Raw genomic sequence first — 72,089 nt, 5'->3', positions numbered from 1 at the left:
GCAGCAAGGTGCAAAAGCCGACGAACAAATGAAAAATCATCGTGTATATGTATATGTATATATATATATATATTGTTTGAAAAGTTAATTTTTTTATCTTTTATTTGAACTAAAGATAATTCGTTCAAATCCCAAGACCAACGTGGTTCTAATATATAGCTGATTAAAAATTGAAAAACAAGTTATTTTATGAGAGAGAAGAAAAAACAAAAATTTCAAGTCTCAACTCATCCTAATAGATATGTATGTATAGGAGAAATGGTAAAGCTTGTTATTCACACACACTTCGTACTTTATATTGCAGGTTGCGATTCTAAATACCAACGTCCCCATTTTATCCATTCATTATCTAAATTTAATATGTAAATCAACAAACTAATTTATTTTCTTCTTCATCTGTTTAGTTTAATTAAACTTTAAAACTGAGTGTCGTTAAAAAAATAAATAATAAATAAATAAACTCTAAAAGTGAATGCAAAGTAGTGAATTGTTTGGATTCGTGCTTGGATCAATCATTTTTGTTTATTTTAAGATAAATGATTTTTTTTTAATTTAGTTAATTAAAAATTAAAACAATAGTCAAGGGAATCAAGATTTTGATTGAGATTTTCAGATATTCTAAATTATAAATTGGGAAAAATTTTATATTAAATCTCAACTAATTTTAAATCAATTTTTAAAAAATTTATACTGAACTAAACTCTATATGGTTCAGGACGAGATTCCCAATCCCAATAAAAAATCGGATGATTCTACTAATTTAAAGGTAATATTCTAAAATATATAAATTGAAAAGTGGCATAACTGTGATTATTTTGAATGAATTGGGTAATAAAAAAATAAAAGAAGACATTAAATTCAAAAGACAAGACATGACGCATGTGCTTGATAAATAAAAGGGCAATTCCATATGCCACCTATTTTTTATATTTTTTCAAAAATATACAATTTTTCTTTTTATAAAATTCCATCCAAAATTTACAAAATGTATTATTATTTTACTATTGTCTAAACGCCATAAGAGAATTTAACATAATATTAATATGCTGATTGTTTTGCTCTTTTAATGTAAAATTACTATTTCACCGATCTAAATGACAAAAATATTAGATGACTTTGATTATTTTTTGCAATTTAGATATTAAATAAAAAATAAAATTATAATAAATGAAACAAAATAATCAAAATTAAAAATGAAAATAATTAAAAGAATTAAAACCCAAACCTAATCCCAAACTCAATCCAATAACCAAATCACAAAACCAAAAAATTAAAAGAATTTAGGCAAAGTAGTAGAGAAGAAGAACGAAAAAAAAAAAAAAAGCATCAGCAGCAGCAAGGCGCAAAGCCTATCTTCAATCTATTTCAAAATGAAACAAGTCTTCTTACTTCCTCGCACCAAATTCAGCTTCTTCTCTCTCTCTCTCACTCTCTTTTCTTTTTCTAATGGTCAGCCTCTTCTTGGTCTCCAACAAAAATTGTAGTCTCATCTCTTCTTTCTCTAAAAAAAAAAAAATTCATTACCTTCTCTTCTCAGTCAAATAAATTTTGTAGCCTCTTCTCTTGTCTTTCACTCATTACCATCTTCAGTCACGATAAGTTATCCTGCCACTGCGTGACATCACTGAACGCAGCATCAAGTAGATTCAGCACCCCCATTCCTCACACCACCGCGCCTTGCCACACCATGCCACCAACACTAGTTGCTGTTCACCAGTGATGCATCTTTTTGTTATTATTTGATTAAAAATTAAATAAAATTTCATTTTGATTTTGATAATTCTGACGTCAACAAATTTCTAATAGAGTTTAGACCACAATGAAACAAGTGAAAATAATGTCAACTTCAAGGGAAATTTTATCAGAAAAAAGAAAGAAAAATTTGTGCTTTTTTAAACTTGTGTGAAAAATGAGTAGTAAGTGGATAATCACTTATGAATAAAATAAAAAATAATGTAGTAAACACGTGTCTAATCGAATTGTTTAAAGACCGATTGACCCAGCATCCCTGTTTTTTTTTTAAAAAAAATTTTTTCACAAAAGTGATGATGATACAATCAAGAAAAAGAAAGCATTTATTTCAGGCATTCTAATTGGGATCATGAATCAGGTGGAAATTACCAAGCATAGCTACAAGATAAAAGATCGAATTAATTTCAGTTTCATCATTACTTTTATTTATTTGTGATGTTATAATAGATGGTGGTGGGTCAATTTCCTACGTTCTATGCAATTTAATGCCATTAATGCAATCACTCGGACAAAAGGCAGAGTGGCCTCATAAACAATTATGAGAATAACAGTTTGAGTTTCCACATAATATTCTGAGGTTAAATCCCTTATTTAATTATTTATTGTCTTCCCTTTATGAAATGTGAATAGAATAAAAGTTTCTTATGAGAGTAAAAATTTGGGCAAGAAAAATACTTTCATTTCTATAATTTTAGCTTCTCTAAAGCCTAAAACCGCCGCCTAGCAATGTTGGATACCATATTTCTTCATTAGGTTGGATACCATATTTCTTCATTAGGTATAGAGAAATTTTCAAGATTTTGAGTTAATTACTTTGGAAAAAAATAATCAATCAACTCAACAAGTGTGTAATTTTGATTTTATTGACTATGCTATCCATTGATTTGTTAAAAGTATTATTAATTAGTTAGATAGATTCTTAATTATCAAATGGATGAAAATTTAATCTTCATCATATTTCTACATATAAAATTAATGGAGTTTGAAATATATTTCTTTTTACCTATATAGAGAACAAAATTTATGTTAATGCTATTTTTTCCTTTAAAACTATTTTCAGTTGAGTATTGCAAATTGCAATATTGGTGGATATGTAATTTTGACACTAATTTGAATACTTTCAAATTTCAATTAGCTAGTGTTAATTAATATATCCTTCAAAAGTTGGTTGAGAGACTTGAATCCTCACATTTTCACACAGAATTTCTAACAGTCAACTCCTAACACCCTTTTTCATCATTTCGTTTCTCAATAAAACAAACAAATACATACACTCTCTTTTTCTCTCTCACACACAAACACATCAATTCCTTTTCTTTTAATGTGTTTTTAGACTTCATTCTGCTTTGTTTGATAATTGACTTCATTCTTTTAGACTTCAACATGTCACCATTTTTGCTCACAAGAACCATTTCATCAACCCTCTCAAGACAACTTTTTTTTTTCCTGGTGTTGAGTAATGAAAAGTACCAGCTCAGCTATGTCCTCATCTCTCACCCTGAGGCAAATCTCCCCAGTTGAATGGCCCAAGCAGAGTCCTGGTAAATATCGTGTACGGGCATGTGCCAACTAGAAACGAGCACCGACCCGAGATATGTACCGACCAGATGCTCATCACCTAAAGGAAGAGCACACGATCTCACGAAATCACGACAGTTTCGCCATGCCCCGAACCATGGGGGAGAACACGACATCCCACGTTTACCCACGATTCGGTGGTTGGAGGCCCATGAGGGTCTGCCATCACCCGAAAATGGGGGGCATGAAGAATACTCAGAAAACGTGGGATGATGGCTATAAGAAGCTGAGAGACCGATGAAGAAGGGGATGAAAAAATTGAGAGAAAAGGGAAAACTCTGCCAAATTAAAATCCGAACTCATCTTTACACAGATCTTCGATACAGATTGTGCCGAGAATACTGTATTCAGTTTACTCGTTTAAATCATACAATTTACCCGTAAACACCTTGTTCTAACTTAAGTATCGGAGGGTTTACGCCGGTAAAACCACCGGCGTCTCTGACTTGTTTCTATGAACGCATGCTTGGAAAGGCGAGAAAGGGTGATTTGGGTCCCAGGAACACGGGCAATTGCTCGAGCAGGGAGAGTGCAACCTTCCCTTCGTGGACAACACAAACGTTGGTGGAACGATCAGGTCGGGCAAAGGACGACCAGATTTCAGCATCAACACCTGATTTTCTCATTGCTATGGGGGAGTCCACGTGTAGCAAGCCACCCACTCGTCGAACCAAAGACTTCTTTGCCTCTCCTGCGCTCTCTCTAAGCCTTCTATAACTCCAAAATCCTAAATACTTTATTGTTTTATATTTTTTTTCGTTATTTGCTTTGCTATGTCATTTTTTAGTAGTTTATTTCATTTTTGTTGATGTGGGTGTTGTGTTCTTGACGAATTATTAATTATCATTAGCAGGCTGGAGTATTCCGGGACACGGACGCTGCGGCGGCGATGAATAATGAGGTGGAGGAAGGAGATGAAGGCAGTGGAGGAGCAGGAGAATGATCATCAAGATCGGATGATGACTTTGATGGAGGTGGTGATGATGATCAGCAAATTAGAGAAATGGAAGCGTATTTTTTGGCTCAGTGCAAACTAGTTGGAAAGGCTTACGTACCCACTTGGAATGAACTACCACAAGTACGCCTTTCAAATGCAAATGACAAAATTTATCAACATACCTTTTATTGATTACAAAATTTATTAACATATGATAAGCATTTCTGCGCATTTGTTACTTTCATCATTGATGGTCATCATGAATATTAGAGCTATATATTTTCACCCATGCAAGATCTCAGCATAACTATAACCATAAAGGTAATATTCAATTTTTTTGGCCAACTGATCAAAGCATCTAACAGGAAAACGCTTGGGCTAAAAATAATGGATGCAGAGGAAATTTGGGAATCTATGAAAACCTCATGTACCAAAACAAGCAAGGTGACAAGCCTAACAAAAAATAATAATAATAAATTATAAAAATAAAAATAAATTCCAACCTGCCTAATACATGAGCCACTTTTGTTGCTCATCTTCATCTTTCCTCTCAATTGCCTTGAATGTTGAGTACACTGGTAAAGCAACACCCAGAGCAGCTGTACAAGCACCCAATAATGACAAATAAAAATAAGAATAAAAAATTATCTAGATTATTTAGCACTGGACACGCAGACCGGACATCGCCATGTGGCACTACTACTCACCGTAAGGTGAGAACCGTGTTCACCCACAAGATCATTACTCCAAGATTAAATTGATATCTATGTAGCACATTACAATAATAGTCGATGCAAGGTTTTGCGCACATGATTTCTCTATTTTCTTTAGGATAATTTCTCTATTTTTTTTTCAATTTATTCATAAACGTGTGAACTGTGAAGATAACTGACATTTGCACTTCAGTGAAGTGACTCCTTGGCAGTTTTTTGCGTGGCGAGCAAGGAGAACAAAACGGTGTCGTTCACTATGAAACTTGGGAAATTTATGCTCAGTGGCCGAGAAGAATCGGTGTCGTTGGATCAGGTTGTGGGCTTTTCGATGGTTGATTCATAAAGCCCACGTAAATCAATTATACACATATTTTGTCATGTGAATTCTAAAAATTCTTAATATTTTTTTTTTTTGGGGTATCGATGATATTCTGATCAGTGAAGCGATTTGTTTTAATCAATTTAAAAATTGTAGTACAAATACTCATGTATTAGCACCCTGCACTGCTCAGATCTAACTACTGAAGAAGAAAAATTTTAGCTTTAAGTTATTAGCAGTATTAGAAGTGAATGAGAGTAACTGTCGAATCAAAGTTGTTTGAAATTAAATCTCTTTGAAACAAATCGCTTTTGGCGAAATTTGTTTCCCTCAGGGTCTTAACGGTGAATTCAACATTGGTAGTTAATTTCAATCATCATCATCAAAATTTTATAATTATTATTATTTCCTAATACGGTGTGTGGGTGTGACGCTCGTCACTGTCAGTGGGCTGGGAAAAGTTGAATGAAGTCACCGCTTGTGGATTTTTGGGTAGGGAGCATGGAGAACAAAACGGCGTCGCTCACAATAGAAATTTTGTCCGTGGTGACCAAGGAGATGATATGGTGTCGTTAAGGCTAGAAATTTAAGAGGATTCCACTACCCTGAGGAGGTCTTCTTCTTGTTTCACCCTTTTCTTATAAAATATAATATAATTATATTCATTAAAATAAAATAATGTTACATTTATTTAAAAGTAAAAATATCATATCTATTTAAATAATATTATTATATTATTTAATAATAATACATTTATTAAAAATAATAATATTAGGCTTATTAAATATAATATTATTATATTTATTTAATTTTAATAGTATTATATTTCTTTAATATTAATTAATTAATTAATAATAATAATAATAATAATAAATAGTTTATTCTAAGAAAATATTAACCTTGCAGTATATTATTAATAATGATGTTTCATTTGTGTTGCCCTTATCAATAATTTTAGTTTAATTAATTAAATTAAAATTAAATAAAAAATTGTGGTTTATATAATTAAGAATATTGATAATTATTATTAATTTATATAATTAAAATTAATAATAAAATAAATATTTTATTTTATAAATATATTTTTCATTCACTTGTAACTAAAATCTACAATTTTTTAAATAAGGGTAAAATTATAATTTAAAACAATTGACTCTTAATCTAAAACAAATAAACACATAAATGGAATTTTGATTCCTATTCTATACTCTCATTTTAATGTAAGTAAACAACCTATTTTTACTCTCAATCTCACAATTCCTGCTCTAATATGAGAAGTAAATGCTACCTAAATAGCAGCCAAAGGTATCAAAAAGGAAGCAACTAGACTGATCCAGGCCTAAGATCTATTAAATAAAATTATGGTCCAGTCTCATTAGATAGGCGTGTTAGCTTTGTTCTAGTCCCATATAGGGATGGCAAAAAATCCCTACAAGCACAAGGGACTGTTACGTTAAAATTAGGCGTCAGGTCTAATTTTATCTATATTTTATAAAAAATTGAATAGGGATATAAATTTTTATACCTATTCATTGGGTGCATTAGGTATGGATATAAAACACTAATACGTGTACGCAATTACTAAACCCTTTGACCATTGTCTACTTATTTATTTTAAATATTTTAAAAATTAAAAGTAACAGCTAAATCAAATAAATTCTAAAGTAAAAAAAATTAAAACTCTAAAATGTAAACATTAGCAGTTAATAGCTTAGTATTTGGATTGACCATCCTAGACATTTATTTGAAGATTTTAGTTGTTTAATGTACTACTCATTTGCTAGACGATCTATAATCTTAACCTAATCAGAATCAAATGAGAATTGAATAATGTTTAAATCAAGGTTAGTCAAAGGAGTGAAGGCTGGACAAGGCAATGCCAACATGAAGGCTTTTATTTTCGATCCAAATATCTAGTAAAATATTAATTAAAGTTGAACTTAACAATCATCAGATTATAGTGAATATTTACTTAAAATTCAAAATGATTTTTAAAATTTTTTTTAGAATAAATGTATAATTTAGGGTGAAAAGTGTGGAGTATATTGAGAAAAGTTGCAGCATAATAGCAATTTTTATTGCCAACTTGGAACTGAACCTTGCAACTTAATGCCCTTCCCTACATTTCCTACATCTTACAATTTAGTAAAATATATTGGCTGCATATTCATCATCAATCTATAGACTACATTTCCTTCTGTGTTTCTTAGGAAAAACAAAATGTTTGTTTTTTTAGTAGATAGTCGATGCTTCCAATGCGCATCAACACCGTCATGCAGTTATGCTGCAAATTATGACGTCTATTTATAGATAAATACTTTTACTTGTAAAATTATGATTCATTATTTTTCATATGTTCAATGTTGATATTATTTTTGGAAAATGAATATTAGATTTGCAAATTAACTAAGAGTTTCAACAAAGGATAGAGACATTAACAGTTGTACCAGAGCGCTTCTAATTATTGCTAGCAAGAAGTGCTTAGTTATATAATTATGATATTTAAGTGTGTTTGTCTCGCACATTTTTAATATATTGTTGCTTCTATTGTAGGCTATCGTTTGATAAGATGCATTGGAGACCCCTGGATTCACACTTTTTCTTTTTTTTGTAAGACTTTGTATCGTAGGCTTGTATTTGCATCTGTGTATACTTTTAATTTTTGACTTGGAGACTTGCGGCTTGATGTTAATCTCTCATTTTCAGTATATAATTTGAACTTTATGGATGGTATCATGATAATTAATTTTAGTGTTGTACTGTTGTAATGAACAATGTTGAATTTTTGTTGTCATTGACAAATATCAGGAAAATGAGATAAAATATTGACAAATAGTCAAATATCACAAAATTATGAATAATTAAGCATTACAAATTTGTGACAGCTTCCACCTGTCACAAAACTTGCATCCAACCCATTACTTAATGTGGCCGCATTTAGGTGGTTTTTTTTTTGGTGACCGTTACTACCTTTTGTTACTGCACGCCAAAAGTACAGTTAAAAAGCATTTGCAACGGTTACAAAGCTTTTGCAATGGCCGCGTATGTAACCCCTCTCTGCCGTTACATAGCTGTCATATAGGCCATACGTAACTGCAAAATAGTGGTCACATAAATAACTTTTTCTTGTAGTGGGATTAATTAGTTTGAAAATGTGTTGAAATTAGACAAGTAAATTATTATATTACTCCTATTTCGCATTTTGCATTCTGAGCATGGTGAGTGGTTAGTGAATGAGCGTGAGTCTCCTAAAGAGTGCTGGAAAGAATTGTTCATAAATGAGAAGATGAAATCATTCATCTTGTTGAAAAAACCAGTGACATGATCGCTAAATCATTTTTTTTTTAAAAGATAAAAAGAAAAACAAACATTTTGGTCCAGTTGAAATCATAGGCAACAGATGATAATATTTCTCAATTGGGTTTCATTATTGACTGTGCTTAAACTCCTTAGTGCTGAGAAATGAAAAGAGCCAAATTCCCATGAGTATGGAATATTCCTAGGTAACCTCAGATAAGAAGCTTCAAATTGTTCAAATCATTTTCCTCTTGACCTAATTGCCATGTTAAGAAAGAGATTAAGAACTAAAAAGGTAAAATATAGGTCAATTTTCTTCTAGTAATGTTATTCTATCCTAACTCAGCCGACTGAGTTGATTCAGCTTCTGTTCTTAGGACTGAGTGAAGAATCTTCCGCTTGCAAGGCGACAACGATGTCCTCAAGTGACCCGGAATTGCAGAATCTCTTCGTACTAGAGAAGAAAATTCTATATTCGGAACCACTTCTAGAGATTATGGTTCCCTAACAGGAAATTCACATCAAGATCAATCTCCATAAGTGACTCTGAAAGAGAAGTGCTCATCAATACTCATTTTGTTGAGGAGAAGCTACTAATTTGTTAATAATAATTTGTCCATCGAATCAAATTAGATGTCAAAGAATATCTACGGAGAATCTGTAATATCATGAGATTGACATTCTTCAAATTTCATATATGGTTTAAATAAGTAAGTAAAAGCAACTTCAGAGATCAATAAGAAGTATTAGTACCTAAGGGATTGAGTGAAAAATATTTGTGTCTAAAATTATCCTTACTTAATTAAGAAATAAAATTATTAAATTTTAAAAAATAATAATTATTACTATTTATATTGAGATAAAAAATTAAAGAAATAAAATTAGTAAAATATAGATATATTTTTTAGTTAGCAATCAATCATGATTAGATAACTTTACCTTTGCTCATTGTTCCTATAGAAGAAATAAATTTTTATGTGTATTATAATAAAAACGAACGCACACCATTCACAAGGACAACAGAAGGTAACCAATTTTCTTTTTCCCCTCTTGCTCCTAATGATAAATGATTGATAAAAACGAAAGTATTTTATGCACTAACGCAAACCTCGTAAGGTGACCTGGATGGGCTGATTACATTAATTAAGCCCAGGAGAGTCCCCAGGCTACGATATGCTGAGAAGCATCCTTGGTAACAAGAGAGATCCACGGCCCGAAAATTCTTCTCGCACTCGTGCGAGCGGCTGAGACACGTGTGGAGCTCCGAATTTCTTCAATGGTATTTGGCCGATTACACAGTTATTCACGGTGCTTACAATCTTGCTGTTCATTCTTTTTTTAATAAAATGATATAAAATATCATTTATTCATTAATTAATAGCTCTATTAATAAAAAATTATAAATAATGAAATTTTAATATTATTTGGTTACATCTTGAGTAGAGTTTTTAATTATTAAATATCATTTAATTGACGACCAAATAACACAATCTTTTTTTATAAAAGCTTTGCTTATTAAAATTCTACTAATAGAAGCTCTACTTAAATAGACTTTGCTTGAAAATATATACCAAACGAAGCCTAAAAAACTTAAATGACATGTCATGATTTTATTCAAAAGCTTAGCAAAGATTTGTGTTAAGTCAATTATTATAGAGTTAGCATCTTATGGCAAGTCTAGTTAAATTTGAAGTTTATTTATTGCATATCTTGTAATAGAGATTAATTTATTAATTCCCTAATTTAGTGAGATTCTAATTTATTAGGAATATCTGTTTTCTAATTTAATTAGATGTCTAATTTGAAGGTTTTGTTAAGAATAGATTTGTCGACGAATAATTTCTCATGTGTTTTTCCAACTACAATTGGTGACGTAAATGATCTATAATATCTCTTTTTAGAATATAATAGATTGCAAGACTCACTTCGTAATTCCATTGGTGATTTGACAAGCTTGAAATCCTTGGATTTGTCCAATAATAATTTCTCTGGGGCTATTCCTATACCATTAGAAAAACTTTTAGATCTCAAAGATTTAAATCTTTCTTTCAATACGCTCGAAGGAAAGATTCCTAGACCTTTTAGAAATTTCTTAGTTGAATCATTGAAGGAAATGAATTATTGTGTGGCACACCCAATCTGCAAGTTCCACCATGCAGAACTAGAATCCACCACACATCAAGGGAAAAGGATCCTCTCCTAGGGATTGTCTTGTCATTGAGTACTATATTTATAATAGTACTCATTGTGTTGATCTTGAGATATCGAAAGAGAGGAAAACACATACCAGATGATACTAATATGCCACCAGCAACAATTTGGAGAAAGTTTTTATACATAGAACTTTTTCAAGCTAAAACAGATTTAGTGAAAGCAATCTAATTAGCAGAGGAGGTTTTCAATCTAATTAGCAGAGGAGGTTTTGGCTCTATTTATAAGGCAAGAATTCAAGATGGGATGGAAGTTGTGGTAAAGGGTTTTAACCTGCAATATGGAGGAGCATTTAAGAACCTTGATGTTGAATGTAATATGATGAAAATTATTCGCCATCAAAACCTTATCAAAATCATTAGCAGTTGTTCAAAGGATGATTTTAAAGCATTGATATTAGAATACATGCCTCATGGAAGTCTAGGTAAGTGCTTGTCTACAAGCAACTACATTTTGGATTTTTTTCAAAGATTACACATAATGATAGATGTTGCATCAGCTGTGGAATATCTACACTTTGGTCATTCAACACATGTAATTATTCATTGTGATTTAAAGTCAAGTAATGTATTGCTAGACGATAATATGGTTGCTCATTTTTTGGCATAGGCTATATGGCACCAGGTTTGTTCCACATTAAATATTTTTTCATTTCTTTAATATTTTTTGATATGTTATTTATTTCTTACGATCTTCATTTGAGCATATTATTGTAAATTATTTTATCGTAGTATATAATTGTTGAAATCCATTGAGTATTAAAGAGAAGGAAAAGTATCCGCAATGGGGATGTTTATAACTTTAGGATTATGATAATGGAAACATTCAGCGGGAAGAAACCCACAATTAATTTTTTTCATGGAGAAATGACATTAAAGCATTGGGTTAATGATTTGCTACCCAATTCAGTTATGGAAGTTGTTGGTGCAAATTTGCTAAGTCGGGAGGACAAACATTTTATGACCAAAGAGCAATGTATGTCATTTGTCTTCAATTTGGCTATGGAGTGTACTGTGGAATCACCAAAGCAGAGAATCAATGCAAAGGAAACCGTAACAAGATTCTTAAAATAAGAGAATCAACTTGTTGCAATGAGCATCATGAGCATCATGCATCATGACTATAGAAAATAGATTGAACGTTAAAATCTATGGTTATGAAATTAATTTTAAAAGTCATGATTAACTTTCACATGGACTTGTTCGTAATTAAAAAAAATGTAATCATATATAAGTCTCATTAATTTTATAATAAAAATAAAATATAAAAAATATGAAATTACTAAATCAAAACTTTGATATTGGAGAGAATGCACATCAGTTGCATTGGTAAATTATTATGCTAATATGATATCTAATGGCTTATAAACTAGAGTGTATGGAAACATAAGCTATGATTATCTTTTTTGTTAAATTATTAATGTTATAATATAAACTTTGAAAATTTGTGATGGCTTATTTTAAATTGCTTATGAAAAGTAAATTTCAACCTTTTTTAAAAAAAATGCAGTAAAATAAAAAAATTATAAAAAAATAATTTTTACAAATTTATTAAATATTATTTTCATAAAAAATTATGAGATAAGAAATTTATTAAATTTCTACTTTAATCCCTAGGGATACTTAATGTCCCACCATGCTATCATCAGTCAATGTCTTAATGTCTTTGCTTTTATTGACTTTTGTCTTCTTTTTCATTGACTGTGCAACTCGTGATTTCTGAGTTGGGTTGAGTATCGACAAAAATGTTATACCATAAAGCACACACAATTAACTCCTTTATTTTTGGAAGATAATTTTTGGAATTTTTCTTGGACTTATCGGCAATTGTGAATCCTCGAATCATCAAACGAATAGCAAAAACATTTCAACATCTGTTTTCACGTGGAGAGGAATCTTTTCTCGCCTTCAGTCCTTTATTTTCACGCGGAGATAAATTTCAGTTTCATTATAAATAATAAATAATTGGCTTTGCAATTATTTATAATAAATACTTAAAAGTCTTGGGTGTCAAAATAACTTCTATGATGTTTTATCAAGTAAATACTTGTTTGGTTTTTATATTTTGATTTAAATACTTATTTAATTCTTATATTTTAAAAAGTACTTTAATATACATTTATTATTAAATATATTATACTATCATCTTTACTTTTTCTTTACCTTTATAGTACTACCCTATCAACAATATTCACATATACTCCTCAACCTAGCTATTTGTTATCAATTCGTTTGAGAAATTAAAATTAAAAAAATATTTAATAAATGTGCTTTTATTGAGTCTTGCTTGATTTCCTGGGTGTCAAGAGTGAAAACAATATTGGGCTTCCATTTGTTCCTTCTGCACTTGGGCTTGCTTATTGGGCCATTTTACTGTTAACCATGCCGGTGATCTTCATATCGAACAATTGCCCCTTGTACTTTGTGCTTTGGTGCCAATGTGCAAAACGACACGAACAAATAAAAATTTGTGATAAACATAATGACTGAATCATGCTATAATCGTCATTGAAAGAAAATCAAGTTGAATTATTACAAGTGCTATCCACGAATAAGAAATATAATCATGCAGCAGCTTGCTTGTATAATAATTTGTTCATAGAGTTTTTGGGCATCGCCAGGAGTTAATTATGGACAAACTTTTATCTGATTTAGAAGCCAGACCTTTAGATATCGGTTCGTATTATAATTTTAAACTAAAGATGACTTGTTCAAAATCAAACCTCAACACCAATGTGATTCATATATGTTGCTCACAAACTTATGATTAAAAAAAAGATATTTTAAGGAAAAAAAATCTCTAGTCTCAATCCAAGTAAATATTTTTCTACGTGGAAGGCAGCAGAACAGTCTCTACAAGTATCAACATGAGTCTCCAAGTTGGATTAGGATTCTCTCTTAATTTTTTTTTTCTCTCCTAAACTCTGCTAGTTATTCAAATCTTTTTTTTTTTTAAAGTTGGCTTAATTGTAAATAAAATTAAAAAAAAAGCTGACTTGATTATCAATATTAAAATTTAAAATTCAATCTTAGCCACTCACTAAACTATGAGAGTAAAAAATAAAAATAAAAATAAAAATAAAAAAGGACTAGGGATAGGAAAAGATCGTTGTTCCTTTTGAATTCACGGATTAATGGAGCAAAATTTTGAGACAAATGTTAGCACTGATATAGTAGGGACATTTAAATTTGAACAAACTTTGGTTTGTTGGGTGATTTTAAAGATGAAGAAGAAATAGGGTGCTTATCATTTTCGAAATCCTATAGTAGTAATTCAAAGCCAATGATCTTAATTAACTTTTTAAGAAACAACCATATTAATTAAAATGAGAGATACATATTAAGCTAAAACTAGGATAGTAGGAGCCATTGATCTTTATACCTCTTCTTGATAATTGAAACACTAAGCCAAAATAACGCTTTAAAGAGCAAAATTTTAGAACCCAAAATTGTTGAATTTGCTCTAAAAGCCTCTCCGGTGACTTGAGGCAAATCCGTATTGAGTAATAACCACTCTGGTGGGAAAAATTGTTACATTTTTTCTAGGCATGAAATGGTAGCTTTGTTTAACTCTAAAACATCTTGAGAGTTTGTGTTTATAGAGATGTTTGAATATTCTTTCTGTACGAAATTTATGCGTAGTGCACTGATTTAAGTTTCTATATTATAGAGTTTGTGGAACTCTAAAATATTTATAATCTTCTTTGAAATAGCATAAAAAGTGGTGTAGCGGTTGATCTTGATGGTACCCGCTTAGTAAAAGACTGCAAATACATTGGCCAATGTGCTTTTCATTGAATGAAGTGATGCTTTTGAAAAGAATTTCAATATTAGGTGTATGTTGAGACCAGATAAATATATGTTACTTAGAGGGAGATACAAACTTTTGTTGAGCTCAAATAAGTTGATTTGGTTTTAGGTGAAGACACCTCCTCGGAAATGTATACTTTCTGAAGTTTGAGGAGCTAACTAAGGAACCGAACAATTGAAAAGGTTTCATACCTGCTATGACCATGCCTGGGGTCCCAACCCAACTCAAGGATGTCTTAGCTATGGGTATTAAATGTTTATTTTTAAAATTACTATAATTAAAAAATTTTATATTATTAATTATTTTTATTTTATTTTTCTTTCTCTCTCATCATCACCATCGCCTATCATTGGAAGGTTTGAATTTTTCCGTAAGTATGGGAGTAAAATTTTAGATCTTTTAGAAAATATAAAGAAAGGGGTGAATAGAATTATCATTTGTAAAAATGAATTTTACTAACATATGTTATATAATGGGGCAAAAGTTTGATTGTAAGTTCTAGCTTTTCGAGAAGGCCTAAATGAGGAAAGGTCTATAAAAGATTTATGAAGATTTTAATATCTTAAAAAATATTTTCTGCAAAATTAACAATATCAACTAGAACTAATGTAGGACGTTATTTTAGAAATTTTAAGATTCTAGAATTTTATTATTCTAAGATTTCTATTTTAATTAGAGTCAATTATGGTATTTTATTATTTTAGAACTTTCTATTTTTATTAGAGTCAATTAAGGCATGAGATTTAGTTAACTTAGAGAAAGTATATTTTATTTCCATTATAATTACGATTTAGTTTTCCTTTTTTTAAGTTAACTTAGGGAAATGAGTTTACTCTATTATAAATATAGAGGTCTTGTTATTATTTTCACAACTTCAGATTCAATTATTTAATAAAATTTCCTCTTTTATAATTTCCTCTGGAATTATCTATCAAAATATCTTTTGTAGAGTTGTTTGGATTAAAACGTTATATAATCTCACTTTAAACGTTATTAAAAATCTTATTGAGTCGTTTGGATTAAAATGATATCTAATCATGCTTCGATTAAAGCGTAACCTAATCGTGTTGGCTTGGTCAAGTATTAGAATGATATTTAGTGTTTTCAATCCTATCAATTCCACTTCCGCTTTGTCTTACCCAATCAGTTTTGCTTCCGCTACTCTCGCTCCATCAAGAACTCACAAAATATTATTTATTCAACTTTTTCTAGGATGTTATGGCCGTGGATTGAGCATAAACCAGCCCAACTTGTGGCGAGAACCAGTCTTCAAGCCACAATCATCCTTTTTATTATTTTGGGGTTATTCTAATATTCTCGTTGAGATCCCTCGTAATTTCTGCTAATATAATGAATATCTCATTGATTTAAAATGTTGTCACCATTGGTGAAGCATAAAGAAGAAGATCACTTATGAGAACAAAAAAGTTAATTATCAATTAGTGTATGTCAATAAATTCTAAATTAAGATAATTCAAAAGACATCCATATTATAAGAGAGGCCAATGAGGTTACTTTCTTAATTCACTTAGCAACCATATAATTAACTTGAAACTTGAAAGAAAAAATTGGGGTACCTTTTAACATTTTTTCTTATTGCAAAACCAGTTATACAAATGCATATTTTACTTTTGCAAGCAAACAATCAAAATTGTTAGTGCAATGATTTGTCTGATAATACCCTTAAAATTGAATTATCCATAGAGTTATATTTTTTTTCAAATTGTTTTCAGACTATTATAGTTAAATCACGATGGTTGATAATGATTTTAAGATTTATTATGAGTGAATTGAAGCAAAGGACACATAAAAAAAATGTTGTAAATATATATCACGAATGAATCATGCTATAAAACGTTAATGAAAGAAAACTAGGTTGATCAATTAAATAAAATTAAGTTGATCGATTATTAATAAGTTGATCAATTGTTTAATTTCAAAATGGTAGCAATAAACAGAAGAAAGTCAAAATCTCAATGGCACGAGATGAGTTCAAAGCAAAGTTAAAAAATATACATATATACAGCCTTAAGGCAATAAATGGATTCAATAATACAAAATCTGGGATATTTAGTTAATAGCAAAATAGACCTACTTCATATGGTATTTTTAAGAGATTATAGAAATTACATGAATATAAGAAATTTTTTATTTTTATTTTTTACCCTAATCAACGTGAAATGGAATTAATAGTGGGATCATCAACTTACATTTACTGTCTAGATGCTGATTGACATTGTAATGATGCAATTAATTTTATGAACTAAGATGGATGGAGATTTTACTAACAACGGAAAATGTGTCTGCGTTGTTAATGCGAAGCTGGAAAAAAATGAAAAAAAAAATTTTTTTCCTTTTTTTATTGTTTCCTATTAGGCTAGGTTTAATGATTTGAATATTAATTTGTTGCAAGTTTATTTGATTTATTGCGATTTTTCTATAAAATAACGTAGAAGTTGGGTGTGCCATTTTACCATTTGTATATTACATCTCTATAAATATGAGGTGAAGAACAAAGTTCTTGCATACAATTTTTTTAGATTTTTTTTTCCCACTCAAAGAAACATCCTGCATAATCTTTTTCTTACAGCAAATGGAGAAAGTCTCGTTTAAACTAACTTTCTTGGTCGTACTCATGATCGTTGCACATGGTTAGTCAATGTCCCAAATATCTCTCTCTCTCTGTATATTGTTTTGATAATTGCTAACACATTTCGCTTTTTATTTCATTTCTATATAATCATGAATTATTGATGTCAATTGGCAGGCACCACAATCTTTGAGTTGCCAAGTGCTGAAGCCTACACTGGAGGGTTACCAATTCGTTGCACCCAAGATTCTGATTGTGTGAGGGACTGTCCATCTAAAAATGGATTTTGTTGTAAAAATGAAAATATACAAATCTGTCCTAAAGGTTTTTGTTTTTGTACCCCACCCAAATCATTATAAGCTGTGATTTATGAGTGTATCTTGAGTATAACAAGAAATAAAGTTCTATAACAACTATAATAATAATAATAATTTAATTTACAATAGAGGCACTTTCACATTATCCCTTCATGTCAACAAATAAGAAGTTATTTCAAGAAGCAAATGGGACGCTCAAAAATAATTTTGAAAAGTTTAAAACTAATTATGGTATTTGGTGATTTTTTTTTAAAATTTTCTTAGGTGAAAATCACCTAATCCTACACTATATTTTTAGTAAAATTTAATATTGAAAAGTTTGATCTTTCATGCAGTTCCACATATAACCTCATATATATTATACAGACAAAAAAGTATCCTTTTTTAATTAGAAAATACAATCAATAAATTTATGAAAATAATAATAATTTTTTTTTAAAATTTGCACACACTTCTTGACCACATTTCTCAACCTAGCTATTTTGTTATCAATTTTTTTTTGAAAGTAAAAGAAATAAAATTAATAAATGTGATTTTAATAAGTCTTGCTTGAGGAAGATTCCATTTGCTGTGTCTGGTGTGTCAAGAGTAGAAAGAATATTGGGCTTCCATTTGGTCCTTTTTCTGTTGGGCTTGGTCATTGGGCCTTCTCATAGTTAATCATGCGGGTGATTTTCGTATCCAGCAATTGCCCCACGTCCTTCGTTGCTTCGGCACCAAGGTGCAAAAGCCAACGAACAAATGAAAAATCATCGTAATTATATATATATTGTTTGAAAAGTTAATTTGTTATCTTTTATTGGAACTAAAGAGTTATATGGCTGCTCAACTCATCCTAATAGATATGTATATAAGAGAGAAATGGTAAAACTTGTGACTCTCACATTTTTCTTGCTTTATATTGCAAGTTGCGATTCTAAAGACCAACGTCCCCATTTTATCCATTCATTATCTAAATTTAATATGTAAATCAACAACCTAATTTATTTTCTTCTTCATCTGTTTAGTTTAACTAAACTTTAAAACTGAATGTCGCTAAAAAAATAAATAATAAATAAATAAACTCTAAAAGTGAATGCAAAGTAGTGAATTTGTTGGATTCGTGCTTGGGTCAATCATTTTTGTTTATTTTAAGATAAATGATTTTTTTAAATTTAGTTAATTAAAAATTAAAACAATAGTCAAGGCAATCAATATTTTGATTGAGATTTTCAGATATTCTAAATAATAAATTAGGAAAAATTTTATATTAAATCTCAACTAATTTTAAATTAATTTTAAAAAAATTTATATTGAATTGAACTCTATATGATTCAGGACGAGATTCCCAATCCCAATAAAAATTTGGATAATTCTACTAACTTAAAGGTAATATTCTAAATTCTATAAATTAAAAAGTGGCATAATTGTGATTATTTTGAACGAATTGGGTAATAAAACAAATAAAAGAAGGCATTAAATTCAAAAGACAAGACATGACACATGAGCTTGATAAATAAAAGGGCAATATTCACTAGCCACCTGTATTTTATGCTTTTTCAAAAATTTAAAAGACTAGAATCCACCACACATCAAGGGAAAATGATCCTCTCCTAGGGATTGTCTTGCCATTGAGTACTGTATTTATGATAGTACTCATTGTGTTGATCTAGAGATATGGAAAGAGAGGAAAACGAATACCAAAGTCCAAATGATACTAATATGCCACTAGTAGCAACTTGGAGAAAGTTTTCGTACCTAGAACTTTTTCTAGCTACAACGGATTTAATTAAAACAATCTAATCGGCAAAGGAGGTTTTGGCTCTATTTACAAGACACGAATTCAAGATGGGATGGAGGTTGTAGTAAAGGTTTTTAACTTGCAATATGGAGGAGCATTTAAGAACCTTAATGTTGAATGCAATATGATGAAAAGTATTCACCATCAAAACCTTATCAAAATCATTAGTAGTTGTTCAAATGATGATTTTAAGGCATTGGTATTAGAATACATGCCTCATGGAAATCTGGGTAAGTGTTTGTATACAAGCAACTACATTTTGGATATTTTTCAAAGATTAAACATAATGACAGATGTTGCATCAGCTGTGGTATATCTACACTTTGGTCATTCAACACCTATAATTCATTGTGATTTAAAGTCGAGTAATGTTTTGCTAGACAATAATACGGTTGCTCATTTGAGTGATTTTGGCATGGCAAAACTCTTACTCAGAGAAGATTAATCATTGACTCAAACACAAACACTTGCCACCACCGAGTTTGTTCTACATTAATTTTTTTATTTCTTTAATACTTTATGATATGTTATTTATTTTTACGATCTTCATTTGAGCATGCTATTGTTAATTATTTTATCTTACCATGTAATTGTTGAAATCCATAGAGTATGGAAGAGAAGGATAGGCAACCACAAATGGGGATGTTTACAGCTTTGGGATAATGATAATGGAAACATTCAATGGGAAGAAACCCACAGATGAAAATTTTCATGGAAAAATGACATTAAAGCGTTGGGTTAATGATATGCTACCCAATTCAATTATGGAAGTTGTTGGTGCAAAACTGCTAAGTTCATGTCATTTGTCTTCAATTTCGCTATAGAGCATTACTGTGGAATCACCAAAGCAGAGAATCAATGCAAAGGAAATTGTAACAAGACTCTTAAAAGCAGATAATCAACTTGTTGCAATGAATACCGTGACTATAGAAAAAATATAAATAGATTGAACGATAAAAATTATAGTCACGAATTTGATTTTAAGACTTATGTTTAAATTTCACATGAACTTGTTCATTGTTTAAAAAAATTTGTGTAATCATGTATAAGTCTCATTAATTTTATAATAGAAAATAATATTAAAATATAAAAAAAATATGAACTTGCTAAATCAAAATTTTGATACTGAGAGAACTCAAACTAGTTGTGACAGTAAATTGTGGTGGTAATACGATACTAATAGCTTATGTATTACAGTGTATGAAAAAAATAAGAAATAATTATTTTTTTGTTAAATTATTAATATTATAATAGAAACTTTGAGAAATTGTGGTGGCTTATTTTAAGCTACTTATGAAGAGTAAATCTCAACTTGTTTTTAAAAACTGCAGTAAAATAAAAAATTATAAAATAAATAATTTTTATAAAATTTATTAAATATTATTTTTATAAAGAATTATGAAATAAGAAATTTATTAAATTTCTACTTTAATCCCAAATGATACTTAAGTGTCCCACCATATGTCTTGCTGTCTTCGCTTTCATTGACTTTTGTCTTCTCTTTCATTGACTTCGCAACACGTAATTTCTGAGTTGGGTTGACTATTGACAAAAATGTTATAACCGATGGGCCACTGATTTCTTCATCTTGGAAGATAATTTTTGCAGCGAGATCGACAAAAACTAATTCAAGTTAAAAGATCAGAAACGAGTGCCCCTAACAAATACAATTCAAGCCGCGGAATTTTGTTGGACTTATCGGCACCTGTGAATCCTCGAAGCATCAAACGAATAGCAAAAACATTTCAACGTTTGTTGTCACGTGGAGAGGAATCTTTTCTCGCTTTAATTTCTCTCCTCTATTTTCTGATTTTTCTCTTTCACGTGGAGAGAAATTTAGGTTTCATCATAAATACTTAGAAGCACTTGCGAGTGTCACTCCATCATAAATACTTAATTAGTCATTACCCGATTGTCTTCTGTTACATTGGCTTTGCAATTCATGACTTTTGAGTCGAGCTAAGGATCGACAAAAATGTTATAACCCATAAAGCACGCATAAATACTATTCAATGGCCCGCTAATTTATTCTTCTTGAAAGAGAATACGAAAAATATCAGAGAGAGAATGCGACCGTGTAATTAAATTTAAATTCCAAGTGAGCAGTCACACTCTCACCATCGCTATCTCTTATGGGTGTCAAATTTAAATTTGAAAATAGGAAAATCTCAGCACGTCTTTGTGATAACGTTACGGCACTGTTTCATCTAAGTTTTAATTCTCATGACCTCTTTTAATAGATAAGTCTTGGGTGTCAAAATTTTGAAACATTCAACTTTTGTGATTTTTTATCAAGTAAATGCTTGTTTAGTTTTTGTATTTTGATTTAAATACTCATTTAATTCTTATATTTTAAAAAGTACTTCAAAATACTATTAGTATTAAATATATTATATTCTTATCTTTACCTTTATAATGCTACCCTATCAACAATATTCTTAATATTAATTAATTTATCTAAAAAAATTTAATAGCAAGTTAACTAATTATTAATTACCAAATTAATCAATAAATATCATTATGAAAGAAATAGTATTTTTTGTACTTTAACTAGAATCTGACAAACAACTATTTTTAAATAAATTAATATCAACTAACTGAAAGTAATATTTAATATCATTACAATAATCTTACTAATAATTGTATACAAAAATTTAATTTACCAAATTAATCATAAAAGTAAAATAATAACATAAAAATTTCTTTAATTTTTATTTTTTTTAGGCTAATTTGATGAATTAAATTTTTTCATTAATATCTCCAAGATTGTTATTGTAAGGTATTACCATTAAAACGAAAATATTAAAGGCTGGAACCTAATATATTTAATAAGAGAAGTATTTTGAAGTATTTTTCAATATATAAAAATTAAATAAACTCCTAAATTAAAATATAAGAACTAAACCATATAAACAAAGCTCTTGCCATTGAACAACGTTTTTATTAAATCCGATGGCTGAATCCCAAAAGTTGAAAGTTTTGATTGGATCCACATAATAAGAAGAGAGTAAAATATCCAGTGATTCGGAGTGGACCTGAAGGAGTGACTTAATGCAACGCGTTCGCCGAAAATTATATTACACATCTGACAAATTAATCAGTATGTATGAATTAACTATTATGTTTTGAAAATTTTCGCAAATAAAAGTAATATAAACATTATGTTGTGTTTTTTTTTTTTGAAAACGAGTTTTCTTTCTTTTGCTCTTGCATTTGCTCTGTACTTCATCATCGTTCAATCTCAATCTCTTGCAAGTTTATTATTAGTTACGAAATTCTGTAGGATTGCATGCACATGACGCCTTTGTAAACATTTATTTTTTCCGGAGAAAATTTTAAAAATTTAGTTCTGTCATCATCCCTAATAAAAGTGAAATGAAAATAGTACTAATTGTAACCCATAAAGCACACATAATTAACAGGCCACTAACTTCTTCTTCTTAAAAGAGAATTATATATTGCTCAAAGAGAATTTCCATATTAGCCAATCATAGGTGATAAAAATTTCCAATTTCCACATGAGATATTCATAATTTGGAGGAAAAAAAAAACCAATTCAAGTTAAAGATCAGAAATGAGTGTCCCTCACAAATACAATTGAAGCCACATATTTTTCCTTTTTGGTTATATTTTTGGGTCCGGCTACGGTGCAACTATGGTACCGTGCCACAGTTGCATCCAGCCGTTGGATGCACTTGAATAAGTGGGGTCCACTGACATCCAACGGCTGGAAGCAACTGTGGCACGGTACCACAGTTGCACCATAGGTTTTCCCTATATTTTTATTGGCACTTGTAAATCCTTGAATGATCATACCAATAGCAAAAACACTCAAACATCTATTGTCCCATTGAGAACTGTTAAATTCCTTCAATGAATATGAATACTTATATAAAAATAATAATCGGTTTCATTGTCTCTTCTTTCATTGACTTCGGCAATTTGCGTCAACTTATGACATCCTCATTGACCCGTGAAGAACTTTTTTACCCAACGACACCACCGGTTCGTACAATTTTTTTCAGAACTAGTAAATTATCTCAAATTCAGAAAAAGCATATAGAAATATAATTTTTTTTTTCTAGGAGCATTATATGTCTTGTTACTATATATGGAGAATAATTTAATTTTTTTTTAATGAGTAGAACTATTTTGCGATAAGTTAATAGGATGATTATAAAGGAAAACAAAACTTACTGCAATCATCTTGAGTGTGGACCTGAAGGACTGCCTTGACTCAGCGGGTCCACATACAATTTTGCACCTTTCAGCAAGTTATGAGCATAGCCTTTTCACTCCTCTATTTTCTTTCTTGCTGCTTCTTCGAAATTTCGGTTTCATTATATATGCTTGGAAGCAGCTATGAGTGTTCTTGCATTATCAATCCAATTAAGCACACACTTACAATCTAAATATTCTAGTCTCATGGAAAGAATTCCTTCTGCCCGGATGATGCTCAGATTTCTCTTACTCCATTGCTTGATTCTTTCCTTCATGATTGCATCAGCCAACACTACAAGTATTACCATAGACCAACAAGCCCTTCTTGCCCTGAAAGGTCATGTAACTGATGATCCAACCAATTTTTTGGCTAGAAATTGGAACACAAGTAGCTCTGTCTGTAGTTGGACGGGCCTCACTTGTGATGTCCGTACTCATAGAGTCACAGCCTTGAATATATCTGGGTTAAATCTCACGGGCACTATCCCTTCTGAACTCGGGAATCTTTCGTCTCTTCAATCACTTGATCTCAGTTTTAATTGGTTTTCTGGTTCCATTCCGGCCTCTATCTTCAACATGTCTTCTTTACTTTCTATTGATTTTAGAAACAATACACTATTTGGCGAACTCCCACCAAAATTTTGCGATCACCTTTCCAATTTGGAATCCCTATTTCTTAAAAGTAACATGTTTCATGGCAAGATACCATCCACTTTATCAAGCTGCAAACGGCTGCGAAAGATATCTTTATCGCTCAATGATTTTTCGGGGACCATACCAAAAGAAGTTGGCAACGTGACAACGCTTATCGGGTTATATCTTGGAGGGAACAAACTCCAAGGTATGATCAATGAGTTTAATTAATTGATGAAAATTAATAATGTCTCACATTTATTAATCCTGTCAGCCTATAATTATTTAATTCTATTGAGTAATTTTTTTTTTATCTCTCTTCAGGCAAAAGCTTTTTTTATTTCATTTTTTTCTTCTTGAGTGTCGGTTAATAATCAGTTAAAATAGTTAACGCATATGTTACCCATGGATTTTAGGAGAAATTCCAGAAGAGCTCGGGAATCTTGCAGAATTAGAGGAGTTATGGCTACAAAATAATTTCTTAACTGGAACCATTCCTTCATCAATCTTCAATCTTTCTTCTCTATCGAATTTGGATTTGTCAGTTAATAACTTGACAGGTAGTTTTGGCTAATAATATGCATTTGTGACATCAACATAAAATATTTGACATGAAATCACTGTTTATCTTTATATAATTGGTGATGCCATCGCTAACAAATGATTTCTTAACAGGCATCGTTCCTTCTCAACTTGGGAATCCATCTTCACTTCAAAAACTTTATCTTAGCTATAACCAGCTCTCTGGTCCAATCCCTTCCTTTATGTTATTTAAGTCTTCTTTACTAGAAAATATTCACTTTGAATATAAAGATATTATTTGGTGAACTCCCAGGTGAACTCCTTGCAAATATTTGCAGCAACCTTCCTCTTTTGCAAATCCTGTTTCTAGACGAAAACAACTTTGACGGCAAAATCCCATCGACTTTACCAAGGTGCAAACATCTACAAACATTATCTTTGTCGATCAATGACTTCTCGGGAGACGTACCAAAAGAAATCGGCAATTTGACCAAGCTTAAGTATTTATATCTTGACCAAAACAAACTCCAAGGTATGTATGATTTCTATTTATCTCATTTTTTTAGTTATCACTCCGAGTATTTTACCTGGACCACTGTGCGCTCGTTCCTAGAATAACAGGTGTTTATTTGCTTGAAAATCAATTTTGTTTAAGCATTTTAATTGGAACCCTTATAATAAATGTTGACGGTAACTTTGAATCAGCAGAGAATTATAATAGATAAGGGGATTTGGATCCTCTCATATTCTAATCTTTCTTAAATTTTGTATAAGATCATGACACGTGTTGTTTATGCCTTTCTTAGTCTATGATTTAAATTATTTTACGCTTTCCTTATTCAAATTAAAACACATCGTTTCATTGCCTAATTAAAATTCTAAGACTAACGGCTCTAAGATTAACAAACGTCTAACAAGCATAAACCTTCTATTTCTTTCACTTTGTTAGTTTTTCTCTTTCTCTTTTCTATTGCATTTTCTTCTATTTTGTGATCACTCAACAAATTTTGATAATCTATCAAGCAGATTAGATGTTTTTCTTTACTTTCTTTTTTTTGTTTTTAATAAGTTAAAATAGTTAAAGCATATGTTACTGATGGATTTTAGGAGAAATTCCAGAGGAGCTCGGGAATCTTGCTGAATTAGAGATGTTATGGCTACAAAATAATTTCTTAACTGGAGCGGTTCCTTCATCAATCTTCAATCTTTCTTCTCTATCGAGTTTGAAGTTGTCAGTTAATAACTTGACAGGTAGTATTTGCTAATAATATGCATTTGTGACATCAACATAAAATATTTGACATGAAATCACTGCTTATCTTTATATAATTGGAGATGTCATCGCTAACAAATGATTTCTTAGCATGCATCATTCCTTCTCAAGTTGGGAATCCATCTTCACTTCAAAAACTTTATCTTAGCTATAACCAGCTCTCTGGTCCAATCCCTTCCTTTATGTTATTTAAGTCTTCTTTACTAGAAAATATTCATTTTGAATATAAAGATATTATTTGGTGAACTCCCAGGTGAACTCCTTGCAAATATTTGCAGCAACCTTCCTCTTTTGCAAATCCTGTTTCTAGACGAAAACAACTTTGACGGCAAAATCCCATCGACTTTACCAAGGTGCAAACATCTACAAACATTATCTTTGTCGATCAATGACTTCTCGGGAGGCGTACCAAAAGAAATCGGCAATTTGACCAAGCTTAAGTATTTATATCTTGACCAAAACAAACTCCAAGGTATGTATGATTTCTATTTATCTCATTTTTTTAGTTATCACTCCGAGTATTTTACCTGGACCACTGTGCGCTCGTTCCTAGAATAACAGGTGTTTATTTGCTTGAAAATCAATTTTGTTTAAGCATTTTAATTGGAACCCTTATAATAAATGTTGACGGTAACTTTGAATCAGCAGAGAATTATAATAGATAAGGGGATTTGGATCCTCTCATATTCTAATCTTTCTTAAATTTTGTATAAGATCATGACACATGTTGTTTATGCCTTTCTTAGTCTATGATTTAAATTATTTTACGCTTTCCTTATTCAAATTAAAACACATCGTTTCATTGCCTAATTAAAATTCTAAGACTAACGGCTCTAAGATTAACAAACGTCTAACAAGCATAAACCTTCTATTTCTTTCACTTTGTTAGTTTTTCTCTTTCTCTTTTCTATTGCATTTTCTTCTATTTTGTGATCACTCAACAAATTTTGATAATCTATCAAGCAGATTAGATGTTTTTCTTTACTTTTTTTTTGTTTTTGTTTTTAATAAGTTAAAATAGTTAAAGCATATGTTACTGATGGATTTTAGGAGAAATTCCAGAAGAGCTCGGGAATCTTGCAGAATTAGAGGAGTTATGGCTACAAAATAATTTCTTAACTGGAACCATTCCTTCATCAATCTTCAATCTTTCTTCTCTATCGAATTTGGATTTGTCAGTTAATAACTTGACAGGTAGTTTTGGCTAATAATATGCATTTGTGACATCAACATAAAATATTTGACATGAAATCACTGTTTATCTTTATATAATTGGTGATGCCATCGCTAACAAATGATTTCTTAACAGGCATCGTTCCTTCTCAACTTGGGAATCCATCTTCACTTCAAAAACTTTATCTTAGCTATAACCAGCTCTCTGGTCCAATCCCTTCCTTTATGTTATTTAAGTCTTCTTTACTAGAAAATATTCATTTTGAATATAAAGATATTATTTGGTGAACTCCCAGGTGAACTCCCGGCAAATATTTGCAACAACCTTCCTTTTCTGGAAATCCTCTTTCTAAGCGTAAACAGCTTTGACGGCAAAATCCCATCGACTTTATCAAGGTGCAAACTTCTACAAACATTATATTTGTCGGTCAATGGCTTGTCGGGAGACATACCAAAAGAAATCGGCAATTTGACCAAGCTTAAGTATTTATCTCTTTACCAAAACAGACTCCAAGGTACGTGTGATTTATATTTATGTCATGTTTTTAGTTATCACTTCGAGTATTTTACCTGGACCACTGTGCGCTTGTTCCTAGAATAGCAGGTGTTTATTTGCTCGAAAATCAATTTTGTTTAAGCATTTTAGTGAGTCTATGATTTAAATTATTTTAGACTTTCCTTATTAAAATTAAAATACATCGTTTCATTGCCTAATTAAAAATCTAAGACTTAATGGCTCTAAGATTAACGAATGTCTAACAAGCATAAACCTTCTATTTCTTTCACTGTGTTAGTTTTTCTCTTTCTCTTTTCTATTGCATTTTCTTTTATTTTGTGATCACTCGACAAATTTTGATAATCTATCAAGCAGATTATATGTTTTTCTTTACTTTCTTTTTTTGTTCATTTTTTTAATTGTCTTTCTAGGGTCCAAAATCAAATGGAGAATTAGAAAGATTGAACAATATCTATAAGTGTGAAAAGTTAAATTAATTTTAGAGATTGCAAATAGAAATGGTGTTCAATTGATGTTGTCTACTTCATCTGTCAGTTGCTATTGCAGAATACCATGACAGTAGCGCATCCAATTTTAATCTAATTCCATGACGTAAGTTTGTAAAAGAATTAAGAATTAATTGGCAATGTTTCTTCTTTGCTTATGTTTATACCAAAAGTTCAAAAGTTAGTGATACAATAAGTAGTAGGGAAGAAGAAGTAAAAAACAAGCAACAGTTTCTGATAATGGCGGTTAAGTTCAGACGTTTATTTAGGCATAAAAAAAAGTGTTTTTATTTTGTAAAGGAAAGTCTAAAATAGATTAATTGTTTTTTAAAACATGAAATCAATATTCTTCCACCATGATATCAATTCATATATTCACTGTAGTAGGACCTAGAAAAATAATGTAAAAGTTTAGTTTTGAAAAAAATTCTTATGTTCATACAAATATTATATTACTAATTCAAATTAATATTAAAATGAGTGGTTTCTTTATTTTTTTAATTTAATAATGACATGAATACTGGAATTATTAATATTTATATTTAATTAAAAAGAATAAAAATTTAAAATTTTATTAACATTTTATCTATGTATAATAATTCATCTTAAACTCATATTTAATAATTTTAATTACGAATACTCATTTCATGATTTAAAAGTGTGTAATTTATTATTAAAAATAAATTTGAATTATTTTTTGTTTCAAAATACAGGTGAGATACCACATGAAATCGGTAATCTCCATAATCTAGAATGGATGGCGTTTAGTTTTAACAAATTAGTTGGTGTTGTCCCAACTACAATCTTCAATGTGTCAACACTCAAATCACTTCATCTTCAGAGTAACTCACTCTCGGGAAGACTTGCATCAAGCGGAGACGTCCGACTTCCAAATCTTGAAGAACTTCACTTGTGGGGTAATAATTTTAGTGGCACAATTCCTAGTTTCATCTTCAATGCTTCTAAGCTCTCCAAACTAGCATTGGAAGAGAACTCATTCTCCGGTTTTATTCCAAACACATTTGGCAATTTAAGAAACCTTAAGTGGCTTGGTTTAAATGACAATTATTTGACATCTTCAACTCCAAAATTGAGGTTTCTATCCTCGTTGTCAAATTGCAAGTATTTGGAGTATTTTGGCTTCTATAATAATCCACTAGGTGGCATTCTTCCAAGGGCTATAGGCAATCTTTCTCAATCTATGGAAGACTTTCGGATGCACAATTGCAACATTAGTGGCGGCATCCCTGAAGAGATCGGCAACTTGACCAACTTGATAGCAATTTATTTAGGAGGAAACAACTTGAATGGATCAATTCCGATTGCTGTTGGCAAATTACAAAAGCTTCAATTATTGAGTTTGGAAGATAATCAATTGGAAGGATCAATCCCAGATGATCTTTGTCGTTTAGCTGCACTGTTTGAGTTGGACTCTGGGGGCAATAAGCTTGATGGATTCGTACCAGCATGCTTTGGCAATCTCACTAATCTAAGGAATCTCTATTTGGGCTCCAATAAGCTAACTTCTATTCCTTCAACTTTATGGAACCTTAAGGACATTTTGTACCTTGACTTGTCTTCAAATTTTTTTACTGGTCCACTCCCATCAGAGATTGGAAATTTGAAGGTTTTGGTACAAGTAGATTTGTCGATGAATAATTTTTCAGATGTTATCCCAACAACAATTGGAGGCCTAAAAGATCTACAATATCTCTTTTTAGAATATAATAGATTACAAGGCTCAATTCCCGATTCAATTGGTGATTTGATAAACTTGAAATCCTTAAATTTATCCAATAATAATCTCTCTGGAACTATTCCTATATCTTTAGAGAAATTGTTAGATCTCAAAGATATAAATGTTTCTTTCAATAAGTTGGAAGGGGAGATTCCTAATAAGGGACCTTTTAGAAATTTCTCAACTGAATCATTCGAGGGAAATGAATTATTGTGTGGTATGCCCAATCTACAAGTCCCACCGTGCAGAACTAGAATCCATCACACATCAAGGAAAAATGATCTTCTCATAGGGATTGTCTTGCCATTGAGTACTATATTTATGATGGCAGTGATTTTGTTTATATTAAGATATCGAAAGAGAGGGAAACCACTGCCAAATGATGCTAATATGCCACGAATATCAAATCAGAGAAGGTTTACATACCTAGAAATTTTTCAAGCTACAAACGGATTTAGTGAAAACAATCTAATCGGCAGAGGAGGTTTTGGCTCTGTTTACAAGGCAAGAATTCAGGATGGGATGGAGGTTGCAGTAAAGGTTTTTGACCTACAATATGGAAGAGCATTTAAGAGTTTTGATATTGAATGTGACATGATAAAACGTATTCGCCATCGAAACATTATAAAAATCATTAGCAGTTGTTCAAGTGATGATTTTAAAGCATTGGTATTAGAATACATGCCTCATGGAAGTCTGGAGAAGTGTTTGTATTCGAGCAACTACATTTTGGATATTTTTCAAAGATTGAACATAATGATAGATGTTGCATCAGCTTTGGAATATCTGCACTTTGGTTATTCAGTGCCAATAATTCACTGTGACTTAAAGCCCAGCAATGTATTGTTAGATGATAATATGGTTGCTCATTTGAGTGATTTTGGCATGGCAAAGCCCTTACTCAAAGAAGATCAATCTTTGACTCAAACACAAACACTTGCCACCATAGGCTATATGGCACCAGGTTTGTTACATAATAAATATTTTTTTATTTCTTTAATAATTTCTGATATGTTATTTATTTGTTTTGATCTTCATTTACGCATAATATTATAAATTATATTATCTTACTGTGTAATTGTTGCAATCCATAGAGTATGGAAGAGAAGGACAAGTATCCACAAATGGGGATGTTTATAGTTTTGGGATTATGTTAATGGAAACATTTACCCGAAAGAAACCCACAGATGAAATCTTTTTTGGAGATATGACATTAAAGCATTGGGTTAATGACTTACTACCCATTTCAGTTATGGAAATTGTTGATGCAAATCTGTTAAGTCAGAAGGACGAACATTTTACGACCAAAGGGCAATGCGTGTCATTTATCTTCAATTTGGCTATGAAGTGTACTGTAGAATCACCAGAGCAGAGAATCAATGCAAAAGAAATTGTAACAAGACTCTTAAAAATTAGAGACTCATTGCTTAAAAATGTTAAGCGGTAGACGCATGTGACACTCAAATTGATTTTCTTTTCTTTCACCGGTAATGATTTGTAATCTTTGCAATGAATACCTCCAATAATTGTGTATGGGTATTGTCTAACTTTTAATTCGTGCCAATGCTAGGTCTGCTTTCCTTGGTTGCTGTGCCCGCATGTGATCCTGCCTTCTCTCACTTTCAAATATTCATTCTCAATTAGCTATGATTCGGAAGGGAGCGGATTTGACACTTGGTTAGTTTGCTGCATTTTATTCAATTTCTAAGGTGATTTGTTATTGTGCAATTTGAGTCCCTTCAAGTTTCCATGGAGATTTTTGCCATTTGTTTAGGTTTAATTATATTTATATTTTTTCTATAGGGAAAATTTGGACTTTCATTTGGTATAATCAGGTCAGTGTGATTTAATTATTGTTCTTTTGCTTCATGTGTGGAAAATTATGAATATTTTGTAGGATTTAGAAGGATTGAAAATTTCAGTGCATTTAGTTTTATACCCATTACTTTATGTGTATATCGCATTTTATGAAAACCAAAGCTGGCAGGTTGAGAAATGGACCTTATTATATGTCAGATGACCTAAATACTTTGCTCAAACTAGGGAAGCTATTTACAATTCCTTTTAAAATGATATTCTTAAAATTAGAAAAGAACATATATTACACTAAAGTCACAGATGAAATTTTTTCAGAAGAAAATGAGATTAAAGTATTGGGTTAATGATTCGCTACTCATTTCAGTTACGACAATTGTTGATGCAAATCTACTAGCTTGGGAAGACAAACATTTTATGACCAAAGAGTAACGTGTGTCATTTGTCTTCAATTTAGCTATAGAGTGTATTGTAGACTCACCAAAGCAGAGAATCAATGCAAAGGAAATTGTAATGGGTTTCTTAAAATTTAGATGCTCGTTGCTTTAAAATGTTGAAGAGCTAGACGTATGAGACAATCAAATTGATTTTCTTTTCTTTCACTGGTAGTGAATTATAATCTTTGCCATGAATGCCTTCAAAAATAGTGTGTAAGAGTATTATCTAACTTTTAATTCATGCCAACGCTAGGTCTGCTTTCCTCGGTTGCTGTGCCCACATGTGTCTTGCCTTCTCTTATTTTCAAATATTCATTCTAAATTAGCTATGGTTCGGATGGGAACGGATTTGTCACTTGGTCAATTTGCAGCATCTTATTCAATTTCTAAGGTCATTTGTCCCCATTAATTTTCTATAGAGAACTCTTGCCAAATTGTTTACTATAATCAGCTTATGCGTGTACTGCATTTTGTCAATATCAAAGCTGGTAGATTGAGAAATGGCACCTATTACATATCAAATGATCTAAATACTTTGCTCAAAGCTAGGCAAGCCATTTACTATTCTTTTTTAATGAAGCAAAATATAACGAGTTTTACTTGCTCATAAAATTAGAAAAGAAAACTAGGATTATTGCTCCATAAAGTTGTCGTTTACGATAAGTACATTATAGATTTTACACCTAATTTATTATGTCTGTAAATTCACCAATACAAGTTCTTATATATTAACAGTTGTATAAGGGTTAAAGCTACAATGCCCGGCACTAAGCCCGGACACCATATTGAAAATTGAAATCAAACCGTTCGATTGAACTTGAGATGTTGGTTCTCAAGTATATATTAATAAACATTTTATACCATCAGATTTCTCATTCATTTGAAATCCATAATTTTTCTCATCCATTTAACCCCCCCGGCCCCACTCTCGCCGATCTGATTTCTTCGCTTTCTTAAAAGGGAAATCCCTAAATTTCTTCCCTCTTTGAAATCCATAATTTCTATCATCTGATTTCTTTGCTCATTACCTAAAATCAAATCCATTGTCTCTCTCACACTAATCAACCAATTGGAGTCATCTACCCTAGTATTTGGTTTGTATACGAGAGCTAGGGAGAGGCAAAGTTGGTATCACGTCTGTTGCTGCGTTTCCAACCGCCCACCATTATTTCTGTCCCACCATTGACTATACCATCAGTTCTTCAACCTTCACTGCCGTCATCCTAGCTTTGGCCAAAATCGTGGCCGCGTGGGCTTCCTGAAGCCACCAGCGAAAACCCTCAAAACAAGTTAATTTTTTTCTCTTGATATACTAATTTTTTCTTGTTTGGTTTTCGGTGTTGTTTGCTCGTTTTGAGCTCCACACTCATTGTTCGGAATACTAAAAATGGGTACCCACAAATTTTGTAAAGATTTATCCATTCAGCTTCTTTTTCTTTTATTTTTAATTTTTTGACCAATCTTATTTTATATGTGTTGATATTCATTATATTACTTTTAAGTTGTTTTTTTGCTGTTTTTCAGAAACTTTTATTGATGTTTCTAGAGACTCACCATCGTATACTGTTCCTTGATGATTTAATGCTATATACTGATGCTATATAATCACCAGCTTTTATTTTTAATTGAAACTGTTAGCAATTTTTTGGGTTATTTGTTGATCGGTGGTTGTATGTTTCAATTATGTAGTGCTATAGATTGGAAGTTTGGACTTGAGCTATTCGTCAAGAGGTAAAAGACACCTCAATTTTTAAATAAGCTCTTATGACTTTGTTTAATGGAAGTGTGATTGATAATCTTTTTTTTTTTTTAATTTTATTTTGGGTAGGCTTTTTGGTAATGTCAAGGCCGAGGTTAATACTTGCAAAGGTGACAGAAAGCTTTATTAAGAGGCTAGGAAGTTAAAGCTTGTGATTTAGGTAGGTAACTTTGTGCAATTGATGTTTTGTTATCTCAAAACTGAAAAGTAAGGTTGTTGTTGGTTTTGCATGTCTAATTTTGCCAGAAAATTGATTATTGAACTGAAAAGATTATAAATAGTTTATTGATTCTGCAGAAAATTTAAAGATTGTTGAACTATTATCATAACTTTGATTGTTTGAAAATATGACTAAATGATGCTTGATTAGCTTCAAATTTTGAGTAATACAAGCTAAATTGTATATTTCGATTCTGGACATTTTGTAATGAATTGAACTAATGGTTGATTTTTAATGGATTCGTCAAATTGGTCAGTTGCTGTTGGAATTTTTCAAAAACTGTGTATGTACCATGTTTGGTGTTATAAACGAATAATCTATTGGTGTCAACATGAGCTAAAATTTTGAGATATTAAACTTCAATAAGTCTATTTTAAATGTATTTTAAATGTTAAAAGTTCCTTGGTAATTGAACAACTGGTTCTCTTTTGTTTTTTATGATTTTTCAAACTCCACTACTTTAGCCCTAAACCCCTTGACAGAACTATTCACTTGTGTTTGATCTTATGAAACATTAGCTTAATGATATCAGAATGTCTTGAACTTTTAATACGTTATCAAGTTATATGTGTAATTATGTTCTGGGAATTTTCATCCCAACATATTGAGTATTTTAATTTTAATAAATCACCAAAGCTCAGCTGTTTTTGTGTGAATTAAAAAGACAGTTTTGATTTGTTTAGTTCAATCCTGTGAGAACCAATTATGGAGTTGTCCAAATGGCTTGAAAATTTTATATGTTGTGTCTAATAATATTTTGGAAGTTTTCACAATATTCTGAATAGTATTGAATTTTTAAAGAAAATCAGAAGCTTAGGTTATTGGCGTTTCCTGTCAATAAACCAGTTTTCTGTAACTCTGTATTGGGTCATAGAAATAGTAATAACTGTAACTAAATTTGAGCTAAGATGTTATATTCTAGGTGCTTTACATGTCTAGATTATATCTGCAAATTTGTATAGTAATTGAACCAACCCAATAATTTAAAGGGACTATTGAACAAGGCCTGTGCTTTTTACATGGTCTAAAATAATGCCAAAGGTTTCTATAGATTTCCATGAATTTTATTTGTACATCATTTGTTATTTGATCATTGAAATTATAGACTTTGAATTTTGGTCTTATAGATCAGAGATTGACTTTTTTTCGCTTGATTGCAAAATTGATGGATTCTTAAGATTGATTCTTATGTGTTTAAATGTCAATTTTCTTTTGGAATCTTTGAGCATGTTTTCATAGAATGCCTTGCTTTTTTCAAGTATTTTGTTAATGGAGATGCTGGAAGTAGCCTGTGTGCTATGCTTAGACAGTGCTTTGGAGTTTCATAATTTTTAGCTCACTTCTTGGATGGGGGTGTGACACAGGTCGACACCTTTTTCGACACCTTTTTTGTAATGGTAGTGGGGAGGGAAAGCCTCCATTGCTCACGACATATGGTGGAAGATGATGGTGAAAATTAATTCGCGTATGGCGTGCACCCGCCAACTCTCTTCTTTACGTTTTTTTTTTTTTTTTTTGTAATTACAAAATTTGGGATGCCTTTGTTTATGGGTTTCATTTTACAAGCTCTGATGAAATATCAAAATAATAATGTGTGTATGTATTATTTGATTTTTAAAATAAAAAATTTACAAATTACCAATTGCACTAAAAAAAAGAAGAAGGTTTAATTGGTAATTTAAAATTGTCACCATAGTTATTTTCGTGTGAAAAATTAAACAAATTACAAAATAATGAAACAAATAATAACTAAAATGATAAATTATTACTTGGAGTAGTAATGATCACTTAAATTATCAAATAATTTTAACACTAAGGCAACATTTCATTTTTTTTTCTTAATAGATGGGGCTTAATTAAACTTAATTAATAATAAAAAAGAATATGAAACAAATAATTTTGATTATAAATTATCACTTGAAATGTCAAGAAATTTTGAATGCAACATGATATTTATACATGTGTTAGACAATGTGATACATGAAATATCAACGTCAAACATTCGTTGTACTAGTTAACCGCTTCATTTGTTGTGAAATAAGCTAAGTAACTGTTTCATACTTAGTTGTTTTTGGAGTGGAAGCAACTAACTGCTTAATTCTTTGCTTAACAATTTGGCTAAATGTTTCATTGTTAGCTATTTTCTTGAACGCAAGCAGTTAACCATTTGATTCCTTGTTAAATTAGTCGACTAACCACTTAATTGTTGAGTGTTTCCGGAGTGGAAGCGATAAACTGCTTAATTCTTCGTTAAATCTATTGGCTAGTCGTTTCATTGTTGGGTGTCTCTGGAGTGGAAGTGGTTAACCACTAGATTCATTGTTAAATAAGTTGGCTAGCCAACTTCGTGATTATATGCACTATTACTTTGTCTTCCTCACCCATTTTCAATTTTTCTCTTTATTCAAGACATGGAACAATTCAAGTGAAACAGGCAACAAGTGAGGTCAAACATATAACATGAAATTTATATTTAAAAAGGTCATGTAAAATATGCAACATCTGATGTCAAACATGCAACAGATGAGGTTAAACATGAGAACCACATCAACGTGCAAAAATTAAAAATTCACTTGAAAGATGCAACGACGGAAGTCAAACATGCAACACGAACGTGAAACATGAAACAAGTGGAACAATTTTCATTTTTTGGCTTTATTCAAGATATGCAACAACCCATGTGAAACATGTAACAAATGAGGTCAAACATGTAACATGAAATTTACATGTAAGAGGGTCACATAAAACATGGAACATATGGGGTCAAACATGCAACAGATGGGGTTAAACTTGAGAACGACATCAACATGCAACAGTTAATGTGAAAGATACAACATGAAGATCAAACATGTAACACAGACGTGAAACATGAAACAGCCGGGAAAATTTTCATTTCTGGCTTTATTCAAACATGCGAAAATCCACATGAAACATGCAACAAGTGAGATCAAACATGCAACATGAAATTTACATGTAAAAAAGTCAGGTAAAACTTGCAACACCAAAGGTCAAACATGCAACAGATGAGGTTAAAGATGAGAAACATGCAATAGTTCACGTGAAAGATGCAACAATGGAGGTATACAAACGTGAAACGAGTGGGAAATTTTTTATTTTTTGGCTTTATTCATGACATGCAACAATCCGCGTGAAACATGCAAGAAGTGAGGTCAAACATACAACATGAAATTTACGTGTAAAAAGGTCACGTAAAACATGCGACAGTTGAGGTCAAACATGCAACACATAAAGTTAAACATGAGAACCACGTCAACATGCAACAGTTCACATAAAAGATGCAATAACGGAGATCAAACATGCAACGCGGACGTGAAACATAAAATTGGTGGGATAATTTTTATTTTTTGGCTTTATTTAAGACATGCAACAATCCACATGAAACATGTAACAAGTGAGGACAAACATGTAATATATGAGGTTAAACATGAAAACCATGTCAACATGCAGCAGGTCACGTGAAAGATGTAAGAATGGGGGTCAAACATGCAATAAGGACGTCAAACATAAAACGGGCGGGAAAAAAAACTTTTTGGGTTATTTAGAATAACAAAGTTGAGAAAAATAACAAAACATCTAGAAAATTTTGATGTTAAATATGACACATCACATATAATATATGAAACAAACATTTTTAATTTATTATATAAATTTTTTCTTGATTTTGACAATATTATATCTTTCTTTTATTTTCTATTTATTTTTTACTATTAATATTTTTTCTATAATTTCTAAATTAATATGTTATTTTATTTAATTTTTGCCAAATGGTAGCCAAAGACAACTTTTGAGAGCTCGACACTATACCGGCTCCTTGTATAAAACTCTGTTCTAAACATATCATGAAGGGATTCATTTATGTGGTATGTTTTTTTTTATGCTTTCACTTCACCTAAATTCATCTTGTCTATCCGTTACAAAAATTGCATATGTGATACTTCATCACCGGATCATATTATAGCTAAGGAAGGACCACGGTTCATTGGCTACACTCAAGTGTAGCGGAGTATTTGGATTCAAGAGTCAAGACTATCCGAAGGTTGTTCAAGCTGCAAGGCTCACTACTAGAAAAATGGGCTTTACTGACACCAATTTAGTGTCAGTAATAACTTTTACTGACACTTGTTAATTGTGTCAGTAATGCTCCAGCTAGAACACACTGACACTAATTTTTGGTGTCAGCGTTTTTCGTGTCAGTAATTCGTGTTACTCTAGTATCACCAAAATAATGACACTATGGCGTTAGTACTTAATGATACTATTTACGTGTCAGTAATTCATGTCACTATAGTATCACTAAAATAATGATACGAAGTGTAAACATTTAATGATACTATTTACATATCAATATTTAAAATTGAGTCAGTATTTAGTGATGTTATGCTGCTTTTGGTTAGTAATATATTTTTATTTTAATTATATTTTTCCAGTTTGTTTTACAATTAAAAAAAATAAATATATTAAATATATCAAATCTCCCAACACAATTCACATAATAAATATCCCAAATACATCACTTAAATTAACATAATTCAACTACATCATTGTTTGGAAAAAAAAAGAACATAAGTATCAAATTAAGTTTTCGACAAGTTTTAAGCAACAAAGTACTAAATTCAATTTCAACGAACATTAACCAACAATAATAAGCACAAGAATATCCTGAATATCCATACGTGGCTTCATTTTTTTCCCCCACCTACAAGCACATAAAATCAATTAGAACACCACAAAAAATAAGTCTTAGAGATTTGGAAGCAAAAGTGGTCCTAAATTACTCATATATTACCTCGCGATTGTAGGTTTTAATTAACTTGGCAACTTATGTAGCCTATTGATCACGAAGTTGCGAGAGCTCTTTCATCGAGTACTCATCAATTCCCTTGAACTTTAATTTCCAAACAAGAAGTTATTCGCCAAAAGTTAAATTGTAAACTTCTTAATTATCATTCATTTAAATATATTCGTGTGATAACAATTCAAAACACTTTATGCACTTGAAATGAACTCCAATAATGTTACTCTTCTATCCAAAATTATACAGGCAAACACTAAATATCTTGAAAACCATGCTAATAAGAAAAATTTTTCAACGAGTGTTGATCTACATGATTATATAGTGATGTTTGAAGCCGAAGCAACTTGTGAACACCAACACTAACCACTTTAATGCAAATGTGGATGTAGATATAAAACCTCAATAGGTATATCTTCATCAAAGTGAAGTAAAAGCAACAATATTGTAACATGTTGCCACTAATAACAACTTTGCAACAAACCCATTAAAACATAAACGAGTGATGAGCAGTAGAAGATGGACAGGTAAAAGTAGATATTTAGAAGGTTTATAATTAAGCACTTATAATAGTAATTTGAACAAAATCCTAAAATTGAAACAAAAGAAGCTTTGAAAGCAAAACAGAAGATGAACAAGCAAGAAGGGCCCTAATGGTTTTTTATTAAGTCAAGCTAATTCATAAGTGAAGTAACTAATAAAAATTAAGACTTAAAATAAAATAAAAAGTCTTCATATTGTTTAATCATCATATAAATTTTTTTTAATGTTTAAAGTATATGTATAGAGAGAGAACACTCAATTTTACAACCTACTTATGAATTAAAATTTATCCACAAAAAAGCAAAAAAACACAAAGCTAAAGTTTTAATTAAAAACATAGTGGTACTATCTGTAAACTATGCTGCCTGAGTGGAGTTAGAGACTGCAAATACTAGTTTTACTAATAAAGATTACCTTCAGTTCCATCTAATTCTATTATTCTACTAAAATCAATGCTACCAAATACAAGCCAACCTTCAACTATAATCTTGTAATGTGCCATTTCACATTAAAAAGTCTCTAATTCTCTTATTACAGGCAAAAACTATAACAAAAATTATAAAATTACAATGGTCCCAATCAAGTTATTTCTAAACAACTCATTTTGCCAATTGTAACTCGGCATTAAACAAAATAAAGAGCCCTGAAAAAAGACAAAAGGCCAATCAAGGGCATGTTGTTTTACTTTTAGTTTTCCTTTTTCCACAATATTTCAAAAGCTTAACGTCTCATACAACTTTCTTTAAATTTGTAGGAACTCATAGAGGTGATAAGTTGTTTATGTGAATTTACCCAGTGCAGCTTGATGATTCATTTATGTTCACAATCATACCTGGATATTCTGCAATTGATGATCTGTACATGAGGCCATAGACAAGCTGTTGTTTGCTTCCACGTCCTCAGCAATAATACTTGGGTTATGAACCTACAAAAGATACAAACAATCAAATATTTGATATCAGCTCTGATGTAGCCATAGTACTACAAAAACAATCGTTAATTACATAAAAGATTTCTAAATCTAACAGAGGCACTCTAGCATTATAAATATAAATTATAAAATAAATCTTTTATAGTCATTTAACGACTGAATTACTAATTTACAAATGCATTTAAGTTAATGGAATCTCACAATTTTTATATTGCCTTCTTCCACAACACTTCAAAAGTTTGTCGACTCATGCAACTTGTAATAAGACAAAAAGAAAGCAAACTAAAAAGTAAAAGAGAGACAATTGATGCAAAGTTGTATTTCAACATATAAAAGAATGTACAAAAGAGGGGTTATATAGTTAGTGAGCCCCTACATTAAATGAATGCCTTGATTCATATAATAGCCTAGGATCAAGTAGCATATGGCTAGAATTAGCCAAGGGACAACAAATTAATCCTAGACTCGAGCATAATTGCCATGCCGTCATATATTCTAACACAAGTTTATTTAAATTTGTAGGAGGTAATAGAGGTGATGAGTTGCTTACATGAATTCCCCCAGTGCAGCTTGATATTTACAATTATATTCACAATCATACCTGGGAATTTCACAGTTGGTGATCAGCAGCTGGGGCAATAGGAGAGGCAAAGCCTGATGAATTGGAAACTCCCCCAGCATATATAATATTAAATGCAGCAACAATTATAGCAAAGACTAGTGAGAAAACATATGCATCAAAGCTGTTTTTGACACCCAATTCTGCCAGAATAAAATTAGCAAGCGTAACAACTAATTGAACCACAGAGAAAGAAATTTCCGCAGTCCTAACTAGTTGCATCTGCCTATGTACTCTAGTTGCAGTTCTGGTTCTTCCCATGATATAAGTATACATACTCGTAGCAAAACCAAATGCTGACAATAGAAATGCAGCAAGAAGAATTATTCTCTTCATTTTTCCCAAGGTAGATTGCCAATTTTTCTGTTACTGTTATCTCCTACCATTTTTGTAATCTCTAATAATTCCCCTAACAACATAAGTTTATAATATTACACTTATTTTCAAATACACTTTTATTCATATTTATTATAGATTAAATAAATCACATGAATCATTTGATTTTTATTGCCTGATCGAATTGAACCGAACTGCCATAATACAGCTCAATTAGATTCAGTTTGGATTGAACCAAGTCAAATGCTCACCCCAATCAAGACCATGTTATTCTACTGTTCGTTTTCATTTCAACTTGGGAAGAACCAAATAGAAAAAAGGGAAACAACCATTTAACTCTCCTCCCTGTTTGAAATTTCAATGGCGTGGGATTCTCTTTGAAATTTCCATTGAAAACTAAAATCAAACATAATTTTCATACCCGACTTCATAGCAATCCAAATCTAGTTGAATTAAGTACACATAGACAAATGTATAGCTTATGTGTGTACATATTTGTTAATATTACAAAAGGGTTCATGAGTCCCTCTCACTCTACAATAGGCAACTACAACTGCAACCCACTCCTTTTTTCTTTATTACATTACAATACCCACCAGGACCATCTCCACCTACTTGCCTCTACTGCCGCCAGATGCCTAATGCTACTGCATTTACCCTCCACTTCACTTTTTTGTTCATGACTTTTATTTGCCCATCATGCCATTTTCAATTAAGCCCATTTTTCAATTTAAAGTCATCATGGATAACCTAGATATTTCTATTAAGAGATGCTAATAACATGTCGATAATCAAAGACTCATTGCAACAATAATTCTAGTACATGTTCAAGAGCAATACTTCATCAAAATCAGTATAGTTAATGTGTGCGGTAAGTAAATTCTATCACGTCGCATGTATAAGTAATAAGTTGGCGATAATGGACAGAAAAATAAAATTTCTTTATAAATATTTCAAAATAAATTTGATCTCGTCAAAATAATAATTATAACAAAATTATCAAAATAAATCTTAATTTGTAATTGTAGTCAATTAGAAATTAAGGAGAGCACAGAAAGAAGACCAATGAAAGAAATAAATTAAAAAAGGCAGAGATTGAGGCAGTCATAAGATTGAGCTTACCTTGAATAGAGATTGAGGCAGTACGGAAGCGACGACGGAGATTGAGGTAGTACAACAGCGACCACAAAGGCTGATATATTATACCAATGATGAATAGCTGAGTATTGATGATGGGTGGAAGCTGTTACGACCTTAGGGTGATGACGACAGTGGATTTATTACCGATGATGACACAAAATCATAAATCACGACAGGGGATTTTGAACTTTCACGACAGGGGATTTTGAACTTTGGTGCACAGGAGATGATGACAGCAAAAGAGACCAGACTTTGGTGCATGGGAGTCGACGGCAGTGGGTAGTCGAGTGACGGCAGTGATAGGAGAGGTTTTGGGTGCGTCGGCGGCGTGGTAGATTTAGGGATTTTGTAAGTTTTCGTTTGTAAGTTTTATTCACTTAGACGAAATGAGGGGAAGAGATCGATTGGGGATTTTGTTTTTTAATTTTTGTTCTTTAATCTTTTAATATAATATTTGGGTCTTAATTCTATCGGTCTGATGGTTTGCGGAACAAACATAAGTATTTTAAATTTTAGAAGTCTTAGGTTCGAGTTCAAAGTTTTACAAATTCTAATTATTTTTTTTAAACTTTTGATACTTTAGTATCAGTGATTTTTAATATTTAATTTACTGACACGTTAGTATCAATAATTTATAATATTTGTTTGTTAAAAGCGGAAAATGGTGCATATGTACATAATTACTGATACTTTTTATAAAGTGTCAGAAACTAAGTGTTAGTAAAGGTCATTTTTTTAGTAGTGGCTGTAGCTTTGCAACTGTATGCGATACTGGCAATATTAATTATATATTTTTCCACATCTATATAATAATAATTATATATTCAAAATAATAATAATAATTAGAATAAGTTGGATTGAATTAATTATATATTTTTCCTCCTGTGGTATAAATTGCATAAGATTGGAATTCTTATACGAAAATATTTTTCTTATTCAAACCAATATAACCATATTTTATCATTAATTTTCTTATATTTCATATTATTTATTTTCTTCAATTATTTTTACTTGTGTGGTATAAATTGCATTGCTGTTTACTCACACTGTAGAGATTAAAAAAAATTTACTTGGAAAAAAAAAAATGAACCCACATGCTAATGTTTGCATTCCAGCCTAGTCAGGTCAATGATCGGACTAATTTATTTTTGTTACTTCAGTTTTTTTAAAACTTTGCGAGAGTTTGACCGATCAATCTGCGAGTGTATTATCCGTAGAGATTGCTATAGGGATACATTTATGTATATGCTAAACTAAATTAAAGAGAACCAATTTAATCGGTTTAATCACATTCGCAAAATAACTAAGAAAAATAAGACAATTATCACAATAATAAATCAGTTTAGTGTCAAACCATATTATTAAACCAATAGCAAATCCTTTCTCGCTTTGACGTAATACACTGACTTTACATTAAAACAAACATTGTCTTGCTGTTGAAAAAAACTTATGTTAAACTATTTAATTAATTAAATTTTGACAAACATGAGAGAGGGATGGCACCGTCCAATTAAATTTAAATTTTCAGTCCCACCATCATTGTCTCTCATGTTTGTCAAATTTAAATTTGAAAATCAGAAAATCTCACCACATCTATATGATGACGGTGCGGGTCCTATGGGATTGTTTCACCTAAGATTTTATCCCCAGGACCTCATTTAATAAAAAAGTCTCGAGCATTCTTAGTCAACGGCAGATTCAGGATTTTGTTTTGATGGAAGCCGTAGTGATTAAACTATAAACTTAACTTTGTTTTGACATAAAATCAGTGTTGTAAAATATTTACAACATTGCAAATATAAGCGTGTGCGTGTAATTGTGTGCGTGTGTGACAATTGATATCTATTCCTGTAGAACCACTCAACCCATATAAAGCATGATAATTGACATAAGAATTCAAGATCAGTCCTCCAAAAGTGTCAAAAACCTTCAAAACCATTTGCCAAACATCCATAGAAGAATAGTTCAACACAAAAATCTCAAAATAGAGTTTGACACAGAACACCATTGGGTAATATATTAAATTGTGACCGACCGCCAAAGGCATTTGTAAGAACATTTTGAATTAAGCAGTGCAGCGATGCAAAAGATTTTGGGCACCTTACACTAACATAAAGTTTGGTTTCGATCTCTGCACTGTCCTATGTTTGTATTCATCAAACCCTTTCTTCAATTCAAATAGCCGTTAACTAAATGAAACATAACTATGTAACCCTGCCACAAAAAGAATTTGGCCTTCCAAAGAACATTTAAATGCCAGATCTTATTCCGATCCCTTGAAGAACTACTAGAATTTTTCGCAACATCCATATTCTCCCAAGCCAAAGACATAAGACACCCTTATTTAACAGTAGAAATGCCATCTTTCGCAAAATGTCGTAACACCTCATTAGCCGTTGGAGTACTAGGCAAATGAATTCAAAAAATGGATTCAACATCCATCGGCACAAAATACTCCGCAACAAAGCATTATTCCTACGATTACTATCCATTGGCACAAGGAGACACTTTTGTATCAAAACGAAGCACTAGAGACTGCGCGAAAATATTTGAGCAGTGGAATCCAATTGCCGTGATAGACATCCACTTGTGAGTTGCGTGACCCACACTTAATATGTCACCAAATACCTCGTTCAAGAACGCCATGCCCTCATAGAAGACTTCAACAGATATAAGAAAAGGGTTATGACCATGCTTTGCGGTAAGAAAAGAACTGTGTTTAAAGTATCGAGCTTTCAGCCCAAAGAATGTTCAAATACCATTCACCAACCTTGCTTAGCCAACATCGCTCTATTTTTCTTTTTTTCTTTTTTTCCCTTTTTCCCCGAAAGGAACACCCCACTATTCAAAGAACAAAAATCTCTGAATCCATTACAAGTCTACAAATCAAAACGACCAAGCAACCAAGCCTACAAAGTGTTGAAGATAATTGTGCAAGCCGAATAGCAATTAGAAAATACCCTTATTCAATTAGAAAATGTTATCAGTAAATTTACGAAGATAATTATTATTATGATTTTTTGTAATTCACATATACTCCTCAACCTAGCTATTTGTTATCAATTCTTTTGAGAAATTAAAATAAAAAATAATATTTAATAAATGTGTTTTTATTGAGTCTTGCTTGATTTCCTGGATGTCAAGAGCGGAAACAATATTGGGCTGCCCTTTGGTCCTTTTTCACTTGGGCTTGCTTATTGGGCCATGTTACTGTTAACCATGCCGGTGATGAAGTTCATATCGAACAATTGCCCCTTGTACTTTGTGCTTTGATGCCAAGGTGCAAAAGGACACGAAAAAAATAAAAATTTATCGTGAATAGAATGACTGAATCATGCTATAATCGTCATTGAAAGAAAATCAAGTTGAATTATTACAAGTGCTATCCACGAATAAGAAATATAATTATGCAGTAACTTGCTTGTATAATAATTTGTTCATAGAGTTTTTGGGCATCGCCGGGGGTTAATTATGAATAAGCTTTTATTTGATTTAGAAGCCGGACCTTTAGATATCGGTTCATATTATAATTCTCAACCTGCAATTTACAAAACAATACTTCCAAAATAATTCAATATTCATCCATCCTCCACAACCGACTTCTCAAGCCAACATACCAAATACCACCCAAAATCATTCTAATGTTAAAATACAATGATTATCCTTAATTACAAAATATAATAAATAAATACAATTCGCAATATCCCAAATATCAAAATAATTAAATCTACGACATCCTGTCACCATCATGTGGCCACAATTTCAAATCTAACTATCGTTACTGGGTCGACTGATGTACCTGCAAATCTCCTGTGGGCGGGGGAAAATATAATAAAAACGGGATGAGTATAAAACTCAGTAAGCTCAATGAGTGGATAGTAATTTTTGACAAATAAATAAATCTATTTAAAATGATTCAATCTTTCTCAAATCAATTTCTCAAATCAATTTCATCAAAATATCATAAGAACTTACATAAACTTATTTAAGTCAAATCAATCACCGAAATACTATATTACATAAATCTGCATAAAATCGATGAAATTATAATACTTATCATATCAAATACTGAATACCAAAAACTATCATCAAACAAGTACCCAGGGGACTAATCTTATCATATCCGGACCTCGACGGACGGGCAATCAAGGAACCATCATGCTCCGGAGCTACAACGGATAGATGGGAAAAAAGCTTATCATATCTGGACCTCAACGGACGGGCAATGACGCACTATCTAGGTAACGTCACGCCCCGGAGCTACATGGATAGATAGGGAAATACTATCTCATATCTCATCATATCTATGCATGCATAATCTAGTCCCCAAAGGACAAAAGCGCCCAAGTACACGGCCCAAAGCCTCTGTGTGTACTCAGACGGGCCCCAAAGGCCTGTATCTCAACTGTCTGTTTCTCATATCTGTATCACTGTATCTCTGTATCTCAATAACTGATCTGTATCCCATATCTGTATCACTGTATCTCAATAACTGATCTGTATCTCATATCTGTATCTCTGTATCTAGAGGGAAGGGTACTGTCTAATGATTTCAAAAACAACATTTATACACATGTACATTAACATATAATCACATCTGAAATCTCATTTTCTTTCTATTCAACATATCTCAAATCTACTCAATTCTAATCTCATGCATTTACTCAAAATCGATAGTAAAATCATTAATCAAACTCATTCTCAATAACAATAAATATCAACACATAAATAAAAATCAATTTTCTAGAAAATCATTAAATCGAAGCATTAAACACTTATTTATCAAAACATACTGCACTGTATCATAAAATCATCATGTACTTTGAAAATAGGTTTTGTATATTCCACTCACAGTGACAATGTCCAGACTCGGTGTCGACAACGTCCGCGGGTTAAATTCTCGTTTGCGAATCCTCCTAATCAAGGAAACGCCATAATCATTCTCCGTAACTTTGAAATACAACCAATTTTATATAATAAATCTCGAAACGAATATCTATCAACAATAAACTATTCCCGCATGCACAAAATTACCGAAATACCCCTACATACCAAAATTACCAAAATGCCCCCAACATCATTATTTTACCAAATTATCCTCAGAATCTTCAATTAACAAATTGTCCTTAATTCAGATCACATAAATAACCACAATGTCAAAAATTACGAAATTACCCTCGGAGCGTAAATTTACCAAAATGTCCTTAACAACTTAAGTTACCGAATTACCCTCGAAATCTCAAATTACCTCACTGCCCTAACTTAAAATTACCAAATTATCCATTGATTCCACAAATTACAGATTCACCCTCAAGTTTATGAATTTACCAAATTGCCCTTGAATTCAATATTACCAAAATACCCTCATATCAAAATTACCAAATTAACCTCAAAATCATAAATTACCAACTTTATCCTCAATTACAGCAATTACCAAAATACCCACAAAATCTGAAATTACAAAATTGCCCTTAGACTGTGAAATTACCAAAATACCCTTGCCGGTCAACGGTCACCGGAATTCATCCGACGGCAACGGGAAGCTCAGAACTGAAATTTCAAGCCACGCTGAGTCCAATGGTGCCGGCGGTGACCTCCCACGCGCGGCAACAGCGGCAAATCGAGCTTCCAAAACCGCGAGCTTCCCAAGTGGTTGATCGCCGGCAATCCGGCCGTTTCGGGTCACGAGGTTGGTCGGAAAATGATGCTGGTGACGTGAGGAGTAGAACCTAGCTGGAAGTGTGCCCAAACTCCGGCGAAATCGATGGCGGGGAAAACGGGTTTTGGCCGCGAGTTTTCGAGCTCAAATCGCCGGCGTTCTAGTCGGTTTCCGGCGACGAGGACAGCTGGGATATAACGGTCGGCTTCCAAGCTTCAGATCGATACCAAGCTCGGCCGGTGAGGTGGCCGGAATCGGGAGATACAATCGTGTCAAGGTCGCGGGTTTCCGGGTCGGATCCGGGTCAATGTCGGGTCAAACTCTTTCTCTCTCTCTCTCTCGTGCCTTCTCTCTCTCATTTCTCTTCAAAAACAGTTTCCCCCCTTTTTCCATATATAAAACCCGACTTTTTCTTCCTCTTCTTTCTTCTTTTTTTTTTTTCCACTTAAGCTTAATACAAATTAAGCTAATACCGGACCCGTGACGAAAAAAAAATCCGACTATCCGAGCGTTTAATCGCGCTCAATTTATATAGGTGAAGGGTCAAAAATAATCGGGTGTGGGGTATTACAGATTAGGATTCTCTCTTAATTTTTTTTTTTCTATCCTAAACTCTCCTAATTTTTCAAATCTAATTAAAAAAAGTTGGCTTAATCGTAAATAAAAAAAAAAAGCTGGCTTGATTATCAACATTAAAATTTAAAACTCAATTTTACCCACTCATTAAAATATGAGTTAAAAAAAAAAGGAACTATGAATAGGAAAAGATCGTTGTTCCTTTTGAAGTCAAGGATTAATCGAGCAAAATTTTGAGACAAACGTTAGTACTAATATAGCAGGGACATTTAAATTTGAACAAACTTTGGTTTGTTGGGTGATTTTGAAGATGAAGAAGAAATAGGCTGCTGATCATTTTCGGAATCCTATAGTAGTAACTCAAAGCCAATGATCTTAATTAAATTTTTAAGAAACAACCATATTTATTAAAATGAGAGATATATATTAAGCTAAAACGAGGATAGTAGGAGCCATTGATCTTTGTACCTCTTCTTGATAATTGAAACACTAAGCCAAAATAACGCTTTAAAGAGCAAAATTTTAGAACCCAAAATTGTTGCATTTGCTCTAAAAGCCTCTCCGGTGACTTGAAGCAAATCCGTATTGATTATTAACCACTCTAGCGGGAAAAATTGTTACATTTTTTCTAGGCATGAAATGGTAGTTTTGTTTAACTCTAAAACATCTCGAGAGTTTGTGTTTATAGAGATGTTTGAATCTTCTTTCTGTACGAAATTTATGTGTAGTGCACTGATTTAAATTTCTATATTATAGAGTTTGTGGAACTCTAAAATATTTATAATCTTCTTTCAAGTAGCATAAAAAGTGGTGTAGTGGTTGATCTTGATGGTACCCGCTTAGTAAAAGACGGCAAATACAATGGCCAATGTGCTTTTCATTGAATGAAGTGATGCTTTTGAAAAGAATTTCAATATTAGGTGTATGTTGAGACCATATAAATATATGTTACTTAGAGGGAGATACAAACTTTTGTTGAGCTCAAATAAGTTGATTTGGTTTTAGGTGAAGACACCTCCTCGGAAATGTATACTTTCTGAAGTTTGAGGAGCTAACTAAGGAACCGGACAATTGAAAAAGTTTCATACCTGCTATGACCATGCCTGGGGTCCCAACCCAACTCAACGATGTCTTAGTTATGGGTATTAAATGTTTATTTTTAAAATTACTATAATTAAAATTTTTTATATTATTAATTAATTTTATTTTATTTTTCTTTCTCTCTCATCATCACCATCGCCTATCATTAGAAGGGTTGAATTTTTCCGTAAGTATGGGAGTAAAATTTTAGATCTTTTAGAAAATATAAAGAAAGGGGTGAATAGAATTATCATTTGTAAAAATGAATTTTACTAACATATGTCATATAATGGGGCAAAAGTTTGATTGTAAGTTCTAGCTTTTCGAGAAGGCCTAAATGAGGAAAGGTCTATAAAAGATTTATGAAGATTTTAATATGTTAAAAAATATTTTCTGCAAAATTAACAGTATCAACTAGAACTAATGTAGGACGTTATTTTAGAAATTTTAAAATTCCAAAATTTTATTATTTTAGGATTTCTATTTTAATTAGAGTCAATTATGGTATTTTATTATTTTTAAACTTTCTATTTTTATTAGAGTCAATTAAGGCATGAGATTTAGTTAACTTAGAAAAAGTATATTTTATTTCCATTATAATTGCGATTTAGTTTCCCTTTTTTTAAGTTAATTTAGGGAAGTGGGTTTCTTCTTTTATAATTTAGTTTCCTCTTTTATAATTTCCTTTGGAATTATCTATCAAAATATCTCTTGTAGAGTTGTTTGGATTAAAACGTCATATAATTTCGCTTTAAGCGTTATTAAAAATCTTATTGAGTCATTAAGATTAAAATGATATCTAATCATGCTTCGATTAAAACGTAACCTAATCGCGTTGGCTTGGTCAAGTATTAGAATGATATTTAGTGTTTTCTATTCTATCAATTCCACTTCCGCTTTGTCTTACCCAATCAATTTTGCTTCCGCTACTCTCGCTCCATCAAGAACTCACAAAATATTATTTATTCAACTTTTCCTAGGATGTTATGGCCGTGGATTGAGCATAAACCAGCCCAACTTGTGGCGAGAACCAGTGTTCAAGCCACAATCATCCTTTTTATTATTTTGGGTTATTCTAATATTCTCGTTGAGATCCCTCGTAATTTCTGCTAATATAATGAATATCTTATTGATTTAAAATGTTGTCACCATTGGTGAAGCATAAAGAAGAAGATCACTTATGAGAACAAAAAAGTTAATTATCAATTAGTGTATGTCAATAAATTCTAAATTAAGATAATTCAAAAGACATCCATATTATAAGAGAGGCCAATGAGGTTACTTTCTTAATTCACTTAGCAACCATATAATTAACTTGAAACTTGAAAGAAAATATTGGGGTACCTTTTAACATTTTTTCTTATTGCAAAACCAGTTATACAAATGCATATTTTACTTTTGTAAGCAAACAATCAAAATTGTTAGTGCAATGATTTGTCTGATAATACCCTTAAAATTGAATTATCCATAGAGTTATATTTTTTTTCATATTGTTTTCAGACTATTATAGTTAAATCACGATGGTCGTTAATGATTTTAAGATTTATTATGAGTGAATTGAAGCAAAGGACACATAAAAAAAATGTTGTAAATATATATCACGAATGAATCATGCTATAAAACGTTAATGAAAGAAAACTAGGTTGATCAATTAAATGAAATTAAGTTGATCAATTATTAATAAGTCCATCGATTGAATCAATTTTTTTAATTTAAAAATGGTAGCAATAAACAGAAGAAAGTCAAAAACTCAATGGCACGAGATGAGTTCAAAGTAAAGTTAAAAAATATGCATATATATAGCCTTAAGGCAATAAATGGATTCAATAATACAAAATCTGGGATATTTAGTTAATAGCAAAATAGACCTACTTCATATGGAATTTTTAAGAGATTATAGAAATTACATGAATACAAGAAAACTTCCTTTTTTTTTTTTTTACCCTAATCAACGTGAAATGGAATTAATAGTGGGATCATCAACTTACATGTACTGTGTAGATGTTGATTGAGAGATTGTAATGATGTAATTAAATTTATGAGCTAAGATGGATGGAGATTTTACCAACAACGGAAAATGTGTCTGCGTTGTTAATGCGAAGCTGGAAAAAAATGAAAAAAATTATTTTTTTTCCTTTTTTTTATTGTTTCCTATTGGGCTAGGTTTAATGATTTGAATATTAATCGGTTGCAAGTTTATTTGATTTGTTGTGATTTTTCTATAAAATAACTTAGAAGTTGGGTGTGCCATTTTACCATTTGTATATTACATCTCTATAAATATTAGGTGAAGAACAAAGTTCTTGCATACAATTTTTTTAGATTTTTTTTCCCACTCAAAGAAACATCCTGCATAATCTTTTTCTTACAGCAAATGGAGAAAGTCTCGTTTAAACTAACTTTCTTGGTCGTTCTCATGATCGTTGCATATGGTTAGTCAATGTCCCAAATATCTCTCTTTCTTTGTATATTTTTTTACTAATTACTAACACATTTCGCTTTTTATTTCATTTCTCTATAATCATGAATTATTGACCTCAATTTGCAGGCATCACAATCTTTGAGTTACCAAGTGCTGAAGCCTACACTGGAGGGTTACCAATTCGTTGCACCCAAGATTCTGATTGTGTGAGGGATTGTCCATCTAAAAATGGATTTTGTTGTAAAAATGAAAACAAACAAATCTGTCCTAAAGGTTTTTGTTTTTGTATCCCACTCAAATCATTATAAGCTGTGATTTATGAGTGTATCATGAGTATAACAAGAAATAAAGTTCTATAACAACTACAATAATAATAATAATTTAATTTACAATAGAGGCACTTTCGCATTATTCCTTTATGTCAACAAATAAGAAGTTATTTTGAGAAGCAAATGAGAGGTTCAAAAGAAATTTTGAGAAATTTAAAACTAATTATGATGTTTGGTTATTTTTTAAAAAAAAATTCTTAGGTGAAAATCACCTAATCCTATACTATATTTTTGTAAAATTTAATATTGAAAAGTTTGATCTTTCATACAGTTCCACGTATAACCTCATATATATTATATAGACATAAAAATATCTTTTTTTAATTAGAAAATACAATTAATAAATTTATGAAAATTATTATTATTTTATTATTTTTTAAAATTTGCACACACTTCTTGACCATATTTCTCAAATTAGCTATTTTGTTATCAAATTTTTTATTGAAATTAAAAGAAATAAAATTAATAAATGTGTTAATAAGTCTTGCTTGAAGAAGATGCCGTTTGCTGTGTCTTGTGTGTCAAGAGTAGAAACAGTATTGGGCTTCCATTTGGTCCTTTTTCTGTTGGGCTTGATTGCTGGGCCTTTTCGTATCCAGCAATTGCCCCATGCCATCGAGCAAATGAAAAATCATCGTAATTGTCGTGACTGAAATAATTTGAATTATTACAAGTGTTATAAACCAAAGTTGGTTGGTGTAAGTGGTTTGACACTTTCACTTCTTAAGAGAGGTCAGTGATTCAAGCCCCGTTCTCGTATGGAGTCACCACTTTGGCCAGTACTTTACCCTTTACAAACCGACCTGGTGCGAGTGAAGATTAGTCTAAGTTGTGGTACGGACTTCAAGGTGCCTCTTACAGTTGGGGCCCACTTAGGACCACCTCGTGGTTCAGACCAAAAAAAAGAAAAAAGAAATATAATCCTTTAGTAACTTGCTGATATAATAATAAGAGTTGATCGTGAATAAATTTTTTTTGGCTTGTATAATAATTTGTTATGATTTTTTTTTTTGAAAAGTTAATTTGTTATCTTTCACTTGAACTAAAGATAATTCGTTCAAATCCCAAGACCAACGTGGTTCTTATATATACCTGATTAAAAATTGAAAAACAAGTTATTTTAAGAGAGAGAGGGAAAAAAATATCAAGTCTCAACTCATCCTAATAAATATGTATATAAGAGAGAAATGGTAAAGCTTGTTACTCACACACTCTTCTTGCTTTATGTTGCAAGTTGCGATTCTAAATGCCAACGTCCCGATTTTATCCATTCATTATCTAAAATTTAATATGTAAATCAACAAACTAATTTATTTTCTTCTTCATCTGTTTAGTTTAATTAAACTTTAAAACTAAATGTCGTTAAAAAATAAATAATAAATAAACAAACTTTAAAAGTGAATGCAAAGTAGTGAATTTGTTGGGTTTATGCTTGGGTCAATTATTTTTGTTTATTTTTAAGATAAATGATTTTTTAATTTAGTTAATTAAAAATTAAAATAATAGTCAAGGCAATCAAGATTTTTGATTGATATTTCCAGATATTCTAAATAATAAATTGGGATAAAATTTTATATTAAATCTCAACTAATTTTAAATCAATTTTTTAAAAAATGATACTGAACTGAACTCTATATGGTTCAGGACGAGATCCCGAATCCTAATAAAAATTTAGATAATTTTGTTAACTTAAAGGTAATATTCTAAAATTATATAAATTGAACAAGTGGCATAACTGTAATTGTTTTGAACAAATTGGGTAATAAAACAAATAAAAGAAAGCATTAAATTCAAAAGACAAGACATGACACATGTGCTTGATAAATAAAAGGGTAATATCTACCGATCACCCATTTTTTAAATTTTTTAAAAAAATATATAAATCTTTTATTTTTTACAGAATTCCATTGAAAGTTTACAAAATATATCATTATTTTACTATCGTCTAATGTCTATGACTGTGAGAGAATTTAACATAATATTAATATAATGATTGTTTTGATCCTTTAATGTAAAATTACTATTTCACCGAGCTAAATGACAAAACCGAGCTAAATGACAAAAGTATTAGATGACTTTGGTTATTGTTTACAATTTATATATTAAATAAAAAATAAAAATAATCAAAATTATAATAAATGAAACAAAATAACCAAAATTAAAAATGAAAATAATTAAAAGAATTAAAACCCAAACCTAATCCCAAACTCAATCCAATATCCAAATCAAAACCAAACACTAAACAAAAAAATTAAAAGAATTTAGGCAAAGTAGTAATAGTAGAGAAGCAAATTGTGCCCATTTTGTTATTGAATCAGACTCTAAAGAAGTTGTGGAGCTTGTTCTGAAAAGGAAGAGCAGCTTAGCTGAAATATCATGGAACATAGAAGAAATTTAGGAATGTTTAAAAGGGCAGAACACGGCATCTATTCTTTTTGTACCAAGAAGGTGTAATGTCATGGCTCATAACTTGGCAAAGGTAGCTTTAGATCGTGTAGACCCTATCCTTTGGATAGGAAACTGCCCAGTTCCCGCTGTGGATGTTATTCTCCAGTTTTAATCAATGGAAAGGCTTACTTTCTCAAAAAAAAAAAAAAGTAGTAGTAGAGAAGAAGAACGAAGGAAACAAAAAAAAAGCATCAGCAGCAGCAAGGCACAAAGCTTATCTTCAATCTCATTCAAAATAAAACCAGTCTTCTTACTCACTTGCACCAAATTCAGCTTCTTCTTCTCTCTGTCTCTCTCTCTCTCTTTTCTTTTTTTAATGGTCAGCCTCCAACAAAAATTGTAGTCTCACCTCTTCTTTCTGAAAAAAAAAAAATTCATTACCTTCTCTTCTCAGTCAAATAAAATTTGTAGCCTCTTCTCTTGTCTTTCACTCATTACCAACTTTAATCACGATCAGCTATCTTGCCACTGCGTGACATCACCGAACGCAGGATCGAGTAGATTCGGCAACCCCAATCCTGACATCACCGCGCCTTGCCACACCACGCCACCGGCACTAGCTACTGTTCACCAGTGATGCATCTTTTTGTTATTATTTGATTAAAAATTAAATAAAATTTCATTTTGATTTTGATAGTGTGTGGCTGTTAGAGTTAGGGTTAAGGCTGAGCATTTTTCTTTCAGTTGAATTAATGGATTTACATTTTGATAATTTGTGGCATTGAGTTTTTTATTTGATTTGGGGTCGTTTTTGTTTGTTAAAATTAAATGATAATTTTACCCTTATGACATTAACAAATTTCTAATAGAGTTTAGGCCACAATGGACGAGTGAAAATAATGTCAACTTCAAGGAGAATTTTCTGAAAAAAAAAAAGTTTGTACATGTTTAAACATGTGTGAAAAAATAAGTAGTTAGTGGATAATCACTTATGAATAAAATAAAAAAAACAATGTAGTAAACGCGTGTCCAATCGAGTTGTTTAAAGAGTGATTGACCCAGCATCCCTCATTTTTTTCTTTTTTTTTTATTTTAAAATTTCACAAAAGTGATGATGATACAATCAAGAAAAAGAAAGCAGTAATTTTAGGCATTCTAATCGGGATCATAAATCAGGTGGACATTACCAAGTATAGCAACAAGGTAAAAGCTCCAATTAATTTCCATTTCATCTTTACTTTTATTTATTTGTGATGTTATAATTAGATGGTGGTGGATCAATTTCCTACGTTCTATGCAATTTAATGCCATTAATGCAATCACTCGGACAAAAGGCCGAGTGGCCTCATAAACAATTATGAGAACAACAGTTTGAGTTTCTACATAATATTTTGAGGTTAAATCTCTTATTCAATTATTTATTGTCTTCCCTTTATGAAATGTGAATAGAGTAAAAGTCCCTTATGAGAGTAAAAATTTGGGCAAAAAAGATACTTTCATTTCTACAATTTTAGCTTCTCCAAAGCCTAAAACCACCGCCTAGCAATGTTGGATACCATATTTCTTCATTAGGTATAAAGAAACTTTCAAGATTTTGAGTTAATTACTTCGGAAAAAAATAATCAATCAACTCAGCAAGTATATAATTTTGATTTTATTGACTATGCTATCCGTTGATTTGTTAAAGCATTCTTAATTAGTTAGATATATTCTTAATTATCAAATGGATGAAAATTTAATCTTTATCATATTTCTACATATAAAATTAACTGGAGTTTGAAATATATTTCTTTTTACCTATATACAGAACAAAATTTATGTTAATGCTATTTTTTCCTATAAAACTATTTTCAGTTGAGTATTGCAAATTGCAATATTGGTGGATATGTAATTTTGACACTAATTTGAATAATTGCAAATTTCAATTAGCTAGTGTTAATTAATATATCCTTCAAAAGTTGGTTGAGGGACTTGAATCCTCACATTTTCACACAGAATTTCTAACAGTCAACTCCTAACACCCTTTTTCATCATTTCGTTTCTCAATAAAACAAACAAATACATACACTCTCTTTTTCTCTCTCACACACAAACACAACAATTCCTTTTCTTTTAGGTAGCGTTTACTTTTTGGATTGGATTGGAAATCCTGAGGAGTGGGAATCCTAGGATTGTGAATCCTAGGATTGGGAGTGTGGAGTGGGAGTGGGAGTAGGTTGTTTACTTACACTGGAATGGAAGCATGGAATGGAGATCAGAATCCAATTTATGTATTTACTTTGTCTTGGATTGGGAGTAAATAGTTTCAAATTACAATTTTATCCTTATTTAAAGAATTATAGTTTTTAATTACAAAACTAATAAAAAATATATTTAATGAATAATATTTATTTTATTATATTTGTAAATTTATTATAATTATTAATATTCTTAATTATGAACAATAAATTATTAATTTTAATTTTAATATAAAATGAAATGTTATTTTATTTTATTTAATATAATTATATTAAATTTATTATTATATAAAATAATAATATAATATTATTTAGTACAAAATTAATATTTTATTAGAATAAAGTATTTATTATTATTAATATTAAATAAATATAGTACTATTATTTTTAAAATAAATATAATAATATTATATTTATTAATTCTCTATTAATATAATAATATTATTTTAAAATAATTTTAACTTAGAATCAATGTAAATTATTATTTAGTTAAATATAATATTATTATTCAAATAAATGTAATATTATTTATTTTATTTTATTAATTATAAAACATAAAATAAAAAAAAGGATAGAAATGGGAGAGGTGGGAGTGGATTCCCACTCCCCACTCCAAAAATGGGTGGGGCCCACGGAGTGGGACTCCCAATCCCTCCCCATTTTAAGTAAGTAAACGCTGGAGTGGGAGAAATCCACACTCCTCACTCCCACTCCAGCAAGTAAACACAACATTAATGTGTTTTTAGACTTCATTCTGTTTTGTTTGATAATTGACGTCCTTAAATCAAAGCTCACCCCACTTCAACATGCCACCATTTTTGCTCACAAGAACCATTTCATCAACCCTCTCAAGACAACAACTTTTTTTTTCTTGGTTTTCTCATTGCTATGGGGGCGTCTGTTGGGGAAAAATTAGGTTTTTAAATTTTTATAAAACCTTTTAAGGACCGCTCTCATATAATATATAGGAATACGTAATCCAGAAATCGTACCTTGAAAATCCGAGTTGGCTTTTCCTGCTGAAGTGTTTTAGGCTCCTAGATCACGATCCGCCACCACCACTCCTGTTAGATCACGATCCGTCACCACCACGCTTGTTAGATCACGAACAGTCTCCAATGATCTTCCAGGTTATGACTCAGGTTCGATCTGCACTTAACGTGTGGGCGCCTTTATCACTACCAAAGCAACTAGCACGAGAAAATTTTTCTCTCAACAATAGAGAGAAAAATCTTTTTCTCTGATCTGTATAAAGTGGCTTCCGTCTTTTTCTTTAGGAAAAAATAAGCCTTTTATATCACCCTTTAGTGAAAACCCTAGGCTCCAAATAATGCTCTAAATAAAACTCACGTTATTTTCTTTTTCAATAGGGGACCCACCTTGTAAAATAACATAAGGCCCCTTATACAAAAGCTAATTAAATGGAGCCTCTCACTAAATGATATATTTAGGCTTTTGACCCAAATAGCTAGTTATCTTACTTATTAGTCCAGTAGTGGTGCAGTCAATTAAATGAGCTAACCCGGGGATCATTTGGGAACATACAATAGTGGCTACAATAATTAGGCCTGTAATTAAACTAGCCCAATTATTTAATTCCAAATCTACTCCACTAAAAGATTGGAACTGACTTCCATAATTGTATGCTCGAATAATAATTCGTCCCAAGCCACATTGATTTCTTTACTGCACAATCCTTTGTACCACATCGTTAATTAAATTGATATCTCAACTGTCCAATCAATTTAATAACATCTTATTCCTTGATCCTTACTGGTTTTCTCTAATGATCATTTTCAACATACTAAATATGTTGACACACTCTGGCCAGAGAATTCTATGATCAAGTACCGAAAACCTATCAAGAGATGTGTTGTACAAATTCTATATTGTTAATCCATAACTCCAATACTCATAATTGCTCCCACCAAGATACCGGGTAATCTTGACCACAAGGATGTGTCGTGCCCATTGGTAACTCAAATGAAATAACAATCACAATCATGAAATCATAATTAACTCAAGATTAAGATTACAGTAAAATCAACGCCTATGAGATTTAATAAGTCTGACAGTTATTACAAAGTTAATTAAATCTCATATGTGATCCTGTTCAATGTAGTCATACTACATCAATAAATTCATACATGATTAAGACAAATCATTCAATGAATTTATTACAGTCTATACCTAAATAAAGTGCCCAACTTTATTTATCAACTGCGAACTAAATTTATTTAATCATAAGATAACTTATATTTATGTCTTCTGTGAATCCACATGGTGATCACATAAATACATATAATATGATTAAATGGACTTTAATACAAATATTATTACAATTAAGATATTTGAATAAAATACCTCATTTATTTTATTAATCAGAAAAATTGTTTATTACAATTAAATAAACACATATGCTTTTAAAGAGCATATTTTCCCAACAATCTCCCACTAGCTCTCAAAGCATATCTGGCATATTGCACATGCTCTAGGGCTCTAAGTGCAGGTTATAAAGGTTTCCCACTAATGGCCATTGTAATAAGATCTGCCATTTAGCATCTAATGCCATTTGGGGCACTTTTATATAACCTTTCTACACTATTCCCTTATAAGATGATACTTCCTTTCAATATGTTTTGTTTCTTGTGGTTCCTTGGTTCCTTAGATTGAGCTACCGCACCACCATTATCACAAAATAGTTTAAGGGGTGCAGTTACAATAGGTACCACCTCAAGATTTCGTAGGAACTTACAGAGCCATATAGCTTCTTTTGCAGCTTCAGATGTAGCCACATATTCAGCTTTAGTTATTGAGTCTGTGATACAAGATTGTTTCACACTCATCCAACTAATAGCTCCACTTCCCAATGTAAACACATAGCCGGAAGTTGATTTTCTAAAATCCTTATCTGACAAAAAATCAGAATTAGTATAACCCACTAGAATAAGTTTATCACCAGAATACACAAGCATATAATTTTAAGTTCTTTTCAGATACTTCATTATAGGCTTGTCCCCAGTCCAGTGTTCAGGTCCAGGATTAGATTGATATCTACTAACCATCCCTACCGCAAAACAGATGTCTGGCCTAGTGCAAAGCATGACATACATGAGACTTCCCACAGCTGTTGCATAGGGAACTCGTCTCATTCTCTCTATCTCTTCAGATGTTTTAGGTGATTGATCCTTAGAGAATGTAATTCCATGTCTGAATGGTAATAAATCAGTCTTGGAATTTTCCATGCTAAATCTAGCCAATATCTTATCGATATAGACCGCTTGAGACAAGGCTAAAGTTTTATTCTTCCGGTCTCGTAGTAACTTGATACCAAGAATATAACTTATCTCTCCCAGGTCTTTCATATCAAATTATTTTGCTAACCAAATCTTTATTGTAGTCAATACTCCTATATCGTTTCCAATCAGGAGAATATTGTCTACACAAAGAACTAGGAAGGCTACAAATTTTTCCTGAATTTTCTTGTACACACATGGTTCATCAATGTTCTGAATGAATCCAAGCGATTTTATCGCTTGATCAAATCTGATGTTCCATGACCGAGATGCTTGCTTCAATCTATAAATGGATCTCTGCAACTTACATACCATGTGTTCTTGGCCTTTTTGTATAAATCCATCTGGTTGCTACATGTAGATGTTTTCTTCAAGATGCCCGTTAAGAAAGGCAGTCTTGACATCCATTTGCCAAATTTCATAATCTAGCACTGCAGCAAAGGAGAGCAGAATCCTGATGGATTTAAGCATAGCAACCGGAGAAAAGGTTTCCTCATAATCGATTCATTCTTTCTGAGTAAACCCTTCGGCTACTAATCTTGCTTTAAATGTTTCCACCCTTCCGACTACTCCTCTTTTTCTCTTGTAGATCTACTTGCACCCTATAGGTTTTACCCCATTTGGTGCCTCTACAAGTTCCCAGACTTTATTGGAATACATAGATTCCATTTCTTGATTCATGGCCTTTTTCTAAAATTCAACATCTCTATCTATTAGAGTTTCGTTGTAACTAGTGGGATCTTGTACATGTTCATCTGAGATAGCCGTATAGGTTTCTCCCAAAAGCATGTATCTCGCAGGTAACCTAGTTACCCTCCCACTACGACGAGGTTCTAAAAGTGATGGTTGTTCAAGGATAATCTTGTATTGATCAGCTGGTTGTTGCTGTTCTTCCTGTTCTATAACAGGTGTTGAAAGTTGAGCATCAACCTGATCTCTTTTATTTCTCTAGTTTTACCTTACTCTTAGGTTATAAGTCATTATATAGTATTCCTCAAAGAAAGTAAAGAATATTTCTATAAATACATTCCTATCTTGAGGACTATAATTCAGACTTTCCCTTATTCCTTTAAGATACCTAAAACATGCAAGCTTCTGAACACGAATCCATCTTCTCTATCTCTGATTCTAGTAAATTCCAAATACGAATGTGTCTCAAACTATGTTTGTGACTTTTTCATAATATCTTGGAGTAGTAGACACCGAGATAGATAAAACTAAGTTCAATAAACTTTGTAGTTTCAAATACTAGTATCTGGAATCAAAAAGGTAAATGATAAACCACTTAGTATATATCTTGTCTTATCCAAAAGAATCTTGTTTCTCCATTTAATTACACTATTGTATCATAGTGTTCATTGACAACCAAATAGTGCTTGAATTCTCCATAGAGATATTCTTTGTTTCGATCATATCGAAGTTCTTTTATGTTCCTGTCTAATTGCTTCTGTCTTATCCACGTACTCTTTTGAATTTCAAAAGCAATGGAATCATGACGCATTTAGACAAACATAAATAAAATGAATATTCATCAACAAGATTGATAGAATACTCATAACCTCTTATAACATGTAAACTGATTAGTCCGTATACATTTGTATGCGCTAAATCATCAAATACAATGTTATGCTTTTAGCTCAAAAAGAGCATTCTTGTCATATTACTTTTCTAAATAAGATTTATAGAGTTACAATGATCAATCTTAATAGGCCAACAAGTCTATCATTAATCATTTTCTTAAAATCTTATTATAGTTTATATGACTTAAGCATAAATATCAGAGGTGATTTTTGGTTAGAAGAAACATTTCTTTTCTTAGATAAATGCATATACTTTTTATCATTATATCTTACTTTGAATAGATCAATGTACTTCTATGATATAAATTGTCTTTATAAATAACCAAAATAAGTAATAAACAGAGGATCCATAAATAACAGTGTACTCCTGTTTATTAAAACAAGCCACCGAAATTAAATTCCTCTAATATTTGGAAAAATAAAGACAAATACCAAAACTAAAGTCTTGTAAAATTGATCTAGTCTTTCAATTGATATAAACTAGCACGTCCTCAACTGCTGTTTGAAGCTTTCTTCACTTAATCTCTTGGTTTCCTGAAAACCAAATAAATGAATTATAAATAAGATTAGTTATCTCAGAATTTATTATTGAATGAATCAATAGAAATCTGAACTAATTAGGAAGCTTAAAGATTTCCTATACCTGATTTTAATAATCTTAGGACAATCTTTCTTCCAGTGACCCTTCTGTCCACATTTGTAACACTTGCCTTTTGGCTTGCCACTTCTTTTAGTGGACAGTTTGCCGATCCCAACTCTTGCTTGCTCATTCTTGTCTTTCGACTTAAGCCTTGAAGAGAATCCTTTTTCAGGAAGTTTTCTGCTATGATAAAATTCTTCTATAGCATGTAGTTCGTGCATTAATTCAATTAAGGTCATATCTTTATTGTTTAAGATATAGCTGACCTTAAACTCTTTGAATGTATCAGGTAAAGATTCAATCACCATGTTAATCTTTGATTTATCATTGATTTGAACACCATGAATCTCTACCTCATTCAAATAGTCCATCATTTTGAGGACATGATCACGAACTTTTGTGCCCTCTTCCATCTTAGTATCCGTAATACGTTTTAATGCTGCTTCTCTGGCAAAATGGGTATTTTGCTCAAACATCTGATGAAGACTAGCCATTATTTCAGTGGCTGTTTCCATGCTCCGATGTTTCTTATGCAGTTCCATAGAAATCGAAGCCAATATATAGCGCTTAGCCATTTTGTTAGCTTCGCACCATTTCTCATAAGGCTCCCTCTGATTTCTATAATCGTATAACGATGGTTCAGGAGGGCAAGGCTGGGTCAACACATATTTGCTTCCTTTAGCAATGAGGATATTAAATAGATTGCGTTTCCAATCTAAATAATTTTCGCCAGTGAGTTCATTTTTAACAAGGATAAATAATAATGGGTTGATGGAAGACATTTTCTGAAAAAACAAAATACACATGCATAAATACTTTGAAACAATATTCACAATAAATGACAAAAATGCAAAAAATCATAAATGCATTTTAATTTATTGTAACGATAATCTAGTACCGCTTCGACAAGCTATCCGTTGGGGAAGTCATGTCTACACTTACTAGACCCAATTATCCATTAGATTATTTACTTTCATGTAAAGACATGATAAATAATTATCGTTCTCCTTTTGGGCCTAAATTTGTTAACAGAGCTTCGTTGGGAAGGTTAATAACAAACTTTAGTTGAGTGTATAACCATTGTTTCAATCTACGTATTTTTCATATCAATAGTCACCGTTGGGGTGAACAATCGATTGAAAAATATTTCAATTTTATCTTTGAAGAAGTTCATCAAATAAAATATCTAATATATATACCCTCCGAAGGGAGCATCACCGTATCATGAAGTCGAGGTATATATATAATTTTATTATTGAACTAACAATGGAGCCCGTGGGAAAAATTATCTTGAATTTTCCCTCTCCCACTCAATATTTTAAAATTGATTTTTCATTTTTAAAACATACATATTGTTAATTGCATGCTTCCTATAATATTATCTAGATGATATCCAATATTATTAAGCATAGGCAAATTTCAAACAATATAATGAAATTCATAATTAATGAATGACATGTATCATTATGCATAGAGTGGCACCACCTATTCTATATGACATGTTATCATGGCATGTTGACATCCAAAACATAACATATAGAAAAACAATTAAATAATCTTAATTCATGGCTTTCCTAATAATGAAAAATAGATTAACCCTAAGCCTAATCTTCATTGGGCTTCTTGTCAATGTCCATCTTCCATAAGCTTGTTTTTGTTAATGGACTAGGGGAAATTGGGCTTTTAAATTTATAATTGGTCCAATTTTAATTTTGAAAGGAAATAAATAAATAAATAGTTTTATTTTTTTTATTATTAAAATAAAACTTTTGGACCAAAAATAAATTTAATGTATTTAATTTTGTCTATGCATTTTTAATCCATTAAGCCCAATTGAAATTGGGCCTAAAACTAGGATTCATTAAACCCAAAACTGTTTTTGGATTTAAACGCAAAAAATTAAAACTTTTCTGCCCAAATGAAAACTTATGGAACCATAGGGACCTCCATGATAGAAACCATGAAACCCTAATTCCATATTTTTCTTTCTCTCTTCCCCAGCCGCCATCTCCAAAAACCTATCCCCTGTTCACTGTTTCCAGCCATCGACGCCGAACCACCCGCCGCCATGTTGCCGGAAACGCTCCAAACTCGCGCACGCAACTTGCTGCTCGTGCAGCTCGCGCTACTGGCCACGCTGGCCGCGCGCGCTGTTTGCTGCGCGTGCAGCCTGTGCCAGCGCGTGCTGCGCGCACAAGCCACGCTTCCCGCGAGCGCTGGCTGCTGGCTTGCAGCGCGCGCTTGCTGGCAACATGTGTTGCTGGCCGTGCGCTGCTTGCTGCTGGTTGCCGCTGTCAAAATTCCCGGCCTCCGTCGCTCCGATCTTGAAAATCCGAGATTAATTTACAAATTTCCTAGGCCAATTTTGGCTTACAAAAATTCTATAACAGTAAAATAAATCATGAGGGAAACATGGTGATAAAAAACCACCCCTCCTATTACAGATCCAAAGAAAAAATACAACAGAAAATCTAACCATGATTAAGACAAACCAAAACATGCTTTATTCATATATTAAACAAATAATATATATCTGAATAAATTGTGCCACTCTAATACATAAATATCAAGATTAATTTCATACGAAATTCTTATATATTAATATGAGATGGCTCTGATACCAATTGTTGGGGAAAAATTAGGTTTTTAAATTTTTATAAAACCTTTTAAGGACCGCTCTCATATAATATATAGGAATACGTAATCCAGAAATCGTACCTTGAAAATCCGAGTTGGCTTTTCCTGCTGAAGTGTTTTAGGCTCCTAGATCACGATCCGCCGCCACCACTCATGTTAGATCACGATCCGTCACCACCACGCTTGTTAGATCACGAACAGTCTCCAATGATCTTCCAGGTTATGACTCAGGTTCGATCTGCACTTGACGTGTGGGCGCCTTTATCACTACCAAAGCAACTAGCACGAGAAAATTTTTCTCTCAACAATAGAGAGAAAAATCTTTTTCTCTGATCTGTATAAAGTGGCTTCCGTCTTTTTCTTTAGGAAAAAATAAGCCTTTTATATCACCCTTTAGTGAAAACCTTAGGCTCCAAATAATGCTCTAAATAAAACTCACGTTATTTTCTTTTTCAATAGGGGACCCACCTTGTAAAATAACATAAGGCCCCTTATACAAAAGCTAATTAAATGGAGCCTCTCACTAAATGATATATTTAGGCTTTTGACCCAAATAGCTAGTTATCTTACTTATTAGTCCAGTAGTGGTGCAGTCAATTAAATGAGCTAACCCGGGGATCATTTGGGAACATACAATAGTGGCTACAATAATTAGGCCTGTAATTAAACTAGCCCAATTATTTAATTCCAAATCTACTCCACTAAAAGATTGGAACTGACTTCCATAATTGTATGCTCGAATAATAATTCGTCCCAAGCCACATTGATTTCTTTACTGCACAATCCTTTGTACCACATCGTTAATTAAATTGATATCTCAACTGTCCAATCAATTTAATAACATCTTATTCCTTGATCCTTACTGGTTTCCTCTAATGATCATTTTCAACATACTAAATATGTTGACACACTCTGGCCAGAGAATTCTATGATCAAGTACCGAAAACCTATCAAGAGATGTGTTGTACAAATTCTATATTGTTAATCCATAACTCCAATACTCATAATTGCTCCCACCAAGATACCGGGTAATCTTGACCACAAGGATGTGTCGTGCCCATTGGTAACTCAAATGAAATAACAATCACAATCATGAAATCATAATTAACTCAAGATTAAGATTACAGTAAAATCAACGCCTATGAGATTTAATAAGTCTGACAGTTATTACAAAGTTAATTAAATCTCATATGTGATCCTGTTCAATGTAGTCGTACTACATCAATAAATTCATACATGATTAAGACAAATCATTCAATGAATTTATTACAGTCTATACCTAAATAAAGTGCCCAACTTTATTTATCAACTGCGAACTAAATTTATTTAATCATAAGATAACTTGTATTTATGTCTTCTGTGAATCCACATGGTGATCACATAAATACATATAATATGATTAAATGGACTTTAATACAAATATTATTGCAATTAAGATATTTGAATAAAATACCTCATTTATTTTATTAATCAGAAAAATTGTTTATTACAATTAAATAAACACATATGCTTTTAAAGAGCATATTTTCCCAACAGCGTCCACGTGTAGCAAGCCACCCACTCGTCGCACCAAAGACTTTTTTGCCTCTCCTGCGCTCTCTCTAAGCCTTGTATAACTCCAAAATCCTAAATACTTTATTGTGTTATTTTATTTTATTTTTCCGTTATTTGCTTTGCTATGTTATTTTTTAGTAGTTTATTTCATTTTTGTTGGTGTGGGTGTTGTGTTCTTGACGAATTATTAATTATCATTAGCAGGCTGGACTATTCCGGGACACGGACGCTGCGGTGGCGATGAATAATGAGGTTGGGGAAGGAGATGAAGGCAGTGGAGGAGCAGGAGAAGGATCATCAAGATCAGATGATGACTTTGATGGAGGTGGTGATGATGATCAGCAAATTAGAGAAATGTAAGCGTATTTTTTGGCTTGGTGCAAACTAGTCGGAAGGGCTTTCGTACCCACTTGGATTTAAGTTATAATGAGTTCGATGGTGAGTTTAATACTTGTTCTTTGTCACACATTTTGAGCTTGGTGGGGCTTCAAAAACAAAGGATTAAGCTCACCAGCAAGCTCATTATAGCTTAAATCTATGTGGGTTTGTAAGCTATTTCAAGTTCCCAAAACTAGTTGGAATTGAGCCAGATAACTTATTCCTCGCCAAATTCAACTTTTTCAAACAACTGAAACGACCTAAGCTCTCAGGGATGGAACCTGTAAGCTTGTTATTTTCCAAATAAAATACTTGAAGATGGAGAGAGTCACAAAATTCTGGTGGAACGGAACCTGTTAAGCACCGGTTCCGAAATAATATTGTAAGATGTGAACGATATCATAATATCATGCATATTATCCATAGTGTAACAGATATAAACTCAAGTTAACTTTGATATCTTTCGGAAACTTCAATACATGATTGCTACTAATTGAGAGCTTGATTGTACATTTTCCTCAAACCTACTGTAAAGAAAATCTACTGTATTATATACAATCCACTATCAGCAGGCAGGGCCGGCTTTAGAGTATATGGGGCCTTAGGCAAAATTTTTTTGTAGGGCCTTTTTTTATTTTGTAATTTCAATACTCAAAGAAATATAAAAGACTACAAAATTTATTCGACTTTTAACTCTTGAATTTTAATAGTAATAAAAAAGATCTTAAAAATTTTCAAAAACCAAACTTAAAAAAATAAGCAAGAAGATATCTTTTTTACTTCCATTAAAATTATTACAAAAATAAACAAACAAATAAATAAAAACAATATTTTTTTCAAATAGAATATTTTTTTATTTAGAATAGCAGAAAATTGAGATGATGAATTGATTATCAAATAATAGATATGCACTTTGTATTTTAAGAAACTAATTTTTTCTTTTTAAAATGAATCAATGAATGTAATAATTCTCTTTGTAAAAAAAAAAAAAAAGAGAGCAAGAAACCTATTTATCTATTGATTTTTTATACTACAAGGAATTAAAAGGAATATTAAAAGTCAAAATTTTTCATTTTTTTAGGAAAGTTAAAAGGTAAAAAATGTAAATTTTTTTAAAAAAACTAATAATGAATGAATTAATGACTAAACAATTTTATTAATTATATCTTTTGAACATTAAGGCTACCAAATATTGATTTTCTATAAATAAATAAAAAATAATTCTAAGTTATGGTATAATTGTTAATTATAAAGATGTCTAATAGGGTTTTCTACAATACATAATTTTTTTTAAAAAGATATTTATTAATTAAAGAACTATTAAGAAATACTCAAAAAAAAAATGAGGCCTTAAAATAATATAGGACCTTAGGCAATCGCTTTTCTCGCCTATACTTAAAGCCACCATTGTCAGCAGGATAAGAATATGAAAGTTTCAGTTAATACAAAATCAAATAATTTATCACAATCATTGAATATCAAGATTTTCTTAGAAGAAAAAGTACATATAGTTCATCCAAAACATGCACACCAATTTCAGTAATATTTTTCATACCACGTGGGAAAATATAAACAGAACGTTTCTACTGGTTTTAGATTGAGAATTAAAGACCAATGACTATCTTAATTAACTTAAGATTATTAATATAATAGGTTTCCTAATAAGTATGCCTATTTAGAGTATTTGGGGATGCTACTAGAAAAACGAAATTTAAATTGTACAGAACCTAGTTATCTGATGTTAAAATCTGAAACTTCGAGAATCCATACAAAAACATAGTTGATTTCTACCAGGTGCAGTTCGTAATTGAAAATTTACAATACCATGTCCACTGAATCTCAAACTTTTTACTACAAATTAACCACTACATCAAAAGATAAATTCTGGGAATGAACTACCACAAGTACGCCTTACAAATGCAAATGACCAAAAGATTTTTGAGATTGTAAAGAGATGATACTGAGGGATAACGTATGTTCATGTTGTCCCATTTAGGTGGCAAAGAAGCCTTGATTATTCGAGCAGATACGATTTGGAAATCCTACGATAGGGTCTCGGTTCATAACAAGAGTAACTCAATTTGCCGAAACTGACATGCATGATCAAAGTCTCCTCAACCTCAAGATCAGACTCAGTGTCTGTGTCTGAGGTTATTCCATCCAGGTCTTCAACCGCATTTCGTCCTTCAGGTTTATTTGGATCTATATTTTGGAGCTGGTCCAGAAACAAGTAAAATACTTCGAATCTACATGGAAATCACTGAACTAACAAGACAAGCATGCACCAAAAGAAAGGTATCTACCATTACCTGACCAGAAAAATGCAAAGAATGTATCCCCCCCACATTTAATTTCTGCCTTGATTGAGCTGATACGTCCAACCTGTAAATTTTAGCAGAGCATATACTTCATCGGAAACAACAGGGGAAGTGTTGAGTGCAATACAGCAAGACTTGCACAGGGTATCTATGGGTTGAGGTTGACCCAATATAAACAATTTTAAAGTGCCTTATTTACCACAAGTTACAATTTCGCAATGGAAGCGAAAGTCGAACTTTGCTCAGAGGTTTCAACTTTCTGTATATTCTTGAGAATATGGGGAGTACCACACTATCATTCAATCAAACGGATAAGTCAAACTAGTATCGCCCATAATATGATAACAACACTACATAACATACCATGTCTCAATGGCCCTCAGTTGATCAATTTTAGCTTGACACGTCAACAAGAATGGACGCAGTGTGAGGGCCCTGAGTTGATCGACCTTAGCTTGTGTAATGGCCCTGAGTTGATCAAATTTAGCGTGTGTAGTGGCCCTGAGTTGATCAGCTTTAGCTTGACACCTCAACAAGAATGGACTCAAGTAGTTCTCGTACAACTGCCTTGCCCCCTAACAAGAAATAAGGAAGTTTATCACCATGAGTTAACTTGAAGTCAAAAGTTAAACATATTAAGCTACATTAATTTTCATCACAAATAAATATAAATACAAGTACACTTCCCCATTTTTTCAATATGATCCAAAGTTACAAGCGTTATTTTTAAACTTACATCAGTAGATGGAAGCTGAAGCCATACAAGAAATGCAAATTTCAGGTGATAATACATGGGAAACCTGAAATGATGAAACAAGATAAGGCAGTAACATCAATTAGGCATAGATAATTAAGCGTCGTGCGTATATGCGTGGGAAAAGATGTACACTTGCTTATCTTTTCGAAATATATATGATAAATACTTACTACACAAGCAAAAGGAAGAAATCACTAGTACTCAAAAACTTTACCAAGTAAGAAACTTGTCTGCAAAAGCCTCAGCAATGCTAAAAGTTCCATAAGCTGCAAATAGTCAGTAGGACAAGTACTATCAAAAGTTCATCAAGGGCAAGCACCAATGCCAGATATATATCCTCAGATCAAACCAGCCTTATCTTTTATTGATTACAAAATTTATCAACATGTGATAAGAATTTCTGCACATTTGTTACTTTCATCATTGATGGTCATCATGAATAGTAGAGCTATATATTTTCACCCATGCAAGATCTCAGCATCACTATAACCATAAAGGTAATATTCAATTTTTTTGCCCAACTGATCAAAGCATCTAACAGGAAAACACTTGGGCTAAAAATAATGGAAACAGAGGAAATTTAGGAGTCTATGAAAACCTCATGTAACAAAACAAGCAAGGTGACAAGCCTAACAAAAAATAATAATAATAAATTATAAAAATAAAAATAAATTCCAACCTGCCCAATACATGAGCCACTTTTGTTGCTCATCTTCATCTTTCCTCTCAATTCCCTTGAATGTTGAGTACACTGGTAAAGCAACACCCACAGAGCAGCTGTACAAGCACCCAAAAATGAAAAATAAAAATAACAAAAACAAAAATAAGAATAAAAAAATTTCTCTAGATTATTTAGCACTGGACACGCAGACCGGACATCGCCATGTAGCACTGCTACTCACCGTAAGGTGAGAACAATAAAAGATTACTCCAAGATTACATCGATATCTATGTAACACATTACAATAATAGTCGATGCAAGGTTTAGCATACATGATCTACTATTAATCAAACAAACAAATAAGCTGGATCTGGAGAGAGCCATTTCAATAATCTTTTGAGGATAATTTCTCTATTTGTTTTTCAATTTATTCATAAACGTGTGAACTGTGCAGATGACTGACATTTGCACTTCAGTGAAGTGACTCCTTGGCAGTTTTTTGCGTGGCGAGCAAGTAGAACAAAACGGTGTCGTTCACTATGAAACTTGGGAAATTTATGCTCAGTGGCCGAGAAGAATCGGTCTCGTTGGATCATGTTGTGGGCTTTTCTGTGGTTGATTCACAAAGCCCACGTAAATCAATTATATACATATATTTTGTCATGTGAATTCTAAAAATTCTTAATATATTTTTTTTGGGTATTGATGATATTCTGATCAGTGAAGCGATTTGTTTTAATCAATTTAAAAATTGTAGTACAAATACTCATGTGTTAGCACCCTGCACTGCTCAGATCTAATTACTGAAGAAGAAAAACTTTAGCTTTAAGTTATTAGCAGTATTAGAAGTGAATGAGAGTAACTGTCGAATTAAAGTTGTTTGAAATTAAATCTCTTTGAAAGTCTATTCGTAATCTAATGAAAAATAGTGTAATAAAGTTCAAATAATTTCTGATTTTGGTTGCATGTATTTATTTTAAAATTTTGGATTAATCATGATGATGGAGCGGGACAGCGAGAGCAGAATTGATACTTCATGATAACATAGCAAGGTAGCGAAAGTGGAATTAATAGTGAAATTGTAGATTACATTCTAAT

The 72,089-nt window shown here is 31.6% G+C and overlaps 1 protein-coding gene and 2 long non-coding RNA genes across 3 annotated transcripts; 2 read left to right on the top strand and 1 right to left on the bottom strand.

Moving 5' to 3' along the window:
* Positions 1–23,729: 23,729 nt before the first annotated feature.
* Positions 23,730–31,313, top strand: LOC18045131 (LRR receptor-like serine/threonine-protein kinase FLS2). The gene is made up of 9 exons (XM_024186089.1): positions 23,730–24,366; positions 24,575–24,718; positions 24,994–25,212; positions 25,788–25,931; positions 26,207–26,425; positions 27,004–27,147; positions 27,423–27,641; positions 28,842–30,830; positions 30,961–31,313. Exons 1-9 carry the CDS (start codon positions 23,730–23,732, stop codon positions 31,311–31,313), a joined length of 4,068 nt encoding a protein of 1,355 aa, XP_024041857.1.
* A 1,566-nt stretch (positions 31,314–32,879) lies between these two features.
* LOC112098954 lies at positions 32,880–35,640 on the top strand. The gene is made up of 4 exons (XR_002905993.1): positions 32,880–33,407; positions 33,808–33,849; positions 33,947–34,037; positions 35,462–35,640. It is a non-coding gene; the product is annotated as an uncharacterized LOC112098954 (long non-coding RNA).
* A 10,376-nt stretch (positions 35,641–46,016) lies between these two features.
* LOC112098969 lies at positions 46,017–48,490 on the bottom strand. The gene is made up of 3 exons (XR_002906007.1): positions 47,968–48,490; positions 47,332–47,395; positions 46,017–46,289 (listed from the first exon to the last, which is right to left on the bottom strand). It is a non-coding gene; the product is annotated as an uncharacterized LOC112098969 (long non-coding RNA).
* Between the last annotated feature and the right edge of the window lie 23,599 nt (positions 48,491–72,089).

Source organism: Citrus clementina, unplaced genomic scaffold, assembly GCF_000493195.1.
Source record: "Citrus clementina cultivar Clemenules unplaced genomic scaffold, Citrus_clementina_v1.0 scaffold_4, whole genome shotgun sequence".
Taxonomy (NCBI): Eukaryota; Viridiplantae; Streptophyta; class Magnoliopsida; order Sapindales; family Rutaceae; genus Citrus; species Citrus x clementina.
Note: the sequence above shows the minus strand (reverse complement) of the source record. Positions and strands in the feature narration are given on the sequence as shown.

Coding starts and splice junctions, on each gene's coding strand:
- LOC18045131 (XM_024186089.1), top strand. CDS start 23,730: ATGGAAAGAATTCCTTCTGCCCGGATGATGCTCAGATTTCTCTTACTC. Junction 25,213..25,787: donor TGACCAAAACAAACTCCAAG/GTATGTATGATT, acceptor GATGGATTTTAG/GAGAAATTCCAGAGGAGCTC. Junction 30,831..30,960: donor CATAGGCTATATGGCACCAG/GTTTGTTACATA, acceptor TGCAATCCATAG/AGTATGGAAGAGAAGGACAA.